The 70,668-nt window shown below is 37.9% G+C and overlaps 6 protein-coding genes and 1 long non-coding RNA gene across 9 annotated transcripts; 1 reads left to right on the forward strand and 6 right to left on the reverse strand.

Annotated features, from left to right (window-relative positions):
- Positions 1-2,470: 2,470 nt before the first annotated feature.
- On the reverse strand, positions 2,471-3,334 carry LOC122016270 (EG45-like domain containing protein). The gene is made up of 3 exons (XM_042573507.1): positions 3,166-3,334; positions 2,771-3,050; positions 2,471-2,691 (listed from the first exon to the last, which is right to left on the reverse strand). The coding sequence occupies exons 1-3, from the start codon at positions 3,275-3,277 to the stop codon at positions 2,685-2,687; spliced, it is 399 nt and encodes a 132-aa protein (XP_042429441.1). The 5' UTR covers positions 3,278-3,334; the 3' UTR covers positions 2,471-2,684.
- Positions 3,335-16,752: 13,418 nt separating this feature from the next.
- LOC122017943 lies at positions 16,753-19,866 on the reverse strand. Its single transcript, XR_006121501.1, has 2 exons — positions 19,026-19,866; positions 16,753-17,060 (listed from the first exon to the last, which is right to left on the reverse strand). It is a non-coding gene; the product is annotated as an uncharacterized LOC122017943 (long non-coding RNA).
- A 1,244-nt stretch (positions 19,867-21,110) lies between these two features.
- Positions 21,111-21,904, reverse strand: LOC122016727 (EG45-like domain containing protein). Its single transcript, XM_042574115.1, has 3 exons — positions 21,745-21,904; positions 21,360-21,639; positions 21,111-21,269 (listed from the first exon to the last, which is right to left on the reverse strand). Coding segments are annotated over exons 1-3 (396 nt in total). The 5' UTR covers positions 21,860-21,904; the 3' UTR covers positions 21,111-21,268.
- A 13,135-nt stretch (positions 21,905-35,039) lies between these two features.
- LOC122016303 (EG45-like domain containing protein) lies at positions 35,040-35,952 on the reverse strand. The gene is made up of 3 exons (XM_042573552.1): positions 35,776-35,952; positions 35,377-35,656; positions 35,040-35,297 (listed from the first exon to the last, which is right to left on the reverse strand). Exons 1-3 carry the CDS (start codon positions 35,885-35,887, stop codon positions 35,291-35,293), a joined length of 399 nt encoding a protein of 132 aa, XP_042429486.1. The 5' UTR covers positions 35,888-35,952; the 3' UTR covers positions 35,040-35,290.
- Positions 35,953-45,381: 9,429 nt separating this feature from the next.
- Positions 45,382-46,290, reverse strand: LOC122016695 (EG45-like domain containing protein). The gene is made up of 3 exons (XM_042574077.1): positions 46,108-46,290; positions 45,691-45,970; positions 45,382-45,595 (listed from the first exon to the last, which is right to left on the reverse strand). The coding sequence occupies exons 1-3, from the start codon at positions 46,226-46,228 to the stop codon at positions 45,589-45,591; spliced, it is 408 nt and encodes a 135-aa protein (XP_042430011.1). The 5' UTR covers positions 46,229-46,290; the 3' UTR covers positions 45,382-45,588.
- Positions 46,291-51,884: 5,594 nt separating this feature from the next.
- Positions 51,885-53,909, forward strand: LOC122017466 (probable arabinose 5-phosphate isomerase). The gene is made up of 3 exons (XM_042575090.1): positions 51,885-52,610; positions 53,175-53,398; positions 53,558-53,909. The coding sequence occupies exons 1-3, from the start codon at positions 51,960-51,962 to the stop codon at positions 53,712-53,714; spliced, it is 1,032 nt and encodes a 343-aa protein (XP_042431024.1). The 5' UTR covers positions 51,885-51,959; the 3' UTR covers positions 53,715-53,909.
- A 916-nt stretch (positions 53,910-54,825) lies between these two features.
- On the reverse strand, positions 54,826-60,024 carry LOC122014733 (filament-like plant protein 7). 3 transcript variants are annotated; one of them, XM_042571122.1, is made up of 6 exons: positions 59,873-60,024; positions 58,390-58,456; positions 58,105-58,237; positions 55,738-58,000; positions 55,591-55,654; positions 54,826-55,516 (listed from the first exon to the last, which is right to left on the reverse strand). In XM_042571122.1, the coding sequence occupies exons 2-6, from the start codon at positions 58,441-58,443 to the stop codon at positions 55,034-55,036; spliced, it is 2,997 nt and encodes a 998-aa protein (XP_042427056.1). In that variant the 5' UTR covers positions 58,444-58,456; positions 59,873-60,024; the 3' UTR covers positions 54,826-55,033. The 3 variants fall into 3 exon arrangements, with proteins under 3 accessions (XP_042427056.1, XP_042427055.1, XP_042427054.1); XM_042571121.1 differs by having other exon boundaries at positions 55,591-55,651; positions 55,738-58,015; XM_042571120.1 differs by having other exon boundaries at positions 55,738-58,015; positions 59,873-60,023.
- Between the last annotated feature and the right edge of the window lie 10,644 nt (positions 60,025-70,668).

Genomic DNA, 70,668 nt, shown 5'->3' on the forward strand with positions numbered 1-70,668 from the left:
CTCTTCTCGTCCACCGGTGTACTCTTCCGCAACTCTTTCGTCCTTCGGACGCACCGAGCCCGTCGGCTCCCTTCCCGTGCCGTCCTTCTCGCTAGCTGCGTCTTCCGCTCGACTTCCTGCGCTCCTAAGCTCTTGCACACTTAAACACAGGGATCAAATAACAAACAAGACCTAACCTAACTTGGTTGATCACATCAAAACAACCACGGGGTCCAACATCTTAAAGTACTCCTCCTTGGCCCAACTGCTCAGGCAGTGTGTGGAAGAGTGCTCGAGGGCACCAAATTGGTGAAAGAGGCACAGGAAGCAAACGGGCAAGGCCTTCCTCTTGAACTCCTCTTTCCCTCTGATGCGTCGTCGTTGATGCTACGGGATTTGGCAGTGGTAGTGTACCTCCAGTAGCTTCTTGTTGTTGTTGCAATACTTTTTACACTCGAGCCTCAACAATCATCTTGAATTCCTCAGGCGCTAAAGTAACAATTGTGAGTTTTTAGCCTCTTTCATCTCGAAACTTCAGATTCAGGCGAAGATTCTCACAGACGACGTCAAATTTGATCTTGTCTGAAGGCTAGGAAGATGGTGCACTGGCTCAGGTGGATGATCTGTTGATCGGCGGGAGACCTCTTTGACTAGCAATGGAGCTCTTCAATGATCCTGCGCACAATTCGACAATCAATTCGACAATCCAATATAAGTGACCAAAGACCAAGGAAGAGATCCTTGGCAAGGCCCTCCGACGCTCAAGTTAGTCCAATTTTCGATGAGTGAATGGAGAATCGTAGAGGACATGCGCGGTAGTAAGGTTTAGATGATGTGAATTGCATACCTTACTAACGGAGAGGATCCCCCTTTATAAACCACCTCTCATAACATCCGTAATCGTGTGGTGGCCCCTTGTGTCAAAGTTTGTTAGGTGATAGAAAGAGTACAGTCCGGGTTATCGGCAATGATAGTCTGAGGAATCTTTTTTCTACCCACAAATGTACCTCTTTTGTCACTTATGCTTTAGGCCTTTGACGAGGTTGTTGAGATATATTGTTGCAACAGATCAATTAGTGAGGAAATCCCCAAGGAATATTCCCAGATAACTTTGATAGCCTGTCAGAATGTTGTCTGCTAAATATATCTTGACCAGTCCTTAAGCAGGCCGCTTAACTAGAATGTTTTTCATTGAATCTATTTCGGGTTGATATTTCATTTGACAGGACATTTATAGTAAACCCTATGAAATGAAATACCTTTAATATATATGTATTGGTATCAATTTGCTCTGTCGTGTGCTAAATACTACAAAGATCTATTCATAGACTAGTATGATGCCCATAATATTCCAAAGATCTATTAAAGGAACCATATGATAAATTATGTATGTTAGAGTCTTTATTTTAGGAATAATATAACAATAAACAAATTTATAAATAGATTAAAATTATATTTAATATATAATTTATGATAGACTAATGATAGATTTAAAATAAAATTAGAGACGAAATTTATATACGGATTTATAAATAAGATTGTAAATGGATTTATAAACATATTAATTATATTTGTTATGTAATTTGGGTCAGAGTAATAACGGTTTTAAAACAAAATTAGAGACGAAATTTGTATTCGAAATTAATATCATTTGGTTAAATTAAAACATATTTATAAATAATTTTTCAATCCGTTTTAAAAATTAGAGACGGAATAGTTTCGTCTCAAAATTAACTACGGAGCTTTCAATAACGAAATTTGAGACAAAATATTTCATTTCAAACATCATTTAGAGATAGAAAAAAAAGCTTTCGGAAATAAAATTTTTAAGCCTTGGTTTCTTGTAGTGTAGGTTGAGATAAATAATGCTTCTTTGACATACATCCCGATCCCGAGCAATAGTCGACGATTATGACTCTAACATTTCTGCCCTACATGAGGTGGCGTAGGTTTCACTGGTGTACTCTGGTTGTGGTTCTTAATATATGCCTCTATCTTCTTAGTCGTAACACGATGAGGCTAAACGTATGAGAAAAACCCAGTGAAGAGTCTCAATTATGTGACCCAAACATAATAATTATTAAAATCTTTTAAGTAAGAACAATATTTATTGATATTTAATTTATTATTTATAGTAACACTTTATTAATTTCTAATGGATCAACATAATTTTATTGAACCTTCAAGGTGGCAAAGGCCACACATTCTTGATACAAATATTACAGATATTTATTAGAATTTGAAGTATTCATGCTTCCTTATTTATTAGCTTTAATCTTTTCAAATTTCTTTAGTCTTTGACAGATAAGTCTGAATTATTTTATAATTTCTATTTAGAATATTTCCTATAACTTCAGCAAATATCTTCAAATTGTGGAATTAACTTCCAACGGATACTCTATTAGTTACGAGATTATTCGAGCATATATAGAGCTAGACCAAAAGCATTAAAATGATTGATTAATGACGAAAATAGGAATAGGAATATGAGTTGAGATGTTAATCATTTTAATTAGTCTTTTCTCTTGTTCTATATAATTTTATTGATCAACCTTCACGAACAAAGGTCACATATTCTTGTAAATATAAATAATATTATACATATTTATTGAGATCGAGTTTGAAGTCCTCGTGCTTCCTTATTCTCCGCTTGGATATCCAAATCCTTATTTCTGAGCTATAGTCTTTAGTCATTTCATCTCTTCTTACACCCTGCAAAAGATAGGAAAATAAGTAAAATAAAATATATAAAATAGAAAATTATAAAACTAAGATGATAAAAAATTATTACTGGGTATAATCAATTTGGATCCGTCCGGCATCAGGATTGGCAATCGTAGCAAAAGCTTCCTGAGAGAGGTCCATGGTGACCCCTCTGCTTGCGCAACCCGGGCAATAGTCCACGATGGTGACAGTGACGCTGCCACCCCTGCAAGGGTTTGGGACTGCATTAGTTCCACCGGTGCACGTCACCGTGTACCTCCTCCCACAAGCCGCCCGGTTACCCCATATAGAATCACCCGCTGCGGCTATCATCACGCCTCTATCTTGGAAGCCAAAGCACGAGGAAGCTATAAACCACACCATGACAATAATAACAACAATACCAAATCATGCATGTTAGTCATATATAGTAGCTAGTTCGACTATGAAAGTGATCAATTAAGTAGGTTAAAGATGCTCAACGAGTGTAAGGAGGGGTGTAGAAGGTTGCAATTCCAGGCACTGCGGCAACAGATGAAACTAGGGCAACCATGACCATGGCTGCCACCACCATCGAGCTCTTCGTCGAAGCCATTTCAATCGATTACCGAAAATAAAATTGCTTGGAACTAGCAAGTTTTTTTGGTGCTCTTGATCGAGGTGATGGCACCCAAATTTATAGGCGAAGGAGTTGGAAAAATATGACCAAAAGATGACTAATTTCTCCTCTTATTTTGTCTTGTTTTATGGCATACAATTCTTCAAAGTCTTGTCGCTCTTAGTAGCTTTCATATATTTCTTTTTCTCAAGAAGCATCAAAGAACAATTGATTTAGTAAAATGATTTTGAATTATTTTTATGAGATTCTAGCATTGAAAAGTCAATTTTCCTTTGTTTTCATCATCAAAATTCCACAGTGGATGCGTCTAGTAGCGTCGGCTTTCATTTATTTCTTTTTCTCAAGAAGCATCAAGAACATTTGATTTAGTAAAATGATTTTGAATTATTTTTCTGAGATTTTAGCATTGAAAAGTCTATTTTTCTTTGTTTTCATCATCAAAATTTCCAGTGTATGCGTCTAGTATTTTTTTTCTCTATTGTGAGCATAATTAAATAATTTAGGGTTACTTGACCTTTAGTGGCATTCAAACTCTATTCCTCTCACTTAAATATTGATCTAATGATTCCAAATGCCTCCGTAGAAAATTCTGTAGAGTTTTATTGGCCATCTTTGATCATTTATTAAATTTAAATTTTTTAAAAAATGTTTTTTTATTATTTTCCATTTTTACGACGAATGGATTAATTTAATTAGCCACCAATTAAGGTAGAATTGAATGTAAGAAGATTTTTTTTAAAAAAAAAAATCAATAAATAAAAAAAAAGAATGTAAGAAGAAATCCATTCACTTTTTGTTTGCCTAGTCAAGTTTCTCTTCTAATCAAAGTATATGTCTAACATTCTTTTTCAGTTATGCAAAAATAAATAAATAAATAAATTGAGGAATGTAAGGTCAGAATTGAGCATCCTCGTTGTTGTTATTAGGCTTCTAGAATCGACTGCAATCCACAAGTTTTAAGTCCTGGTGCTTCCTTATTCTTTTTCAGTTTTCTTAGTTTTGGTCATGAAAATTCCACGAATATGCGTCTGATACTTTTCCACTATTGCAAGTTTAATTCAATTATTTAGGTTCCGTGATCTTTTAATTGTATGATTATACTCATCCTAAATATCTTTTGTAGTCCATTCTCAAGTTATATGTGTTAGACTACTTGAGAGCTAGAGGGGATTGAATAACTCACTTCTCTTATTTTAATTGATTGACAGTGGAAAATCTCTTGCGAAAACAAACATGACACTAACTTTTGAATTTTACTTGGTATCCATCTCCTTAAGATGACTAATCTAAGAATACATTCTACACACTTTTTTCCATTATGAAGTTATTCTCGATCAAAAACCGAAAGTGGAGAAACTTTCTACAATAGTCTTACAATACAATACAAGAATGAGATGAAATACAAAGAGATTACAATGATTTCTTCAGTAGATGTTGACTTCTTTTTCAAATCTTACACCAAATATGAAGGTTAAGTTTAAGCACTTCTCAGCAAATCAGATAGCACACGAAACTTTGGCTTAGAATGAGAGCTTTACTTCCAAACATTCCCCCTTTTTGCTTTTATATAAATGCTTGAATCAAAGCCTTTATTTTAAACATCAGTCGATTGTACATCTCAACCAAACACCTAACTCCTACTCAGGGTCTAACATAGGTGTAGGCGCATCGCTAGGTGGAGGTGGTGGCTTAGGTGGATGTCCCAACATCCATGTTTGAAGCATCTACGTTAGAGAGGTGATTGAAGACTGAAGCTTGGCAACATATCAAGTCGCAAGCTGATGGTCAATAATAGTATTATGTTACTCATCCACCATTCGACACAGCTCCTCGACGGTCAGAGCCACCTCCTCTACACACGTATCTAAAGCTTCAAGCTCCTCCTTGAGATAATATTACGATCGTCGTGGTCCATCAGCCCAAGTGCCGGAAGCTAAGGTGCCTCCTTCTCACCCTCAATCGGATCCACAGCATCAACATCACCATGGTCGCGCATCCAAACTATGATGTCATCCCTCAGCCGCATATGAGCAAGGGAGAAGGTATGGAGGTCAATTTGAGAATAGGACCCAAACAAAGGGTAGACGTCACTCTTGGTGACATTGATGCCTAAAGTGCTATCCAAGATGTAATGATGCGATCGAATGGCATATGAATCTTCTTCTGAATAGGAGTGGTAAAATACACAATGCAACAAAACACATTGAGAGCAATGTTGACATCTAACCTATGCCTAAATGCATAAAATATGAAGAGATGAATGAGCCTTACCTACGAGTAACAATGGGAAGTATGCATCCAACAATCACTTTATAAAGGACATTGTTAGGAGCAAATAGATCATTGACAAAGAAAAGTCACTGCCCAAGAGGTCTAAGATGATGATGAAATGCTTCATACATAGAGTTAATAGAGAGCTAGTCAAAGGTTCAAGAAGAGGCTCGAGATAGGAAGGATAGCAAATAAAAGAGCTCTTAATTAGAATGTCGACAATCTAGGAATGTCTCATGTTAGGGGTAAAGTCAAGATTATGTTAGCCATGCGAGTCCTGCAAATGAGTCTATTCCCGATTGGATGTAGACTGACATAAAATTCAGATAGTAGGCTAGTGTTAATGAAGTGATCACAATACACTAACCTATCTAGCCGATAATGTGCAATAATGTCAATCATGTCCAAATAATATGAACGAAAAGTCCTATCATGCAATCTACATCCAATCGATTAGGTTTAGGGAGCAAGTCCAAATAATAACGTCAAAAGAACGAAATCTATGTTTAGGGAGACAAGAGGCATTTAATGGCAAGAGAAGTTTGAAATACAAACCAAAAACCAAAAACCAAAAACTAAAAATCAAAAATCAAAGAGAATGTGTCTTTGTACCATAGAGTTTCATATAGTTATGGAACTAACTCTATGTCTAAGAGTCAAGCTAAGGTTATAAGGGAAGTTATCCCTAGAGTTGACCTTGAGAAGACTAGTGTGATTAAGACTTCTAAGAAGTCTAGGAAGGTCATTAGAAATGTATCAAGAAAAATTATCTCTAATGAATATCTAGAATACCCAAAGAGTACCAATAGATTTTGAGTTCCTAAGAGTGTATTCTCTACATTCTAGATGAGTTTAGAGTGTACCAATTTTAATTGGAATGGTAGTTAATCCAACCATGTTGAAGTTGACACTTTGGAGCATTTTCAAGGTATTGTTACACCTTAAAAATAAAAAGTTAATTTTCACTTTTGAAAGAATAAGAATGTGCCAGTAAAAGTTGAAGAATTGATCTTGATTTAATTGGCACAAATATGTTAGAATCTAAAAAAATGACAAGTTGGGATTTTAGCATTTTCTAGGAAAATAAGGACAAACTTAAGCTTATTTTTTAATTTAACGATTAGTTAATAATACTTAGATAGAAAATTTAGGTATTTTCTTTATGCTAAAATTGTCATGAGTGTATGCCATATCACATGTCATAATATCATATTTGGCATTCATATCCATGTAAAAATATCATATGTTATGTCATACATGCATCATTTAGATATGATAGATTTTTTTTTAAAATATACATTTAATGAACGTCATAATTGTTTTCATATATTATTTTAATTTCTTGAAATTAAGGGCAATGACATCAATTGACATCCTAAGTTGGGTGATCAATGTTTAAATATCTAGTTAGATATGCATGATTCCTTAATTTTAGAAAAAAAAACTCATTTTACATCTCACAAAACCATAAGTTTGACTTGTATGTATTTTTGAGACATATTAGATAAAAGTGAGATATTAGAAAGCTGAACAAAACTAAATATGTTGATTTAGTTCATCCATTTGAGTTTTTAATTTTATCAAAATACATGGATTATGTGAAGTTTAATCATTGGAAAAGCTAGTATACAAACCATGTATATTTAGCCCAAAGAATATGGTTGAAAATTTACTTTGAAAAATATTTCAAAATCATTTTGAAAAACCTTGATAAAGTCTATTATTTGATAAGAGTAACCATTGATTAAGTGGATATAAAGTAAAGTGAAACATTGAAATTTTTCAATATTTCCAATTTTGTATCAATCTTTTAAAATGGATAGTATTTTCATATAAAATTATTTTCCCCTGATATTACATGACACAAATAATGTCTATGTAAATTTTTATGATTTTTAAAAATCATAGAATTATTTAGAAATTTCTGAATTTTGGGTTGAAATTAGAAATCAAGAAATCTATACAACAGTCGATTGATCAATTAATAGTTGTACACCAATCAATTAGACAATTGATTGGTGAAGGATTTTCGCAAACACAGAGGCTTACAAAATCGATCAAGTGATCTATTAACACTCCCTAATCGATTGATCCAATCGATTAATATGTTGTAATCGATTGAATCCCATCTTTAATCAATTAAGAAGGCTGATTTCAGCTGAAATGGTCTGATTTCAGCTGAAATGGTCTGATTTCAGCTGAAATGGTCTGATTTCAACTGAAATGGTCTTATTTCAGTCCATTAATCCACGTTTAGTCGAGTTAACCATATCTAACCCTAAGAAATGCATTGGTAAGTATTCAAGGATAATTTTCTTGATGAAAACAAGAAAGGAGTGGTTAAAGGGGAGTATTTTTAAGTTTAGGAGAAGATTTGTATTCAATATTGAATTTTTTTTTTTAACCTCAAAACTTTAATTTTAGATTTCTTAGAGGTTTAGGAACTCTAAGCCATTGTTTGTGCAATGATAGAAGTTTGGAGCATATTTTGATGGAGAGTTTCTCCTTAAAAGCATGGTTTAGATTTTTTTTTCAATGGAAGGTTGAGAACCTTCATTGCGATAAATGATCAAGGTTAAGCATTGGAGACAATACAAGATTGAAAATCTTTATTGTAATGAATGAATGCTCTAGGGTGAGCATATGATATATGCTTAAGGGTGAGCATAAGAAACAACTAAAGGTATAAGACTTTCATTGAGTTCCTTTGATAAAATTGACTCTTAAGGTGATCAAGAATTTTTTATGTGTGTCAAAGAAAGAGAAAATATAGGGTTTAAGTTAGAAACTCACATTCATGCTTTGGCATGAGATGAAGAATGAAGTTGGGCTAATATGGGTTAGCCTAACTTAAATATATTGTCAAATATAAAAAAGGGGGAGATTATTTAATGCAATCTTCCTTGGATCAAGATTGAACAGTTTGACTAAGCTCTAGTGAATTCGAGCTTGAATTTTGATGTTTGGACAATATGTAAGAAGAGGTCAAGTAGGGCAAGGTTGATCAGATACTTGACAATGTGTGAGAGAGAAGCCAAGTAGGTCAAGGAGGATAGCACATTGTTAAAAAAAAGTCATAACTACGGTTAGGCAAAGAAAAGTCCAAGTGGGTCAAGGAGAACCGCATGTTGGTAAAGAAAAGTCCTAACTGTGGTTAGATAAAGAAAAATTCAAGTAGGTCAAGGAGGACTACATGTTGGCAAGAGGAAAGTTCTAACTACAGATAGACAAGAGAAAAGTCCAAGTGGGTCACGGAGGATCACACTTGATGATTAGAAGTTCAACATAAGGTTGACAAAGTCCAAGTTGGTCAAAGGTCGACCAAACACTTGGTGGAGAAGTCCTAATAGGTCATAGTTGACGGAATGTTGGTCAAGGAAACTCTAAACTAAGATTAAATGAGTTAGGATTGGGTAATATATTACCCAATCAATTGGCCCAAACCCAATCAATCAGATGATAGATTAGGAGTTGTTTGTTGTGAAAAAAGAAGAAGGCTTGAATTAATTGACCAATCAATTAAGTCTTCCCCAATCAATTAGGCAAATGATGGGGCAATCATCGCAGGAGCATAGAGAGGTGCTGACTCGATTCGCCAATTGATTCAATCCTTTCCAATCAATTGGTTAATCGATTGGAATAGAGTTTCGTGAAGCACAGTGTTGTACTGAATCAATTGGGAATGTGCCCAATCAATTGGGAGAAAATCGCGAGCGAACAGTGAGCTTTTGAATCGATCAAGAGATCAATTAAAGCTGCATAATCGATTAGGAGAAGCAAAAAAGAGTCATTGGGAGGTTTAAATGGATGAATCTGATGTGGCAATCGATTTGGAGTAAGATCATTCGATTGAGAACCCTAGATCTTGGGATAAAAGGTGTTTTCACAAGGGATTCAACATCTCTTCTTCTCCACTCTTCACCACCCGTTCTTGAAAGTTTCTAAGAGAAGTGTGGCTACATTTTTAAGTCTATAAGAGGTATTTCAAGCAACAAGAGATCAAGAAAGAAAGATTTTTATTTGTATTATGTATTTACATCTTATTTTCATTGTATTCTTGTATGTGAACTTGTACGAGGTTTCTTCACCTCCAGATTATTTCTGAGAATGAGTGTTTTTCATAGTGGAGTGCTAACAGTGCACAAGGCACAATCTACAATTATAGAAATAAAAAAATTGTCAGATCTTGTAAAAATAATCGTATAAATAAAAAAATATTTATATTGACAAAAATACTACATCATTATTCTATTGATTGACAACAATTCAAGGGGAAATCTAACATGTAAGTATAGTTATATAAAGAAGCCATTGTAAAACTTACTTGAGTCAAATTGTTAACTTGGATATTGAACCTTTGAATGACTGTAATAATGTCCCTCTTTGGCACTATAGTTTCTTCAATAAGGTTACTTGTTATATATGTATTTAAATACACACTTTAAAATTTAAACAATGTTAAATAAGGTCCAACACATTATAAACCAAAAATTATAACAAGTATGAGGTCAAAAAAAAATTAAATAACAAACTGTTGGAACCCCAAGGTTGTTTTGATGTGATCAAACAAGTTAAGTTAGGTCTTGTTAGTTTTTGATCCATGTGTCTAAGTGTGCAGGAGCTTAGGAGCACAGGAAGTCGAGCGGAAGACGCGGCTAGCGAGAAGGACGGCACGGGAGAGAGCCGACGGGCTCGGTGCGTCTGAGGGACGAGGTGCCGCGGAAGAGTACACCGGCGGACAAGAAGAACGTACGCAACATTCAATGGACGAGAAGCCGGAGCGGAAGTCTGCTCGAGGAGAAGTCCAAAATTGGGTTCGGGTGAGCCTTATTTAGGTTAACTAAAATCACCCAAGCGGACGGAGCTGGAGCGGAAGACCCAGACCGAGGTGAATAGTATTAGAGCAAAGGGCCCAGACAAAAAAAGTCAACGAGGTTGACTTTGAGGGTCTGGGCACCCAGACCCATTCCGGGCGCCCAGAGTCCAAGCGCTCGGAACCCAAACATTATCACCATTGACATGGACGTTGATCATTGCATCGGGGATAGATTTCTATCCCACTCCAGGCATCTGGAACACTTCCAGGCACCCCGACCAAGGCTATAAATAGAGCTTTGGTCGAGAAGCTTCAAGAAGAACAAGCATTCTTGAATCAACACTGGTACACGCTTTAGTTTTCATTTAGCTTCTCATTTTCTGTACTTCATTGTTGTAACAAGGCTTCTCTGCCTGAAGGAGATCTTTAGTGTGCATTCACTTTCTTGGATTAACAACCTCCCCGGTTGTAACCAAGTAAATCCTCCGAGCCTCAGTTTTTCAGTTTACTCTTTATTTATTTAATGCAAGTGTTACTTTAAGTCCGAGAAGAGTTTGTTTTCGATTTTTGTTCAGTGCTATTCAACCCCCCTTCTAGCCGGCTCACCGGGGACCAACAAGTAGTATCAGAGCAAGGACCCTTCAAGAGGACAAAGCGTCGAATGAAGCACACGAAATGGTTGGACCAAGCACCTTCCCACCAAAGTTCGAGGGGGAATTCGCCAGCTGGAAGAAGAGAATGAAGGTATTTTTTTTAAAACAGACTTCAATTTATTATTAATAATGGAATTCGGTTTTAAAGCGCCCGAAGGCAAACAAAAATATCAATGGACGATGAAGGAAAAAAGCTGACTTTGTGGCAAAAGGTAAAGCATAATTTCATCTGCTAAGTGTCCTCCCGCCACAAGAAGTCAACCGGATCGGAGCTTACGGGTCCGCCAAGGAGCTCTGGGAAAAATTCCTGGAACTTCACGAAGGAACCTTAGAGGCAAAACTTACGAGACGGGACTTACTTCATAACCAGATCAGCAACCTCTGATTTGAAGAAGGTGAAACGATTGCACACCTTCACTCGAGGATTAAGGAGCTCATCACCAGACTTTTGAATCTCAGAGAAACGATAAGTAACCGAGATTCGCTAAGGTACGCTCTTAATGCATTCCCTAAGAATACAAAATGGGCAGCACTGGTAGATGTCTTCTATATCTCTAAGGATCTAGAAATTGTTACCTTAGAAAAATTATTTTCGACTTTTGAAGTCCATGAGTCGAGATGTGCAGATACGAAGAAGGAGCAAACACACAACATTGCCTTTAAGGCAAGGATGGATGAACAAGACTCGGAATCCTCCCTTGAGGACGAAGAAATGACAATGATGGTAAGACGATTTAAGAAATTGTTTAAATCAAGAAAAGCTAACAATCCGCAAGGTAGAAAGAAAAAGATAATCAGATGCTACCACTTCAACGAAGAAGGGCATGTTAAGGACAACTGCCCTAAGCTAAGGAACAAGTATAAGGACAAAGGAAAGAAGTCTGTCCAAACGAACAAGTACACGACTTTAAAGGCGACGTGGGACGAAACGTCGTCCGAATCGGAAGTTGAGGCATTCTCCAGGCTTGTATTGATGGCAAGTCATCAAGACGAATACAAAGAAAGCTCTCCCAAAATGAGCATCGAGAGTATCGATGAAGGGGGAGCAACATCGGAAGAAAGTAGCAGTTTAGGGGGAGCCATGGACAACGACATCGACAAGGTAAGTCAAGTACGATCTCTCCCACCTGACAAGTTGTTTAAGTTTGTAAAATTATTAACAAAAGATTGTTGCAAACTTGAAAAAGATTAAAATTTTGTAAAAAGATAAAATTATGCATGCTTATATAAAATAAAATTAGAAATCCCCCTTCTAGCCGGCCAGCCTGTCCCAACACAAACCATAAATCTTAAATGAGTTTCATATGCTAAATAAACTCTATCAAGAAGCTGTTGGAACCCCAAGGTGTTTTGATGTGATCAAACAAGCTAAGTTAGGTCTTGCGTTTGTTTAACCCTTGTGTCTAAGTGTGCAGGAGCTTAGGAACACAGGAAGTCGAGCGGAAGACGCGGCTAGCGAGAAAGACGGCACGGGGAGAGAGCCGACAGGCTCGGTGCGTCTGAGGGACGAGGTGACCGTGGAAGAGTACACCGGTGGACGAGAAGAACGTGCGCGGCGTTCGAGGGACGAGAAACCGGGAAGGAAGGCTGCTCGAGAAGAAGGCCAGAACTTGGGTTCGGGTGAGCCCTATTCCGGATGGCTGAGATCACCCAAGCTAGCGGAGCCGAAGCGAACAAGACCCGGACCGAGACAAGCTGAACCGGTGGCAAAAAAGTCAACATTGTTGACTTCGGGCTCCGGGGCGCCCGGACCTAGATTTTGACCAGGATCACGTCAAACGCGATCTGATCGTTGGGGATAGAATTTTATCCCCCAAGGGCGCCCGGAACTCCTTTCAGGCGCCCGGACCAGTACTATAAATAGAGTACTAGTCTGCACATTCAGAACAACTCACTTGTAATCAATTCTTTCTGTGCTTTCAGTTGTGTTCTTTTCATTTGTGCTGTCAACGTTGTAAAGAGGCTTCTCCGCCCAGAGGAGATCATAGTGCGCTTACTTTCCTTGGATTAGTAATCCTCTTATTGCAAACCAAGTAAATCTCTGGTGTATGATTTCTTTACTTAGTCTCTACTTTTTATTACAAGTGTTTATGATATAGTTGAAATCCGAGAAAGGTTCGAGTTTTATTTCGTAGGGCAATTCACCCCTCCCCTCTTGCCGGCCTCCAAAGGGACCAACAAGTGGTATCAGAGCGAGGCTCTTCAGGAGGACTAACCGCCGATCGAAGCAACAAGATGGTCGGACCAAGCATCGTCCCACCAAAATTCCAGGGGAACTTCGCAGACTGGAAGCGTCGTATGGAGGTATTCCTAAGAACTGATTTCGAAATTCGGTTTATAATGAAATATGGTTTTTTAGCTCCGACGAATCAAGATGGAAAAGAAAAAGAAGAGAGCAATTGGACAAAGAAGGAGCAACGTGAATATGTAGTAAATAGCCGTGCAGAATATCACCTGCTGAGTGTGTTACCACCTCAAGAGGTCAACCGCATCGGAAGCTATTCATTTGCTAAAGAACTCTAGGAGAAGTTCCTGGAACTCCATGAAGGCACGTCTGAAGTGAAGCTCGCAAGAAGAGACATCCTCCTGAACAAGTTGATGAACATTCGTTTGGAAAAAGGTGAGAAAGTAGTCAATCTACACGCAAAGGTAAAAGAACTGATTACTGATCTCGAGAACCTCGGAGAAACGGTAACAAATCGGGACAGCATACGCTACGCACTCAACGCATTTCCCAGAACTCCAGAGTGGACATCAATCGTCGACGCCTACTATATTTCAAAAGACCTGGAGGTAAGTACTTTAGAAGAGTTGTTTTCTACTCTTGAGTTACATGAAACCAAGTGTGCAGCTACAACAAAAGACTCAAGTCAGATAATGGCGCTGAACGCAACCAAGAAGGATGGACCCGAGTCAGACTCTGAAGAAGACAAGAAGCATATATGGTAAGAAATTTTAAAAAGTTTTTTAGAGCTAATAAATTTAAAGAAATGCAGAATAAAAAGAATCCAAGAAATAGAAGAAAAGTGCGCTGCTACCAGTGTCAAAAGGAAGGACACTTAAGAGAGGATTGTCCAGAACTAAAGAAGGACAAAATGAAGACACCTAAGAAACACAAGAACCTAAAAGCCACTTGGGACGACACTTCCTCATCTGAGTCCGAGATTCAAGAATATGCGGGGATTGCACTGATGGCAAGCTACGAAGGACAAAGTACATCAGAACCCAGCATCGATGAAGGGGGAGCGACCTCAGATGGAAGTAGCGAAGCAGGGGGAGATTCAGGCTTTAAGTTTGATATGGTAAGTGAGGTATGTCTCTTACCCCCTTATGAACTTTATTCTGGTATTAAGGCAATGGCTAAATCCATGTATAAATTAGAAAATAAAAATATCAAATTAGAAAATGAAATTCTAGAAACAAAAAGAATTTTGGCAAAATCATGTCTTATAGAGGATTTTGAAAAATTGAAAATTGAAAATGAAAAACTAAAAGAAGAAATAAAAATATTGAAAAAATCTAATGGTTCAAATATTTCTACTTTTAGAAATTATAGAGGTTTAAATTGGTATTATAGATTTCATCAAAGTCAAATTAGAAATATATCAAAAATCCATGTACCTAGGAAATACTTGGCTAATCCTGTAGGTAGGAACCTCTACTGGGTTCCAAAAACCTATTTAATTTAAAATTAAAATCAGACTAAGCATTTTCAGCAAGGAAATTAAACAACTAATTTCTTTATGAGGCTTTGTCTAAGGAAGTGGTTGTTGCTCCAATAACCAAGAAGGCCTAGTGCCTCGCCACTACCTGGAAGCCAAGTATCGAAATGAAAAGTTTAATTGACTAACTGAAAAAGTATTAATTTAAATTACTTAATACTTTAAAAGAGTTATTCAATTTGTGTTAGAAAATATTTTTTAAAAAAAATTTACCTAGAAATTTTTTATTATCTTAGAAATTTTTATGAAAATTGACTTAGAAATTTTTTTTTAAGTTATCTTAGAATTTTTTATGATAATATTGCCTTATAATTTTTCTTAAAATTGACTTAGAATTGTTTCTTATGAATATTAACTTAGAATTTTTTTAATTAGAAAAGTTTTTTTTGGGAATGTTGAGATAAGTTTCGAACTTAATTTTTTTTTTAACACTTATGACTGTTTTTATGTGAAAAATATTTTTACTTAAATTTTTCTCGAAAGAAAAATTCTGAAGAGTGTCTTTATTTAGATATTTTTTTTTCACTCAAAGTTTTTTTAATTAACCTTAGACTTGTTAATAATCCCAATTTTTATGTGATCAAAGGGGGAGAAGTATGTTAAGTCTAGGGGGAGGTAATATAATTTTTTCATTTGAAAAATATTTGGACTTATTTGAATATAAATTGTTTTTATTGCATATGTTTACCCTAACTTAACTTGCGTTGCTCACATCAAAAAGGGATAGATTGTTGGAACCCCAAGGTGTTTTGATGTGATCAAATAAGCTAAGTTAGGTCCTGCGTTTGTTTAACCCTTGTGTCTAAGTGTGCAGGAGCTTAGGAACACAGGAAGTCGAGCGGAAGACGCGGCTAGCGAGAAGGACGGCACGGGGAGAGAGCCGACGGGCTCGGTGCGTCCGAGGGACGAGGTGACCGCGGAAGAGTACACCGGTGGACGAGAAGAACGTGCGCGGCGTTCGAGGGACGAGAAACCGGGAAGGAAGGCTGCTCGAGAAGAAGGCCGGAACTTGGGTTCGGGTGAGCCCTATTCCGGATGGTCGAGATCACCCAAGCTAGCGAAGCCAGAGCGAACAAGACCCGGACCGAGACGAGCTGAACCGGTGGCGAAAAAGTCAACGTTGTTGACTTCGGGCTCCGGGGCGCCCGGAACCCTTCCGGGCGCCCGGACATGGATTTTGACCAGGATCGTGTCAAACGCGATCTGATCGTTGGGGATAGAATTTTATCCCCCCCATGGCGCCCGGAACTCCTTTCAGGCGCCCGGACCAGTACTATAAATAGAGTACTGGTCTGCACATTCAGAACAACTCACTTGTAATCAATTCTTTCTGTGCTTTCAGTTGTGTTCTTTTCATTTGTGCTGTCAATGTTGTAAAGAGACTTCTCCGCCCAGAGGAGATCATAGTGTGCTTACTTTCCTTGGATTAGCAATCCTCTGATTGCAAACCAAGTAAATCTCGGGTGTATGATTTCTTTACTTAGTCTCTACTTTTTATTACAAGTGTTTATGATATAGTTGAAATCCGAGAAAGGTTCGAGTTTTATTTTGTAGGGCAATTCACCCCTCCCCTCTTGTCGACCTCCAAAGGGACCAACAGAAGCTACTACTTGATTAAAGGATATAATTTCTAGTCTTATTGAAAGTGCGGGCTCAACTTGCAACCTTAATCAACTGATTCAAGTAATAGCAGATACAACTTAATCAAGGGTTTCATGTAATTCCCACTAGTGGGTGATTCTTAATCAACAATCATTATCTCAAAGGAGGGATCAAGGGCTTCTCGGATAAATCTATTGTAGCATTACGGAAACCAAGCTATGATAGGTATTGTTTCTCCATCAAGTTTCTAGAAACAAAATAAAGTCATTAGTGTGTTTAAGAAAACAAAGATTTCTAATCTACTCATCTGTCAAGCACCCAAGAGGTATGAGCTTCATCAAGACTAATAATCTGTGAATAAAGTCAATAGGAGATGAAGGACTAAGATTAAGGGCACTTTCAAAGAGGAACAATTATAACGTCAAGTAAAGAGAAAAATATAGAATTAAGTATTCAAATTATACAATAGCCCAGCACAAGTGACACAATAGACTTCTTCTAAGACAACTAAGATATTAACAGACTTATTTTGCACTCATTTCTATCTCAAGAATGTTCCATTAAGAGGGAAAAAAGCTAAACTAGATGCAAACTAACCTTTCCATTCGGCATTGCAAGTATTTCTTCGATAGGTGCCTGCATTTTTCTAATTGGTAACCAAAAGATTTGAGACAGGCAATGTACTCTTTTTTCGCCTGTGTAAAAAACATTGGATTCTTGTATAATAAACATACTTGAGAATCTGCATGAGTAATCAAATAAATATGAACATATTTGCATAATGAACATAGTTGCAATCTTCACATGGAAAAGAAGTCAGAGTAGTAATATTCAAGAGAATAAACAAGCATTTTGGCCATGAAACTATGCTTTAGGAAATCACAATAAAAAAAAAAGCAAATATTTCATAATAGCATATAACATTTTGTGGCATTTGAACCTTGCTGAGGTAATACCTTTAGTTAAAATAATATAGTTATCTAAAGGTACTGATTTTCACCATCAGGACAATGTGAACTTGTCAACATATTCAAAATAGGTCTCCTTTGTGTATGATTTGATGTTATGCTAGTTGATAAAGATTTAGATAGAATAAAATGGTGAATGTTGTTTGATATTATGCTAGATGATGAGAGTTTTAATAGAATAAACATGAAGCTTGAATTTGGAGAAAATTTTAAAAAATAAGGTTTTAAACAAACATCATGGCATCGATAAGTAATGTCAATCTCAATAATTTAAGGTTGGTTGTATGAAACTTGTACCTCTGTTAAACTTTATACATAATTATATCAATAGGACCATTCAAATCTCCTAAATTACTTCTAATTATGTTTCAGAAAAGACTGTCATCAAGTAAAACATATATAAATTTCAGCCTGACTAGTCACTTCTTTTTTCACAAATAAGACTCCTACTATATGTGATATATAACCACCATAACACTAGCTATAGAAGGGATTATCCGAACACAACATGATTTTCAAAATTGAGAGCTATCTTTAAATTATATCAGGGGTAGTGTGACATCATGTGGGAAGGAAGCCTAAGATAATAACAATGGTCATGAAATAATCAAAGAACATATTCATGATTCAGTAACAAATCTTGATAATTATAGAAACATATGGTAGATGGTTAACCATTATTGTAGGCTATTTAAACTATCTAGTTGATGAATTAGGTTTTACCTTGATGTTCTTATCATAACATACTCCACGTTAGCAAGCAAATAACAAATCTAAATAGTATTATGTGCATGGCATTGGTATAAAGATGCACTGTAGAGTGATATCCTTATTGATCATCAAACTAATATCATCAAATAGAAGAAAGACAAGCCATAAGTCAAACCTGAAAGATAAAGATGTATCACGCTAGGCTTAGTTTGTTAAAGAGACATACCAAAGAATTGTATCATACTTTTCTATGCATCCTTGCAAACTCTCAACAAAATTTTTCCGACGAAAAGAAACTCTCTTGAAAAGTTCTTCAATAGGAAGATGGGACTCAAAATCATAAGCTTTCACATTTGAAGGATCATCTCTAATCAAATGGTCTACATGTATTGAATCCTATGTTCTCAAAGCATCTCTGGATTTATTATGACCATGTGTCGTTCGAGCTAATCATCCTACTTGTCATCCTTCTCCTTGTCAATCAAGAAGGATTTGACCTCATAAACAGTATTAAGTATCCATATATATTCAATAGTCTCAATTAGAAATAACAATATTTGATAACCACATAATGAAAAGAAAATCATGTTGACTTTTGCCCCCATTTATTATCAATAGAATGCTATGTAAATGTCAAATGCATCATTTTCCTCTCCTACCAAATAGCGCATTCATACATTAGAAACCTAAATTCTTCACGAATGAATTTACTTGGCAGACATTAGAGCAAACATCATATCGAATTCATATACGAATAATGATTATTTTTATGTCTTCAAATGAGCACCCTTTTAGAAAGAACCCACATTTTTAAGATTGACAAAAGGTTGCAAAACAAATACTTTCTATGAAGCCTGATCAAATAGTTCATTTATCCTAAAATTGGAGCAAAGAAATTAAATGAATCTACTCACATATGCTTGCGGTTGTAGGACAAATTTGAAAAGAAAACTCAATGGAAGAATGTAAAGAATCCCATACCATGCACTCATCATCTGAGAAGAATCTATCAGCTCAGAATTTCCCAATTCGAATGACAAGTTCCCCGCTCTTATCCTCCCACCAGATCCGTGCATCGGCAAAGTAAGGACCAAACTCAGACAAACGATAAAAATCACAAAGTTCTTCACATCCATCGTCCCGCAGATCAATCTTGCGCCACCCACAGTCCTCCGATTTTATGGCATCTGCAGCTCGACCTCCACATCAAACCAGCTCCCAACACCAAAACCACCATCCAATGAGGGTGAGGACAAACGATTTCATCCACCTCCGGGATGCAAATCAGCATCATTCAAGCAAGCTCTCGCAGCGCCGAAAATCCTAGAAAACATTGAGAGAAGGAAAAAAAATTACAACAACAAAAGAAGCACAAATTCGTTCCGCCTTCCTCTTATAGGATGAAGAAGAGCTCGTCGGGGAAGTCGGGGGGATTCTGGTGGCAGCAAGGCGGCGGCAGAGCTGGAGGAGGGGCGGGAGGCTGCTGGTGATGGCGAGGCTATGGGAGAGGGCTTCGGTGGCAACATGCGGGGTGAGGAAAAGAATGCAGAGGGGAATCTCGCCCACTCCCAGTTCATCAAAATGTAGAGAGCTAGGTGAAGAGATCATAGGTTGGACGAAGATGTGTTTTGCCGCTTAGGGTTCAGGAAGAGGTTTAGGCGTTTAGGTTCAGGAAGGAAAACGCGAAGGGGGAAAACACAAAGGCGTTTGAGGGGTTCGTCGGCATACATGGGGTTCGCCAGTGTGAAAAGATCAAGAAAGAAAAACGTGAAGTAGGTGAAAAGATCATAGGTTGGATAAGAATGCTTAGGGATTGAGAAGGTGTAAAGGGGGGGGGGGGGGGGAAGGGGGCAGAAAAAAATTTTGGGGAGAGGGAAAGAAAAAATGCAACGGCAAAAAATGGTGAAGGGGAAAAAACGGTGAAGGAAAAAAAATAACGGTATTCAACAACATTTAATAGACAACTATTTTCAAAAATCGTTGTCGTAATCCCAAAAAAACGCACATAGACAACAATTTTCAAAAAATATTGTCGTAGCCTTTAAAAATCATTGTCGTAGCCCCAAAAAAACATAAATAGACAATGATTTTTAAAAATTATTGTTGTAGGCCAAAAAAAAACTGCTAAAAGATAATGGTGTTTGTTAAAACTATTGTTAAAAGGTAAAAAGACAACAATTTGGCATAAAACCGTTGTAGTTTGAGTGTTGTTGAATAAGTCATATCCGTGGAGCCCGGCACTAGGGGGGCGCTAATTAAAGTAGCGGATCTACCTTTGAGTGTTGTTGAATGAGGATTTTTTTGTAGTGGAGATTACCAATCGATTGATTTTCATCGTGAAAACAGAAAGTTTTCTAATCGATTAGCTGATCAATTAAGGTGACTAATCGATCAGTGTTTGATACTAATCGATTGGGATTCAAATGGAATAATCTCATCTGTCAATCTGGAGTTGGTAGCATTCAACAGATTTGTCAGAAAATTTGTAATTGTTTGGGATTTTTCCTAATCGATTAGCGGCAATAAAAAGCTAAGAAACGCCTAGATTTCGAAGCATTCAAAATGGAGATTTTGGACACGAAGCAACATCACTGCTCCATTGCGATTCTATAACTATTCTCTCGGTCAAGCTCTCATCTTCAATCTTCAAGTAATCAAGAGAAGGAGAATCAAGTCAAAAATTTATAATCTTTTCTTTCTTCTTTTCCTTTGTTGCTATATTCTTTGGGGGAGCTTTGAAAGCTGGTTGTAAAAGATTTTTTCACCTTCGGTTTGTTCCGAGAAAGAGAATTCATAGTGGAATCTATGATGACTGATGTGGATCTTTAGATTAGTCATCTTAAAAAATTGGAGATCAAATAACCTTTAGCTCTATCGGTTCTAACATAGTTTTGGTTAGGAAAAGAGAAGTGAAGGAAAAACTATGTACATATGAATTAACTTTAGTATTTTAAATTTCTTGACAAGAAATTATGAAAAATTCTAAATCAACAAGGTTTAGCACTCCACGTAATTAATATTGACTCCTTCGAAATTAGGATTTAATTTATTATTTTATTGTTACACTTTATTTATTTCTAATGCACCAACATAATATTTTATTGATGAACCTTCAAGAACAAATGTAATGCATTCTTGATATAAATATTACAGATATTTATTAGAGTTTGAAGTCTTCATGCTTCCTTATTTATTAGCTTTAATCTTTTCAGATGTTTTTAAGCCCTGCGAGAAATAAGATCACAAACTAAATAAGTAAAATAAAATAAAAATAAAAATCATATGTAGAAATTTAAAAATATATAAATTATTTACTAGTTATAATCAATTTGGATCCTTCCGGCATCAGGATTAGCAATCATCGCAAAAGCTTCCTGAGAGAGGTCCATGGTGACACCTCTACTTGCGCATCCCGGGCAATAGTCAACGATAGTGACAGTGACGCTGCCACCCCTGCAAGGGTTTGGAACATCATTGGTTCCACCGGTGCAGCTCACCGTGTAACTCCTCCCGCAAGCCCCGCGGTTATCCCATATAGAATCGCCTGCTGCCGCTATTAGCACGCCTCTATCTTCGTTTCCAAAGCACGACGAGGCTATACAACCAATAAGACTTAATCGTATTAGTCGCAACTGCTCAATAAAATTAGGGTGATGGTCTCTCGAAAAATAATTAATTAATTAGGTTAAATGTACTCAACGAATATAAGGAGGAGTGTAGAAGGTTGCAATTCCAGGCACCGCAGCAACGTATGAAACTAGGACAACCATCACCATGGCCGCCGCCGCCGCCACCGAGCTCTTCACCGAAGCCATTTTCTCCTGTGCTCTTGAGGGAGATGATGGAAGTCATATTTATAGGCAAAGGAGTTGGAAAAATATAACCAAAAGGGGAAGAAATTTCTCCTCCTTCCCGTCTTGTTACACAACACAAATCTCCAAAGTCTTGCCGGATCTTCTTGACTTTCCACATATTTCTCTCTTTTTCCTCTATTGTTTGTCTAATTGTGAAAGAAGCATCAAGAAGTCATGATTTAATTATAAGAGATATGTCAGTTTTCTTAGTTTTTGTCATGAAAATTCCACGAGTATGCGTCTGATACTTTTCCTCTATTGCAAGTGTAATTAATTTTTCGGGAGTTTAATTTGATTAGGTGATGCGGCTACGGAAATCCGATGTCGAGCTAGTTGCTGATGTGAAAGGTGAGATGAGGGGCCAAGTGTATTGCTGAGTCAAGCGCTAAGGTAGAGGCATCGTCTAGAATATGCTCTAGAACTATAGTTAATAAACGAATATATCCATTCATATAAAAATATATATATGAACTCAGAGAAACAAGTTACGTATGGATCTCGAGGTGGAAAAGGATGGCGTTATGCGTACATGATTTAGTAAAATGTTTTTGAATTATTTTTGTGAGATTTTAGCATAGGAAAGTCAATTTTTATTTGTTTTCATCGTCAAAATTCCACACTGCTGGCGTCTAGTAGTTTTTTTTTCTCTATTACACGTATAATTAAATTACTTAGGGTTTATTGACCTTGACCTTCTTAGCCGAGGAGGAAGAGAAGTATGATTCAATTAAAGTAAATTAGAGTTATTTAATTAAGGTGTGAATCTATTGCTGGATCAACCATTAAAAAAACTCTCCGGTGTAATGATTTTCTAAAGTTATTTTTTTATTTAATGACGTTGGAAATTGATATAAATTTTCTAATTTAATCTTCACAAGGTCGTATTAGTACTTTGATTAGAATTCCTATAAAAGAAAACATGAAGATAAGGAGATGAATAATATATGTGGGCATTAACTAGTATTATAGTGTAACTAAAACTTAGATTATGTTTAGAAAAATAATATGTTGCCGGAGATATACGGGGTATTAGCTGAATTTAAAATTACACAAAATTTAAATTCAACTTACAATAGAGATGACCTAAGCAGGTAATCTCAAGCTGTCAGCAGGAGTTGGTTTCTGCCAGGTGATAAAGGCAGTCTGCATAGTGTTGATAGAACGGATTGATCGGCTGAGCAGCACGAGTGGACGCAACAAATCAGAAAGGCCAACAAAGAAGCACGATTTAGAGGCATAAAGAGGTCGACCAGGCAGTTAGGCCGACCGGGCAAAGTAGTCGTCCGATGACTCCGATCAGAGAGACCAGCAGAGCAGTACGGTCGAGTGGGCTGAAAGGTCAATCGGGCAGAAAGGCTGATTGGGCAGTAAGACTGGGTGGGCAGACAGGCCTGGTGAGAGGCAGGTCGGGCGATCTGGTGTCGGTCGGGCAGATAGACAGGCAGGTCAGGCTAAGTAGGCAGGTCAGACGAAGCAGACCGGCAGAGCGAGAGGCAGACTGGGCGGATAGACAGGTCTGGTGAAAGGCAGACTAGGCGGACAAACAAGTCTGGCGAAAGGCAGATCAGGCGAGCTGACAAGTCTGTCGAGAGGCAGATCGGGCGAGCGAGTAGACAGGCCGAGCAATCAAAGAGACAGACTGGGCAAGCTGACCAAGGCCTACGATTGACGCAGTTTCCTTGAAACAGATTCGCCCCACCTCCGGCAGTGCTTCAAAGTTGACTTGGGTCGTCTGTTTCCCAAAATACAACGGTTGACCATGATTCCACCAAGAACTAGTGGTCATGACAAACTGAGTGGCACTCGAATGCTATCACGATCACTCTACCGAGCAGGAGTTGCACGACAGAGGATGAGGAAATGAAGGTGGAGAGCTTCTACTTGTGTTACTTTATATTTTTTGCCTGTGATCGCAGCCTCCTTATATAGGAGCTCAAATCAACGACAGTGTTAATGGTTGATCAGTGACCATTACTTGCCCATCGTTTCACTCATTATCGCTAGACCATTTTGATTCTGGATAAATCTCGACTTTAATGCATCAATTACACAGCAGCAGAAAGGTTTACGTGGCAAATTGTTGGTTGTTCCACTTGGATAAATTTTACCACGACCGGTCCGGCATTCGGCATGCGCAGGTCATGCCCGCACACGAGTCAACATGGAAGGCACCTTCGAGTATTATTCACCCGAAGACAGCTTTGTTCCTTTGCTTCCTTTCTTGCCCTGCAGCATATGTGTTAACCCAAAATACCCTACAAGACAAGTGTTAGCGCAAAAAATAGAGTAATTAATTTCTGTCCTCCCAGGACAAGGAACTAGTCAAAGTCTCAATCTAGGGATCCCAAATGGTCCTAGACTAGACCGACGCCTACTGTCCCTCAACTGGGACGTGTCCTCGCAGTCACTCTCCTCTAGTGGCTTACCTTTACTTGCCTTTTGCTAGATATCCGGTCAGCCCGTTGACCAGTCTGGACTTCGTGCCAACTATCAAGTCAGCCCATCGACCAGTCTGAACTTCGTGCCAGCTATCAGGTCAGTCCGTCGACCTAGCTGGGCTTCGTGCCAGCTATCCGGTTAGCCCGTCGACCTAGCTAGGCTTCGTGCCAGCTATCCGGTCGGCACGTCGACCTAACTGGACTTCGTGTCAGCTATCCGGTCGACCCGTCAATGTAGCTGGTTTTCGTGCCAACTATCCGGTCGGCCCGTCAACCTAGCTGGGGTTCGTGCCATCTATCCGGTCGGCCCGTCGACCTAGCTGGGCTTCGTGCCAGGCTGCCAGCTATCTGATCGACCCATCGACATAGCTAGGCTTCTCCTGCACACTCAATCAAAGTGTTAGATTACAACAAACCTAACTTAACCAACTTTGTCATTCATCAAAACCTGAGTTAAACCGTTAGTGCTAACTGCACCAACACTTATAACCTTGAGGCGCGAGAGCAAGCTCGCTTATAACTCGCCCGAGCGAGTTAAGATTCTTTGACACTTAAGCATGAAGGCTTCACTTGCTTATAAGATGGTCGAGTGGCTCGTGAGTCTTTGACACACTCGGTCTAAACTCCGTAGCTTACAATCTTGAGACGTGAGAGCAGGCTCGCTTATAACTTGTCTGAGCGGATCGAGAGTCTTTGACACTTAGGCGCGAGGGCTTCGCTAGCTTATAATACTGCCATGCGGCTCGTGAATCTTTGACATGCTTGATCTGAACCTCCTGGCTTATAATCTTGAGGTGCGAGAGCAGACTCGCTTATAACTTGCCCGAGATGGTCGAGAATCTAGGGATGCAAATGAGCTAAGCCGAGCTTTGGGGTGTTCAAGCTTGTTTGACAAGTTAATCGAGCAGAGTCAAGCTCAGCTTAAAATGAACCAAGCTTTTGAAATGATTGTTCAAGCTTGAGCTTATTTGAAGTTTGACCTGAGCTTGGTTTATTTAGATGTTATCGAGCTCTCAATTCAAGTTTGTCTTGAGCTTGATTTGTTTAGATGTTATCGAGCTCTCAATTCAAATTTGTCCGATTGTTTGAAAATTTTAATTGTTTGATTGATTATTGAGTTTTATAATTCAAAATAATTTATTTATTTTATTTTATTGTTTATTTAGCATATTGATAAGAGTTTTATTAATGAATATGGTTTGTGAACATTATTCATGAACGTCAATAAGCTGAATATATATGTGCTTAAGCTTGTTTATTTAGTTTAATAAGTTATTCAAGCTTGTTTGTTTAATTGATCTTATTTATATTGAACGAACATAAACAAGCTCTTACCAAGCTGAACACCAAGCTTGTTCACGAATGCTTGGTTCATTTACAGTTCTATCTTTGACACTTAGGCTCGAGGGCTTCGCTCACTTATAATATAGCCAAGTGGCTCATGAGTCTTTGACACGCCCGGTCTGAACCCTGTGACTAATAATCTTTAGGCGTGAGAGCATGCTCACTTATAACTCGCCCGATCGGGTCAAGAGTCTTTGACATTTAGTGAATCTTTGTTTTAAACTTTCCTGCATTCATAGAATAAACGACTTTACAATTTACATCAATTCTACTGTACTCTTACTATTCTGCCAAATAGGGTTGTAGATGGTTCGTGCTCCATGGAAGGTCAAGCTTCCTTCCAGTCTCATCCTATAGATAGTACGATCCTGAACTAAGCTTCTGTATCACTTTGTAGGGTCCTTCCCATGGCACCTCCAGTTTGGTTATGTCACCGACCGACTTCACTCTTTTCCAGACTAAGTCACAGACCTGGAACGATCTAGGAATAACTCGTCTATTGTAGTTTTGTTACATTCTATGTCGATACGCCATCAGCCAAACTACAATTTTATCTCTGACTTTATCTATCTAATCTAGCTCCATAAGTCTCCGCTCAGGATTATCCTCGTCGTACATCTGTCGCCGATCGAATTCTATGGAAATCTTGATTAACACCACTGCTTCTCCTCAGTACACCAAGTTGAATGGAGTAATTCTTGTGGCCTCCCGAGGAGTAGTGTGATAAGACCTTAGTATACTCGGCAGCTCATCCACCCAGCTTCCTCCCATGTGGTCGAGCTGAGTCCTGAGCTCTCGAAGAATTTCTTTATTGATGACTTCTGTATAGCCATTTCTTTGGAGATAAGCCAATGAAGTGAAGGCCTATGTAATACCATACCTGACACACCACTCTCTGAGCCTCCATTCTTAAAACTGCCTTCCATTTTTAGAGACTAGTTTATGAGGGATGTCAAACCTACATACGATATTTTGCCATAAAAACTTAATAGTCATCTGCTTGGTTATCTTGGCAAGAGGTTCGACCTCTACCCATTTAGAAAAATAGTCCATCACTACAAGCAGAAATCTTCTCTGACTGGTCATCATGGGGAGAGGTCTTGCAATGTCCATGCATTACTGGTCAAACAGGCATGACACGATGGATGCCTTCAGTTCTTCAGTCGAACGGTGTATGTTCTGCTACCTTTGACAAGAGAGATAGGTGGGCACTGTCCGACAGTCCGAGTGGCATCCTCCTGCAAGGTAGACCAGAAGTACCCCGATAGTAGGATTTTCCTTGCCAACGAACAACCGCCTGGATGACTGCCATAGAAGCCTTGGTGCACATCTATATCGGATGTCTTTCGATCTGACGTACTTAAGTAGTGGCCTCGAGAAGGCTCTCTTTTACAGGTTGTCTCCAATTAATGTGAATGGTCCGACCTTCTTTTTTATTAACTAAGTTTGCTCCTGGTCGGCTGGCGCGTTGCCTGACCGGAGGAACTCGATTAAAGGTGTTCTCCAATCGTTCATGGTCCCACCTTCAGTTGGCCTCTCGATATGAGCCACCAACATTACCTACTCAATCGGCTTATCCAGCACTACCAGGGTTAAGGAGCTCGCTACTTTTGCCAGCTCGTCCGCATATTGATTCTCTGCTCAGAGGACTTTTTGATAATTACTTCTTGAAATCCGCCCTTCAACTTTTCAAACGCCTCAACATATAACCTTAGCCTGACATTGTTTATTTCGAAAGTCTCTGACAGCTACTGTGCTACCAATTGAGAGTCTGAGTGGATGAGGACTCGAGTGACTCCTACGTGTCGAGCTGCTTGCTGCCCCACAATCAACGCTTTGTACTCTGCCTCATTATTCATGGCTTGATAGTCGAGCCGAACGGATAGTTGTATTCAATCTTCACGTGATGATATCAGAAGTATGTCCACGCCGCTGCCTTGCCTGGTGGACGATCCGTCCACATAGATCTTCCAAGTTGCCTCTGGCTTAGCATTTTGTACCTCCATCACAAAATCGGCTAAGGCTTGTGCCTTGATCATCGATCTGGACTGGTACTATATGTCAAATTCACTTAGCTCCATGGTTCACTTGATGAGCAGACCAGATGCTTCAGGGTTGAGGAGAACCCGACCTAGTGTGTTGTTGGTCAATACAATTATAGGATGCTATAAAAAGTATGAGCGTAACCTCCAAGCGGCGAGAACCAACCCGTACGCCAACTTCTCGAGACAGGTGTAGCGACATTCTGCATCTTTCAATATATGACTCAAAAAATAAACTGGCTATTATTCAGCGTCATTCTATCGCACCAATGCTGAGCCAACTGCCCGCTCTATGGATGACAAGTACATCTAAAGCGGCTCGCCAGCGATGGGATTTGCCAATACAGGTAAGGAGGTTAGGTAACTCTTGAGCTCCTCCAGCGCTTTGTCGCACTCGGCGTCCTATTGAAATTTTATAGCTCGGGGGCTCCGGTTGAATGATTTGGAGATGAACCTTGTTGTGATCCGTCCGATCAACCGTTGGGCTTCCTTCAGATTACGTGGAGGAGGCATGTCTTAGAGCGCCTTTACTTCGCTTGGATTTGCTTCAATCCCCTGCTTGGTCAGGATGTAATTGAGTAAGTGTCCGCTCCATGCTCCTAACAGACACTTGTTTGGATTGAGCTTGATTCTATATCTCCTCAGTGTTCAGTAGGTCTCCTCGATATCTACATTGAGACCAGTGTCTCGGAGGGATTTTATCAAAATGTCATGGGTGTATACCTCCATGTTTCAGTTGATCTACCCTTGGAACACCTTATTCATCAGCCTATGATAGGTGGCTCTCGCATTCTTCAATCTGAACGACATTATATTGTAACAAAACGTCCCGTCGGTCGTGATAAAACTAACCTTCTTCTGATCTTCTCTGACGAGCGGGACTTAGTGGTAGCCTTGGTACGCATCCAACATGCAGATCAGCTTGCAGCCCGCCGTCGAGTTCACCATTTGATCAATGCATGACAGTGGGTAGTAGTCCTTCAGATAAGCCTTGTCAAGTCTCGAAAGTCAATGCAGAGCTACCACTTATTGTCTAGTTTAGAGACTAGCACCACATTAGCTAGCCAGCTTGGAAATTGTACTTCGTGTATGTGGTCGGCCTCTAGCATCTTTTTTACTTCCACTCGGATTATCTGATTTTTCTCTAAATTGAAGTCTCTTTTCTTTTGTTTCACCGACCTTGCGTCCGGCCAGACATGAAGCTCATGTTGGGCGATGGTCGGTGAGATGCCCGAGAGCTTGTGAGTCACCCATGCGAACACATCGTGGTTTTGCCTCAAACAGGCAATTAGCTCCTCCTTCTGTTCCGCACCCAAGTCGATCGCGATGAAAGTCATGGTTTCCGGCTGGCTAGGATGCACCTGGACTTCTTCTTTCTCATCATAGACCAGGGCGAGAGGCTCTTCCAGAATTACATTTACCTCAAGCCGTGAAGCCTTTTGCTCAGCTAGTGACTCTGTTTTCACCATTTCGACATAGCACCATCGAGCAGCCAGCTGGTCGCCATTGACCTCTCCGACCAAGTTATGTACTAGGAATTTGATCTTCTCACAAAACGTGGAAACAACCGCTCAGAACTCGTTCAGCGTTGGTCGGCCCAAAATAGCATTGTAGGTGGGCGGGGCGTCCACCATGATGAAGTTCGTCGTCCTCATCCTCTTGAGTGGCTCCTCTCTGAGAGATATGGTCAGTCGAGCATGGTCGATCGACAATACCTCATTACTTGTAAACCCATCTATGGGAATCTGTTGGTTGATACTCAGAATATCGTACTGATTCCCCTGTACAAAAATTTTGTACAAGTCCTGAACCATTCCTAACAACCTATTGTGTTCTTTAGAAATTAAATTAGGAATCGCAAGCGGAATTTAACATTATTGATTCCAAATTTAACTTATCTGTTCTTAGAGGTTTAGACTTGGATCGCAAATGATACTTAACATTATTAATCCAAGTCTACCCATGTTACAAAGTTGATTAAATATTTATTTCTATAATTGACTTCCAGGTTAAACATGGTGAGGCACTAGACCTTCTTGATTATGGGATCATCCACCACTTCCTTGACAAAGCTTTTTAAAGAAATTCAATATTCAATCTCCTTAAAGTAATCCTAGGTTTAACCAATAAGAACAATCAAATCACAAGATCAAAAAAGAAAAGAAAAGAACACAAACGAATCACAAATTCGAAACCTAGAATCATATGCCTCTTATATTTGGTATTTCAAAAACTATACAAAGAAAACTAGTATGATGCAGAATATAATTACTAGTTATACCTTTCTTTGTGAGCAACAACCTCTTGATCTTCTATCGTATTCCTCTTCTTATCTCGGACATTGTGTGGGCGACGATCTACCGAGATGAGAACCACCAAGACTCCTTCCTTCTTGCAAGTTTCGGCCACCAACCTTCAAGCTCCAAGGGATGTAAGAGCAAAGTCTCCTTTCTCTCCTTCTTCTCCTAACAAGAATTGGCCACCAACAAGAACTCCAAGAAAGGGATGTACTGGCCACTAAAGAAGAAGAGAAGAGGAGAAGAATAGGGCCGGCCACAACAAGAAAAAGAGGACGGGAATACTAGAAGATATGTTGTGAGGTGAGGTACCTCTACCCCCTTTTTTACATTTCTTGGTCTTGGCATATAAGAAAATTTAATTATAATTAAAATTCCCTTATTCTCCTTGCCATTGTTTTAGAAGGAAAATTTAATTAAAATCTCCTTATTAAACCTCTAATGGCCGGCCACCTTAATCCCTCCAAACAAGGAAAGTTTTAAACAAAAAATTAAAATTTCCTAATTTGTTTCCGAAAATTTTTTAAATAAAAATTTCTCTTTTGAAAATTCCCTTCATGGTTGGTCATAAAAGGAAACTTTTATAAATTAAAATCTCTTTATTAAAACATGTGAATGATTTTCAAAAAGGAAAGTTTTCTTTAAAATTAAAATCTTCCTCTCAATCTACAAATAAGGAAAGATATCAAATCTTTTCTTAATCTTTTGTAGAAACTATAATAGGAAAGATTTAATTTTAAAACTCTCTTTTAAATCATGAAGATGAATACAAAAAAGGAAAGTTTTATCAAAAATTAAAATATTCCTTTTAACTACAAATAAGGATAGATATCAAACCTTTCTCTTAATCTTTTGTAGAAAACTATAAAATGAAACATTTAAATTTTAAACTCTCTTTTAAAACCATGACTTCCACATAAGAAAAATTTTAAAAAATAAAATCCCTTTTATTTTATTTTGGCCGGCCACCTAAGCTTGGGTTCAAGCTAGGGTCGGCCACTCAATGGAACCAACTCACCTTAGTTTGGCTGGCCTTAACTTGGGCTCCAAGCTAGGCTTGGTCGGCCACCTTAAGGTGGTTAAGAAGGTGGGTATGAGTGGGTATAATACTTTATAAATAAGAGGGTACGATAGGGACTGAGAGGAGGAATTGGTTTTGGTCTCCCGATGAAATTAAGCTTCCCGTGTTCGCCCCAAACACCCAACTTAATTTCATCAATAATAATTCATTCCACTAAAGAATTATTATTGAACTACTGCACCAATCCCAAATTACATTTTGGGCTCCTTCTTATCATGAGTGTGTTAATCTCTGTGTGTTTAAGATGTCGGATGCCCACTAATTAATTGAGTTACTGACAACTCACTTTAATTAATATCTTAGTTCAAGAGTAGTACCACTCAACCTTATTGTCGTGTCAGACTAAGTCCACCTGCAGGGTTTAACATGACAATCCTTATGAGCTCCTCTTGGGGACATTATCAACTTAGATTAGTAGGACACAGTTTCCTTCTATAATCAACAACACACACTATAAGTAATATCATTTCCCAACTTATCGGACCTATTGATTTATCGAGCTAAATCTCACCCTTTGATAAGTCAAAGAAATAAATACTAAATATATATGCTTGTTATTATATTAGAATTAAGAGCACACACTTTCATTATAACTAAGGTCTTGTTCTTTTATTAAGTCAGTATAAAAAGAACTTACGTTAAATTGTCCTACTCAATATACTCAGAGTGTACTAGTGTAATTTTATAGTTAAGATAAACTAATACCAAATTACACTACGACTATTCCAATGGTTTGTTCCTTTCCATCTTAGTCGTGAGCTACTGTTTATAATTTATAAGGAATTGATAACATGATCTTCTGTGTTGACACCACACACCATGTTGTCTACAATATAAATTAATTGAACAACTACACTTAGCATATAAATATAGACATTTGACCAATGTGATTCTTTATTTATAAAATAAATGTTTATATAAAAGTTAGACTTTTAGTATACATTCTAACAGAATCGTCATGAGCTGCAACTCGTTCCGATCGATTTGCAGTTGATCAAACTCCTTTTTGAATATAATGTTCACTGAGCTGCCAGTATCTACAAAAGTTCGTTGAATATTATAGTTAGCAATTACCGCTCGGATCAGATGATCAACATGTCATCATGAGGGACTTCTACTCCCTCTAAGTCTTGAGGTCCTAAAATGATCTCTATCCCTTTTGCTTTTCCTTGCTGCATCCAACGACGTGAATTTCTAACCACCAGGCGTGCGATTTTTTAGTCCCGTTACGATTGCCGTTGGGGGTGTAATCGAGCCGAGCTGAGCCGAACTCTTGGATGTTTGAGTTTGGCTCATTTATAATCGAGCCGAGCTCGAGCTTTATTTAACGAATATATTCATGGCTCACGAGCTTTTATCGAGCCTAAACGAGCTTAATAAATATAAATTATAAATTTAAATATTCATTAAAAACTAAATTATATATTTTAAAAAATTATAATATTCTTGTTAAAATTTATAATTTTATTCTAATAAATAAATTTAATATATTTGTCTATGTTTTTCATAAGTAGAGTGTAAAATCTATAAATTCAATATCAAAACTATTATTTTTTTTATTTAAAAGTTTATTTATGAGCTTAACGAACATGTTCACGAGCTAACGAGTCGAATATTGTGAAGCTTGAGCTTGATTTGTTTATCTTAACGAGCCTCATTAAACGAGCTCAAACAAACTTTTATCGAATCAAGCTTCGAATAGCTCACGAGCGGTTTCGCTCATTTACACCCCTAGTTGTCGTCGATTTGGCCTCCTGCAATCATTCCAATGTCGCTCCGAGAGGCATTGCTGCAATTTTCCTCCTCCCGAGCAGACGAGCATTCCAGTTCGGCTGATGCTCGAGCAGACCTTTGATAATTTCCGCGCTGATGCTGCTGTTGGTGCTCTTCAATCACCAACTTCCTCTCTTCACACCGCCCTTCTGCTCGTGCGTGGCATTGTCCATCAGGAGAGGGGTCGCGGACAAATCTTGGCGAAGCTGCTCGGCGAGGCATCGGCTTGAGACCGTAGCAATATTCTTTGATGTTGTGCGTTGCTTTTCGATGATAAGAGCAGAAAAGTGAGGTCCACAGTCAAGGCTCGATAGGCCTCTCCTGCTCAACCTCCATATGTTGGACTACACAGGTCCGGGGCTCTAGGTATTGTTGTGTTGTTCTCGCTCGGAGTCCCTTTGTTGATTGATGTGCATGGGCCGCTCGGTGCTCCGGGATAGTGGTTGGCTCGAAGATCACTTCTTTCCTTTGAGCAACCTGGGCTTCTTAGACATTAATGCACTCGGTAGCTCACCCGAGCAAGTGATCGAAGTCTCTTGGAGGCCTCTGGATGGGTGACCGAAAGAACTCACCCTCTATAAGTCTTAGGGAGAAAGAGCTTATCAAGATCTCCGGTGTGGCGATGGAACTTCCATGGTCACTTGGTTAAACCTTTTAATATAGGTATGCATTGATTCCTTGGGCCCTTGCTTGACCGCAAACAGATTGGCATTTGTCTTCTGATGGCAATGACTTCTCACGAACTATTGTAGGAACGCCGAGCAAAAATTTTTGAAGCTACTGATAGATTCGATCGGCAGTCTCTTGACCACCTCTGTACTGATCCGGAGAGCGTGGTGAGGAATACCCATTTAGGATTTTTAAGATGGTGAGTCTATTAATAATTTTTCCTATCTTCTAAAATTTCTTTTATTTCTTTACAAGTTAGGAATCATACTCCATATATTAGGATTTTTTTTCTTTTATTTGGGTTTTAGAGTTGAATCTATATAAAAAAACTTTTGATATTTAAGGTATTTTAGATATTTTTGGTAATTTTTTTAAAATATTTTTTTTATATTTTGAGTACGTTTAGGATTTTTAAGATGGTGAGTTGTTAATAATTTTTCCAATCTTCTAAAAAAAATTTCCTTTCTTTACAAGTTAGGAATCATACTCCATATATTAGGATTTTTTTCCCCTTTATTTGGGTTTTAGAGTTGCATCTATATACAGTGGCGGATCCAGATAAAAAAGGAAAAGGGTGCTCAAAGAAGAGAGCCAGAGCTTGTCTTCCTTCTCGCTGCCCCTCGGACTGCAACATACTGATGGAATTTTCTGGAAGTAAGGGAGTGCTCAAGCGTACCCCTGCACCCCTAGATCCGTCATTGTCTATATAAACATATATTTAATTATCTGAGGATTAATTATGGGTTATGAAATAATATTTCTTTTTTGGGAAACACAGGATAATCATTATCTTGTTCAAAATCACAAAGTGTTGCTTCATTTCCTAACTAACTAGAGGCAATTTCAAGAAACAAAAAAGTGTTCAAAATGAGATTTGTGTAAAGTTGTTTAATTTTCATTCATTTGTATTTGTATTACGTATTGTTGTATTGTTATAAAAATAATTACAAGAGGCTTATTCGCCTCCGAAAAAGAGAAGGATAGTGATGATGATTTACTAAGATTAGGCTTTGGGCGTAGTAGCCTTGAGACGCAGTGGCACTCACCTATTTTTATTGACAGAATCGACCTTACATCCATTCATGTCTGATGTCTTTAGCTATTTTGATTGATGATGTCGGCCTTTATGTTGTTCGCATTGGCTTAGTAAGATAGTTATGAGGTGTTTGACTTGATACTTCTTATCATTGCCCCTATGCATGCATGCTATAAAATTGCTTCGTGTCGTTCTAATTACGATTGGTGCTCGTGCAAGTGAAAAATGATATGGCGATCAACCGAGTGAAACTTAATCAAGATGTTTAATTACTTGCTACTATATATCAATCAAGCGTTACTCTATTTAGTTAAGAGATTCGAGCATAGAGTTAGTAACGCTTCGATGCACGACGCAAATGCCAAAATAATTAATAAAATGATGAATGACAAAAATAAGAATAGGATTACGAGTTGAGGTGTTAATCATTTTAGCCTTTCATTTGCTAAAAAAAATATCTCTAATTTAAATAACTTTCTTGCTGATATTTTATTTATTATTTCATGATTATACTCCATTAGTTTAGTTCTAATGGACGGACATAATTTTATTGATCGACCTTCACAAACAAAGGTCACATATTCTTGTAACTATAAATAATATTACACATATTTATTAAGAGTTTGAAGTCCTCGTGCTTCCTTATTCTTCGCTTGGATATCCAATTCCTTATTCATTAGCTATAGTACTCTTATAGTCATTTCATCTCTTCTTACACCCTGCAAAAGATAGGAAAATAAGTAAAATAAAATATAGAAAATAGAAAATTATAAAACTAAGATGATAAAAAATTATTACTGGGTATAATCAATTTGGATCCTTCCGGCATCAGGATTGGCAATCATCGCAAAAGCTTCCTGAGAGAGGTCCATGGTGACACCTCTGCTTGCGCATCCCGGGCAATAGTCCACGATGGTCACAGTGACGCTGCCACCCCTGCAAGGGTTTGGGACTGCATTGGTTCCACCGGTGCACCTTACAGTGTACCTCCTCCCGCAAGCCGCACGGTTACCCCATATAGAATCACCCGCTGCGGCTATCAGCACGCCTCTATCTTGGAACCCAAAGCACGAGGAAGCTATAAACATATATATATATAGCAGCAGCAGCAACAACAACAATAATGTTAGCTAGTCATAATAGTTTAGAAAAGATGAACCCTAAAATTGTTAATTAAGTAGGTTAAAAATGCTCAACGAGTATAAGGAGGGGTGTAGAAGGTTGCAATTCCAGGCACTGCTGCAACAGATGAAACTAGGGCAACCATCACCATGGCTGCCACCACCATCGAGCTCTTCATCAAAGCCATTTCAATCGATTACAGGAAACAAAATTGCTTGGAAATAGCAAGTTTTTTTTCTGTGCTCTCGATCGAGATGATGGCACCCAAATTTATACGCGAAGGAGTTGGAAAAATATGACCAAAAACTGAAGAAAATTTCTCTTCTTTTGTCTTGTTTAATTTAATGACACAATTTTCCAAAGTCTTGCCGCTTTTAATGGCTTTCATATATTTCTTTTTTCTCTCTCAAGAAGCATCAAGAACATTTGATTTAGTAAAATGATTTAGAATTATTTTAATGAGATTTTAGCATACAAAAGTCTATTTTTCTTTGTTTTCATCATCAAAATTCCACACTGCATATGCGTGTAATAGTTTTTCTCTATCACAAGTATAATTAAATTATTTCGGGTTTCCTGACCATGACTTTCTTATCGTCAGAGGAAGAGAAGTATGATCTGATCTCAGCTAATTAATGGTGCGACTTAAAAATGTTAACTATTTAGATGGACCTCTATGAACATTTTACCAACTTATTCTAGTGGATGATGGAGTTGAGCCAGTCATCTTCAAAAATAATTGGTTCGAATATTTAAATTATCAAAAAAAAAAGTAGGATTTAATTAAATTAAATTAGGGTTATTTAATTAAAGTGTGAATCAATCTGAACTATTTTTTTTTTTGTTTTTTGTTTTTTGTTTTTGATAATCGGTGTCGCCTGATTAATCCTAGGGGTACAGGGCTTTTCCCTTGATTTGCCAACTAGATAAATCTGAATCACAATTTATATACACTATCGCTAAAATATTCATCATGGAATTCAAATTTTAATCCTGTTATTCAAATATTAATCTAATGACTCTGGAGGACCTTTGTAGAAATTTTTTTAGAGTGTCCTTTCGTATACGTTTTGTTTGTCCGATCGACTTTGATAATTAGTCTAGAAAATTTTGATTATTTTTTATACAATTTAAATTTAAAATACAATTTTTTTATTTTTTTATTTTTAAATTATGAGGAATGGGTTATATATGGATGCTGACTCAATTGGTCTGGAAGAAGATAATTAGCCACCAAGGTTGAATTGAAGGTATATAACAAAAAATCCATTCACGTGTAGGAATAACTTTTTGTTTGCCTATTCAAGTTTCTATTTTAATCAAATTATATATCTACAATTCTTTTTCTCATGCAAAAAATTTAATAAATTGAGGAAGGACAAAATGTAAGTTAAGGATTGAGCATCCTCAGGGCTGTCACGTCATATTAAAGTCATGAAATTGGCAAAATTTTCAAATAGAGCATGCACCTAAGATTTTGCTTATTTATTTAAAAATAATATATATTTATAAAAAATGTTTTTAAAAATATATACATATTGTGATATTTATATGTGATATTAAAGGATAGAATGACACAGGAGCGAACTAAGACTTTGAGTGCATTCGTGAGACAATTGTACAGTCAGGTAAGAGTCGAGGGTATAGTTCTCAATTTAGGTGAAACTTATCATGAGGATGATTATAGTTGAAAATCCAATTGACTAGAATTTGATTCCCTCAGTTGGTAATTGACACAATAAGAAAACTCTTAAATAGCGGAAAGATTTAACAACAAAATTTAATCGATAATTTATCAAAGGACGCACGTAAAGATCTAAATTTATCAAAAAAATCGTACGTTATTTTAATATTTACCAAAGAATACACCTTTTTAAATGTATTTCCTATTTTACCTTCCTGACAATTTAACTTTTTCTACTATTTTTCTTTTCTATGTTATTTTTCTCTTTTCTCTCTCTTTCTTTTTTTACCGGGAGTATATGAATAATATTAGTTAATTTTTTAATAATATTTTAATACATTTGAAGAAGTAAAAATAAACAATGAATAACATATTTGAACTCCTTGTAATTTCATAAATTCACTGGAACTAAAATGAGTGTAATCGGAGGCTCGGAGCTCTCTAGGTCGATCAGTGAGTTTCGGTAAAAATCCACTGATGGACCTAGAGAGCTCCGATTGCACCCATTTCAGTTTCTATAGATTTCTAAAATTGCAAGTTGTTAAAATATGATGTCCATTATTTATTTTGACTTTTCATAAATGTTAATATGTAAAATGAAAGAATTGTCAAAAACATCCACATTGGGCTTGATATGGAATCATATCAGACCCAACGTGGTCCTGATATCATTTTATATCAGGTCTACGTTAAACCTGATATGATTCCATATCAAATCCAATATGATATATAGTATCTTGGGCATACTATCTTGGGCAAAATAGGTGGTTGATCATTGTTCTATAAACCACTAGACACTGGTTTTATCCTTGCCTTGAAGTCCTTACTGCATGTAATAAGAAACAAAGGCATTGGATATGCTTTAATCGTGGGCAGTTAAGAAATGCTTTTTCTGTTTTCCCCACCCAAACCCCAAAATCTTATTCCAATTCATTACATATATTACAAAGACATGCCCTTGATGAATCAGATTTCAAATCTGGATTAACAGTACTCTAGCTTTCTCATAGTGATAAAATGGAGTCTGTTCAAGTTTATTGCTGACTGTACATGTTAAAAAGTACTTAATGTATTAATTTAGATTCCCTAACAAATTAGATACACAGATACAAACTCAAGTTTCCCGAATACTTTATTTTATTACAAATTTATAAACTATCAAGGAAGATACGACGGAAGATGTACGTGTCAAAATCCAAGATCTTTTTTGTTATAAAAAATAATACAATTTTGGCACTTTATATTGATGATAGATAGTTGAATATTGTGATTATTAGATACTTAAGATACATGTCTTCTTTGATCAACTTAGCTTAGGGGTATTCGTTAATGTTAACAGTATAATCAAAGCCTCATACTAGAATTATATGAAAATAATCATAGATTTAAAAGATAAAAGATACCTCTATTAATAGAGGACCTTTTAAATAGAATCTAAATATAAATTTATGAGAACTTAGATTCAAAATGGATATTATGGAGATATGTAAAGTCTTTTTATCATAACAAGTGGTATTAGAGTCATGATCAAAATTAGATACCATGTGGGGTGGCCTTGAACGAAGTTGAGAGAATGCCCAAAGCAGGTAAAGAGTAATCGGATGCTTAAAGGGAAACTGTAGCAAGTTAAGAGTGACCGGATCTTTACGGAAAAGCCTTTTGCGTAGAAACAAAAAATAAATCCACGAGGGTTTAGGCCCAAAGTGGATAATATATCATACTATTATAGGTCGGATGTCATGTGAGGTTGCCTTGAACGAAGTTAAGAGGAGACCTAGAGTAGCTCAAGAGTGATCGAATGCTTAAGAGGAGGCCTGGAGCATACCAAGAGTGATTGGATGTTTGTAGGGAGGTCCGGAGTAGGTCAAGAGTGACAAGATCCTTACAGAAGGTCCGAAATAAGTCAAGAATGACCAGATGCCTGAGAGAAGGCATGGATCATGAGAGTAATAGTAGTCCTTCGTTTGAGGAGAGAATTGTTAGGACTATAATCAAAGTCCCACATTGGAATTACATGGAAAAGATCATGGGTTTAAAAGATGAAACATATTTTCATTGGTATGAGGCATTTTGGGTAGAGCTCAAAAACAAATCCATTAGGGTTTAAGCCTAAAGTGGACAATATCCTTGACCAAATGCACTATAAAAATCTCCTTCTAAGAAACAGAGAAGTCTTTACAAGTTCAAGCATGAAAATATAATAAGAAAGTAAGAATGCATATGCCAAATACAATCGAGAACTATTTTTAGGGTTTACAATGAGGAACCTTGTATTGCTTGTTCTTTTCTTGCTTTGGATTGCCTCTTGGTAGATGGAAATGTAACAACACTTTGCTTTAAAACTCCCAAGAACTAGCTGAACCAAGTGTTCTTCAAATCTTTATGAAAACCCCTTTCCTAGGTTACTTCAACGTCTCCTAATCGATTAAGCTTACTCCTAATCGATTGTCATGTCAGTTTGATCATTCAAAACCTATAGAATAACTCTTTTTCACCTGTCTAATCTCGATTGATGAATCATACCAATCAATTTGATAACTTCTAATCCATTTAAAAGCTTTATGTTCTCACAAGAATCTCTCAATCGATTCCAGACCTACTGTCCTCTCTTCGAACATGCTTCAATCGATTACCTTAATCGATTTGTGAAAACTAAATCGATTACTCCAATTGATTCCAAGCTCTTCTCTTCTCATGTGAAAACACCTTTAATTATTTGCCCTAATCGATTAACATAAGGCCTAATCGATTAGTCAATCGATTCAAAGTCTTACTATGCTTCGTGAAATCCCAATCGATTAGAAAATCAATTCTAATCAATTGGCCTTGAGCTAATCGATTGTCCAACCTTAAACTCTGATCTTGAGTTTAGGGTTCCTTGTCCCAATCCTAAAGTCATCTATGGCTCATTGGGACTTATCGTTGTCTAGCATTTAGTTACCCTTGATCTGTCAGGGCTTATTCACCAAGTGTCCGGTCAATCCTTGATCCACTTGGACTTTCCATCTTGTGCCAACTTTTTGTTGGACTTTTGATCACCAAATGTCCAGTCAATCTTTGATCCGCTTGAACTTTTTCCCTTGCCTAGCCTTGCTAGAACTTCCGTTTGTTAGGAGATTGTCGATGTAATCATCATCGGGTCAAGGTTGTCCAGTTTGACTAAGCTTGAGTGGATTCGAGCTTGAGTTTCGATTTTTGGACAATATATGAAAAGAAGTAAAGGTTGACCGAATACTTGACAATATGCGAGATAGAAGTCAAGTAAGTCATAGAGGATCGGATACTTAACTATAAAGTCTTAATTGTTAGTCCCTTTGGAGGCCGGCAAGAGAGGAGGGGTGAATTACCCTGAAAAAATAAAACTGACCTTTCTCGGATTTTCAACTACTAATCGAACTTATAAAAATAGAAGAGACTAATTAAACAGAATCTAAACAGACACAGAGGGTTTACTTAGTTTGCAATCAGGGGATTGCTAATCCAAGGTAAAGATGGTGCACTATCTGATTCTTCTCTGGGCGGAGTAGTCTCTTACAGCGTTAAAAGCACAGACAGAAAAGTAAAGCACACAGAAGTTGATTACAAGTTAGATGCATTAACTGTGCAGATCAGTGTTATATTTATAGCACTGGTCGGGGCGCCACGAAGGGGTTCCGGGCGCCCTGGGGGGATAAAACTTTATCCCCCAACATTCAGATCGCGTTAGAATCGATCTGGTCAAAAACTTCATCCCGGGCGCCCGGAAGGGTTCCGGGCGCCCCAGGCTGCTCCGGGCGCCCGGAATGGTTCCGGGCGCCCCAGGCTGCTCCGGGCGCCCGGAATGGTTCTGGGCGCCCCGAGCCTTAAAGTCAACTTCTCGTCTCCGTTTCATCTCGTCTCGGTCCGGGTCTTGTTCGCTCCGGCTCCGCTAGCTTGGGTGATCTCGACCATCCGGAATAGGGCTCACCCGAACCCAAGTTCCGGCCTTCTCCTCGAGCAGCCTTCCTTCCCGATTTCTCGTCCCTCGAACGCCACACACGTTCTTCTCGTCCACCGGTGTACTCTTCCACGGTCACCTCGCCCCTCTGACGCACCGAACCGTCGGCTCTCTCCCCGTGCCGTCTTTCTCGCTAGCCGCGTCTTCCGCTCGACTTCCTGTGTTCCTAAGCTCCTGCACACTTAGACACAAGGTTTAGATAAAACAGGACCTAACTTAACTTGTTTGATCACATCAAAATACCTTAGGGTTCCAACATTAATTACGGTTAGGCAAAGGGAAGTCCAAGTGGGTCAAGGAAGATCATACATTGGCAAGGAAAAGTCCTAACTGATGTTAGGTAGGGTGGAAGTCTATCGAATAACTAGTCCTAACTAGAGGTTAGGTAAAATACAAGTCCAAGTGGATCAAGGAGGATATCACATTGGCAAAGGAATGCCCTAACTGAGATTAGGTTGGGTGGAAGTCTACCTTGTGACTAGTTCTAACTGCGGTTAGGCAAAGAAAAGTCCAAGTGGATCAAGGAGGATCACACTTGTTGATCGAAAGGCCAATGAGAAGTTGGCAAAATGAAATTCCAAATGAGTCAAAGGTTGACCGGACTTAGTATGAGATGAAAAGTCCAAGTGGGTCAAGGGTTGACCGAGAACTTGGTGGAGAAGTCCTAACGAGTCAAGGCTGACCAGATATTGAGCAAGGGAATCCTAGACTTGGATCAAGTAAATTATGGTTGGATAATCGATTAGGACAATCAATTGGCCCTTAGCTAATCAATTAGGATGATCAATTAGGATGATCAATTAGGAGATGCGAGAAACATAGAAAGGACCCTAATCGATTGATTAATCGATTGAGCCAAGCTTAATTGATTGATCAATTGATTAGGGTTGTTTTCTCAATCGAACAGAAGAAGTCTAAATTGATTAGGAAGATTTCCTAATTGATTAGGGATGGTTCTAATTGATTAGGATGGATTCCTAATCGATTGGGAGTTTCGCGGAGTCACAAGAATAGGTGTTGAATCGATTGGCCCAATCGATTCAGCCCTTGCCAATCATTGGGTAGTGGTTTGTCGCGAAGAGATGGAATCAATTAAGGCAATCGATTAAGACTTGCTTTCCACGAGAGACCAGAAAGGCTGGGAATCGATTAAGGCCTTCTGAATCGATTGAGATGGATCACCAATCGATTAAGGGTTCAAAAAGAGTCGTTATGTAGGTGCTCGAATAGTCGGCTGATATGACAATATATTAGGAAAAAGTTTAATCGATTCGAGGTGTTGAAGGAACCCTAGAAAAGGATATTCACGCAGAATTGAAGCACGATTCTTGGCTTCTAGCTCTTGAGCTCTCAGAGACAAGTGTTGCTACACTTTTCATGCATTAAGAAGCATTTTCCAAGCAAGAAAAAAAGCAAGCTAAGCAAGATTCAAGTATTGTAAAATCATTTTCGATTTCCATTTATATTTGCTTCTTCTCTTCTTGGTGTTTTCTCATATTTGCTTGTACAAGGCTTCTCTACCTCCAGGAAGGAGGTATTCATAGTGGAGCTATGAGTGTGAGGAACAGATCATTGGAGGTGGATACCAAGTAAAATTTAATGAGTTAGTATTGCTTTGAGTTATCCATTGTAAATCATCAACAAGAAACGAAAGAAGTTATTCATCCCCCTCCCTCCCCTCTAGTTCTCAAGTGTCCTAATAACAATGCCTAGTTCCCAACTAGATATTCCATTGTCTAGTCTCGCTAGAATTTCCATTGCCTAATTCCCATCTAGGTCTTCCACTGCCTAGCTCCGTTAGGACTTCCATTGTTCAGTTCTCAATTAGGTCTTTACTGTGTAACCCCTCTAGGACTTCTACTACCTACCTTCACTCACTAGAAGTTTTCTATTGCCTAACCTCCAGTTAGGACTTTCCATTGCCTAACTTCCAATTAGGATTTCCTATTGTTTAACCTTCAGTTAGAACTTCTCTAGACAATTATTTTGTCCTCTCTTAACCTACTTGACTTCTAAATCTCTCACATATTATCAAGTATCAAAACTCAAGGTTGAGCCAACTCGAGCTTAGTCATACTGGTCAACCTATATATATATATATATATATAATTATTTTTCATACAAATGTAGATATTATGAGTTCTTCCATAATATGATTATTCTGATTTTTATTAATTCTATCATATAAATCATTATTATTCTGATTTAATTATTATTTGAAATGTGCATGTGTTATAATATTATTTTTGCATATATAATCATGTCAGATATTACAATAGTACACATTACACGACTGCCAAATTACGTTGAGGATTATTAGAAATTGGTAAATATTGATTTATTAGTAATTCAAATTCATTTAATCTTTTATTTATTTAAAAAAATAAAAAATTAATATAGTTTTATTCTCAATGGTCATAGTGTAGCCACTTACCTAAGCAAAAAATTTAAAAAATGTCAATGCGCTTTTGATTCTATATGGAGGTATGTAACCACGATCTAAAAGATTTTTGTTATCAGAAATTTTTGATAAGTAATTTGAATATTATTGATACAATATAATATTATATTCTTTTATACTAATTCTCTCAATATTATTGTAGAAAAAATATATTTAGGAGATAGGACATGAGGTAGTATTTAAATAAATATAGAACAATTATTGTGCAAAACTATATAAGTTGAAAAGGAAGAGAACAAAATCATCCAGGTACCAAATGAGATTTAGGATGCATGAAAGAGCACTTGTTATACTTGCTACATGATGGGATGATGAGATAGGATGATGATTGATGTACTAGTTTTTGAGATTTGGGTTGGGATGTAATGGATTTGAATTATATTGTTTTAAATATTATTTTTTTATTAAACATGAATGTTGCTTTGTATAGTGTGTTGTATAATGGATTTGAATGTAAATCTATTATGTATCGTTGAGTTAACTATTGAATGTAGATGTTTGATATTGTTATTAAATGTATCGTGTATCCTTGAGTATTTTAAATGTAAACAACATTAAAAAATTTCAATTGGGGAAGGTGTTGTAAAATTTTTAATTAAAATTAGCGACAAGCTCTTAATTTCATCACTAATATTCATGACGGAAATTAAATTCTGTTGTTATGTTTAGCAATGAGAAATAAATTTCATCGCTAAATGATGTTAGCGGCAAAAAAAATGATTAAAATTTTCGATGGTAAACGATCGCTAGATACATTTAGCAACTGATTAGCGATCGAAATTTCGGTCGCTAATCGTTGTTTTCCTTGCTGTGTGATTCAATTGATAAAAAATCGAGAGCAAATAAATAAAGTATTTCTGTTTGGGTGAGAAGATAATTGATATCTATTCAAGTCAATTGATTCTACGATAAACTAATTCAAATAGAATCATTAATGGAATATGCAACTATTCTTTCGGAGCGATGCAGTAGTTGAGACATGAGGTGTTGTCATATGAGATCTTGGGATTGAAACTCGGCGCGTCCGAGTATGACTTCCCTCATGTCATCCATAATTTATCTCCTCCATGTTAACCTAGGGACGGATTGACAGAGACGCTAGGACGAGCGAATAATCTTTTTACCAGAAGCACAATGGAAGAATTAAATGATGACTGTAGTGAATCCATCAACTGATGGATGTCTGCACAACGTAACAACTTCAAAATTTGAATTTGAGATAAGACGCCATAAAATATTTGGAAAGGGCTGTGAATTATTGACACATCACAAAACCTCTATTCTTGATATCCATGATCAAGAATCCATAACTAATCAAGAATACTTGTTGACACATCACAAAACCTCTGTTCTTTATTGTTCATTCTCATTTTGGAAGCCTCGGTGTAATTCTAAAAGATCTATAAAAGGTTTTTTCTCTGCTGTTAATAGAGAAGAGGGAAAAAAAAACATTTCTTTTAGGTTTGTATTCCGTTGCTAATTATTTTATAACCTCGCTGCTAAAGTATTAGCAAGAGAATTGAAGTTTAAAAATCTCGTTTGTGCCCGGGTCCTGGTATCGATCATCCTTAATCTCCACTTTTTTATTGATCCAAATTCAAGGAAAAAGGTCACACATCCTTTAAAATACAAATATTATACATATAAAGCAACTCTGGTGAGATGCCTTTCCATGTATCTATTAAGAGTTTGGAGTCTTGATGCCTCCTTATTTAAGAGTCTGGAGTCTTGCTGCATCCTTATTTAGTTGTATGTTTTCATCTCTCCTTACACCCTACAAGAAACAAGATCATAAACAACAATAAGTAAAATAAAATTAAATATATATACATACATATAAATAAAAACTCAAAATTGAGATAAATATACCGAGTATAATCAATTCGGATCCTTCCGGCATCAGGATTAGCAATCCTAGCAAAAACTTCCTGAGAAAGGTCCATGGTAACCCCTCTGCTTGCACATCCCGGGCAAAAGTCGACGATGGTGACAGTGACGCTGCCACTCCTACAAGGGTTTGGAACATCATTAGTTCCACCAGTGCAGCTCACCCTGTATCTTCTCCCACAAGCCGCGCGGTTATCCCATATACCACCGCCCGCTGCAGCTATTATCACGCCTCTATCTTCGAAGCCAAAGCACGAGGAAGCTATAAACCACACCCAAACGGGTTAGTCATATATAGTAGTTCGATCGACAATGAAGGTGGTAGTAGTAGTCTTAGAAAAAGAAAAACCAAGAATTGTTAATCAATTAAATATATAGGTTAAATTAAAGGTGCTCAACGAGTATAAGGAGGAGTGTAGAAGGTTGCAATTCCAGGCACCGCAGCAACAGATGAAACTAGGGCAACCATCACCATGGCCGCCACCACCACCACTGAGCTCTTTGCCAAAGCCATTTTCATCGATTACTCAAAGCAAAAATGCTAAAATTATTCAGAAAATAGCAAGTCTATTTCTTTGCTCTTGATGGAGGTGATGGCAACTAAATTTATAGGCAAGGGAGTTGGAAAAGTATGACCAAAAGATGAAGATATGCACTCTTGGCTTTTCAAATATTTCCATCTTTTAATTTCTTCTTCTCGTGTATATAGTGGAATAATCTATTATTCGGGTTCCTTGACCTTCTTGATAGAGGAGGAAGAGAAGTACGATTGCAATTAGATTAAGGTTTTGCATGGTTGATCAAAGATGCTAAAACAAATAAAATCTACACACAAAAAATCTTTTGATTTTATTTAATAAGGTAAGGTCCCCTTTAGAGATGTCGGATTAAAGTCTGAACCAATCTAAGACGCTAATGAAATATAGGCTTTATAGAAAACTTTATAAAGAATCCTTTCGTATAAGTTTTGTTCAGTGGAATTAGAATTGAAGTTTGAGGGATGATCTAGATATGGATGCTGACTCAATCACATTTTTGGTCAAGAAAAATTTAATTAGCCGTTAAGGTTGAATTGAAAGGAGCAAGAAATTCATTCACTCCATCTGTGCATGCCGGAACATAGTTTTGTTTGCCTCCTCGAGAAATCCGTTTGCTGCATCTTTTACTTAAATGTTGGGAACTTATTAATGAAAAATGATATGTACAGGAGAAAAAAAAAATCAAGAAATACTTAAGAATAAAATCATAAAATGATGGGACCTAAAACAGTGAAATGATGGACCATAAATTTATATATCAGTATTTTCTTAAATTTTTCCCTTGACATATCTTTCCTCTTTATTAATTAAGAAAATGACAAGAAGTAGTCGCATATAATACAAGTATAGTTTTAACAAAGGATAGCAGATATTTGAGTGTTAATTATCTTAATCCATCAATTGACAATTGATACGGTCGGTATCTAGTTAGTTACAGGTCAGATGCACCTACGTGGCCCCACCTCAAGTTGTCGAGTTAGCCTAAATTGGCCTGTGCAACCTGTCAACCCGATCGATTTCTCAATATGCCGACCGACCTCCTGGCCTGTCGATCTGCGGAGTAATCCGACCTCCTGACTTGCCGCTAGTCCAACCTCCCTGCATGCAAAGAAACACGACAGTTATCATAATGTGTCAAACGACAGCAGTTACAATGGAACCCTTCAGGGAGGTGCGTCCCTCACTTCCTTGGGCTTCTATGCATGCATAATGTGTCCTTTGAAACTTCTCATCCTATATAAGATAAGGGGAGGAGAACTCTAAGGAAACTGATCCCGTCCGAAGGCTGAATCAGACGGAGACTGGTCGTGGTGGTCTGGTTGTTGACGGAAAGTCGTAGGTGATCCGGCTCCCACGGGTGGCTGACGCTGCTGCAGGACCCTGCGCACAATCAGACAATCCCCCTCCTCACGTTAGAGACCAGAACCCAGAGAAAAAGTCCCCGGATCAGACCCTCCGATGCTCAAGTCAGGTCCCTTTTTCCCCAAAAGAAACAGAGAGAGTCGAAAAAGAAAAGTTGTGAAAGGAAAGAATGACGAGAGTGCGCGTACCCGCGTACGAGAAATCTCCTCCTTTTTATGCACCCGCCTCCTTCTAGAACCTGCCCTCCTGTCAGAAAACGTTAGACGCTGGCCTTTGTCGTGTAGTCCTGGACACCTGTCGTGCTGCTATTGGTCGTGAAGGCATCTTCCTGTTTAGGAACCTCCGCCTTTACACATGGACTTTGTCTTGTAGTGAGGGACACCTGTCAGACCGCTATTGGTCATGAGAGCATCTTCTCCTTTAGAAACCTCCGCCTTCGCACATCTCACTGGTATGTGATGATTAACCTTGACGGTCAATTGTGATCCTTCCATTCCCGCACAGCTTGGCTCATCCTATTTATCGCGGTCGGCATCTACCTCGCACCCCTCGACCAGATCTCGCCTCTAAACGCCACTTGTTAATCGGGCTGACCCTACGCAGCCCTGTCGCTTCTGACCTGTGACTTATGACTTGCCCTTCCGGCTCTTCGAGTAGCAGACCCGCAGACAGAGCCATCTCTGCACAGCCCTGCTGCTTCCAACCTTTGATTCGTGGCTTGCGCTTCCGGGCCTTCAAGTCGCAGACCTGCAGACCGAGCCGCTTCTACACAGCCCTGTCGCTTCTGACCTTTGATTTGTGGCTTGCACTTCCGGGCCTTTGAGTCGCAGGCCTGCAAATCGGGTTGTCTATACCTAGCTCTGCCGCTTCTGACCTTTGATTTGTGGCTTGCACTTCCGGGCCTTCGAGTCGCAGACCTGTAAATCGGGCTGTCTCTACCAGCTCTGCCGCTTCCGATCTTTGATTTGTGGCTTGCGCTTTCGGGCTTTCGAGTCGCAGACCTGCAAGTCGGGCTGTCTCTACCCAGCTCTGCCGCTTCCGACCTTTGATTTGTGGCTTGCACTTCCGGGCCTTCGAGTCGCAGACCTGCAAGTCGGGCTGTCTCTACCTATCTCTGCCGCTCCTGACCTTTGATTTGTGGCTTGCGCTTCCGGGCCTTCGAGTCGCAGACCTGCAAGTAGGGCTGTCTCTACCCAGCTCTGTCGCTTCCGACCTTTGATTTGTGGCTTGCACTTCCGGGCCTTCGAGTCGCAGACCTGTAAGTCGGGCTGTCTCTATCTAGCTCTGCTGCTCCTGACCTTTGATTTATGGCTTGCGCTTCCGGGCCTTCGAGTCGCAGACCTGCAAGTCGGGCTGTCTCTACCCAGCTCTGCCGCTCCTGACCTATACCCGGTGTTCCGCCTGTCGTCTCCCCTTGTCTTTCGACTACTTTGCCTCCTTGATCAACAAATCCGCCTGGCCTCTGACTACCCCACATGCTTGCCTTTGACTGCCTAGCCAAACTGATCATTGACTGCTGAATCACCCTGACTATTGACCGCCACGTCCTCTTGACTTTTGACCGCTATATGGTCTTGACTTTTCTAACCCTTTTCTCTTGGGCCCCTGTATTATCAACCGTATCAGAAACTATCATCTACTTTTACTTCATTTCTTATCATTTCTATATTTTATTTTCTTTATGAGATCCCATGATAACATAGATATAAGAAGGACCTCGCGCGTTACTTAACTTTCGGCGAACCTTTTGATGGATGGATGTTATGTTTCGCATAACCAATGTATTATAAATTTTAAAATATTATGATTTTTTATAAAAAATATTTTTAAAATTATAAATTTTAAAATATTTTGATATATATTTTTTTATAAAACTAGTGTAAAAAAAACTCACGAATTGCCTGTTCTTCCTTCTTGACCGACTTAAACTCTAAAATTTTTAAAAATAAATTTAAGTTATCTGTTCTGTAATGAAATTATTTTATAATATCAATTTTATTATTTTTTCTACAAATTGAAAGATTTTTTTTACTGGAGCTTCAAAATCTAGGACCGATCATTTAATCCTCTCTTAAGTAAAAACCAGCTCTTCTCCTTGGCGGCTTAAGCCGCCCCATGTGAATAATTTTCTTTTGTATATATCGTCAGCGTCAGCAACTGAGGCCGCAGCCCCACGTGGCAGTTTAATATGATCAAGATATGTACCACCTAAACCAATTGTTTTTATTAAAACTAACGTATACCGGGCTATGGTGCAACGATAAGTGAGATTTTAAGTTATTGATGATAAGCACTTTTTGATTTTTATATGGCTGGTGGAAATTTTTTATAGGACTGAGTCATCCTAAGTTTAACGTCATCAAAATTAATTAATTATTTTATTCACATAAAATGCTCTTAGATATGGTACAATGATAGATCATCTAAATTGTCACTCAATTATCCATAATTCAATTATAAATTATGATAAATTTATAAGATTTTTTTTTTAAAATTGAGCACTTTCAGAAAATTCTATGGGGCCGAATAAATTATAACTTACTGAATTTATTATTATTATTCAAAATAAATTATTTTGATCCTTTTAGAGTTCTAGTTGTTCAAAATACTATTAGTTACACAATTGGGCTAGCTTTGCATGCATACCCTTTTTCAAATCATCCTTGGTCCCAACCCACGAGCCAAGCCGACCCATCGACCAAGTTGGGCCTCACATGGCACAGCCCAATTATTCTCAAGCCATGTCAAACAAGAGCCATCATCTCAGGCTAAGTCACGGACGACTTGACCCAATTACTACCTGTAAAGAGGACTTTGAATTAGTCTTCACCAACGAGGAAGATAGAATCAGACAGCAATGTGGGTGTGCATCGCAGGGCAGGCAAGCAAACAACCATTGATAGATAAGGATTCCTTTACCCCCTTTCTTTTCATTAGGTGAACAATTTTGATCCATTCCCTCTCCCTTTGTTTTTTTCTTTAGCTTGAGATTGTTTTGAATTTGGCTTGAGTACCATGTTTAAATATTTTATATTATCAATTAGTCAGCTTAATATTATAATTTTTATTTATTTATTTATTTTAAGACCATTATCTATTTATAAATTTAATTAAAATTTTATTAATAAATATAATTCATAAATTGACATTTATTAATAATATTTACTCATAAATATTCGATTCATTTACATGATAAAAGATTGGCACGTTCTAAACATCTCTCATGAAGTGATTTCTCTAAATGGAAGGAGTTTTATTTTTCGAAGAAATATATCATGGAGATTTGATTTCTAAGATCATCCACATCAATTTTCTTATTACTATATCTAAAATTTAGGATAAATGACTCACTTTATTAAATTTAAATAATCACTTTTCACTACACACTACATCAACTATCCTAAAATTTCTACCATCCTTAAATTTTTATTATTTTCTTCTCTTTCTTCTAATTTTTTATTATTATATTTATGGAATAAGTGGAAGGAGAGACATTAAAAAGAAATATTATTTTATTTTTAGGGTAGTGATTTTATTCCTTAAATTTAGAGAATCACTATTTATCAAATCTAAATTTAAGAAATAGATAGATAGCTAATGTAAAAAAATTTTTAACTACTCAATTTAAAATTTAAGATAAAATTTTTAGATAAAATAATTAATATAGGTGTTCTAAATGAAAGAGTGATTTAGTAAATAATATTTTCCCCTCTCTTTCCCTCCCTCCCTCCCTCCCTCCTCCCACTCTTCCTTTCACGTCTTCAGCTCCTCTCCCCCTCCAAGTAAGCAAGCGTCAAAGGAGTGCCAGCAGTGCTGCCGTGTCATCTCGCAGCGAGTTGGGCCATGGCGTCATGCTCCCGAGCTGTCACTCGCCACCGACACAACAGACTGGATCCTCTCCAACCACAACAGCATCTAAGTTATGAAAATTCAAGCATCTCTAACGGATTCACGTTTTCAAAGTGGGGTCCATAACGTACGACGAGTGTAGCGAGAAATTCGCCGACCTTTTACAAGCTTCGTTGGACGAGATCCTCAAAACCAGGTCCCTACATTTCGCCGATCGCCATCGATCACGTGATATTTAAACCCACTTCCACTTAATCTCCCTCGGTTATGCTACAATGTTTATCCAACCCAGGACATTACCTTTCTTGCTATAGGTTTAACGATGTCGGTAGCCACGGTCCAGCTTCTGATGAGATTCGAGGGTACTTTGGGACAAAACTTTTTCAGCGTGCGGTTTTTCTGGAAAATAAATAGGACTTGGAGTCTCCTGCTTTGGCAATAAGAAATCTGGACCTCTGCTCTTCTCCGGCGACCTCCGGCGAGACAAGAAGACGCCCAAAGATGGGATCTTTACCTCCCCTGCCGATGGATGTTCCCAGATCCTGCGTCAAGATCGATGCGGCAGAGCTCGGCCGCCTGTTCCAGGCGCAGCGTCTCCACATGGAGCACTTTTTCGACCACCTCGACATCGCCCAGGCGGCGGACTTCGCCCAGGCCCTCCTCGACGCACCCGGCGCCATCTTTTTCTCCGGCGTCGGGAAGTCAGGCATCGTCGCCCAAAAGCTCGCTCAGACCATCGCCTCCCTCGGCTTTGCTCGTGCCGCCTTCCTCTCCCCCGTTGACGCCCTCCACGGAGACCTCGGCGCCGTCTTCCCAGGGGACCTCCTCGTTCTCATTTCTAAGTCCGGCGCCTCAGAGGAGCTTCTCGTCCTTGCTCCCTGCGCCCGTGCAAAGGGCGTGCGTCTCCTTTCCCTCACCTCCGCCAGCGTGGGCTCCGGCAATCCCCTTGCAGATCTCTGCGACGTCAATGTGCACCTTCCCCTCCAGCGCGAGCTCTGCCCCTTCGGCCTTGCTCCAGTCACCTCGGCGTCGATACAGATGGTGTTTGGGGACACTATTGTTGCTGCCCTAATGGCGGCCAGGCGTCTCACCAAAGAGCAGTATGCTAGGAACCACCCTGCGGGAAAGATTGGGAAAAGCCTCATCTTCAAGGTAAACTCCGATCTGGTGTGCTCATTTTGTTGTTCAACAGATGAAAATCAGATTTTTGTTGGAAAATTTAATCCATTCGTTTCCAAAAATGCAAATCCACCTCTTTTCTTGAAAGAAAATTGAGGCATACATAACACATGCATTTAGAAGAGTTATATATTTATCGCTAGCTTGATCTGTTCTTTGTTTATATTAAAATGTAGATCGCCAATTAAGTACTTTTTGTTAGGAGCTCCCATTGTTTTACATGCTTACATAGTAATTTTGACCCTCCTAGAGTCAATAACCTGAGAAATCATGCTCAAACATCTCAATTACACCATTTCTAATTCAACCTATCCAATGTGAGGTCGGAATTCGGCAAGAAGTGTCTTGCCTCAGTGTTGTCTACCAAGAAATGGAGCTAAAAAACATCTTGGTCGCATGCATCTATGGCTACATGATAAGTTTTCACACTATACTTCAACAGTTTCAACTAACTAGGAACTTCGACACTTGAGTTGCTGAGGCACGTTTCGATCACACTTAAAACCAATTTTGAATCTTTCTCCCATCCATACGCAGGTGAGGGATGTGATGAAGAAGAAAGAAGATCTTCCATTGTGCAAGGAACAAGACATGATAATGGAACAGTTAACAGAATTAACAAGCAAAGGATGTGGGTGTTTGCTTGTTGTTGATGAGATGCTTCATCTGATCGGGACCTTTACTGATGGTGATCTGCGGCGCACACTCAAGGCATATGGTGCAGCCATCTTCAACCTCACGGTTGGCGAGATGTGCAACAGGTATTTTCTCTTTACTAATGTTCTTGAATATTTAATGATGTTTTTCTCAACTTTCTGAATTATTATCCCTTTAGCTGCTTATATGGATATTATCTTCTTTTATCGACGACTGTTCTGATGGTTTGCTTTACCATGCTGATTAAAGAAGTTCTGAAACAGGAACCCAAGATCAATCAGCCCAGAAGCTATGGCTGTCGAGGCAATGGAGAGGATGGAATCGCCCCCTTCTGCCGTGCAATTCTTACCTGTTGTCGATGACCGCAATGTTGTGATTGGTATCATCACCTTGCATGGACTGGTTTCAGCAGGCTTGTGATATTAATTCATCATGTTTTCATCTGTTTGGTGTTACATAGTGACTCATTCTATCATTTGTGTTGTCGAATAGCATATGGCAACACATTGTCAATTCCTAATATTTTGCTTTTTCCCTCCATTCATATCAATTTGTTTGCTGCGAGTGCTGGTGTAATGCTAATGTGAAAATAAGAAAAAAAACCATCTTTGGCAATCCATTTTGTATATGAAAATGTTCAGCAATTGAAGTTTCCATTTGTGGCATTTAGATATGACGCTCATATTGTAGCCAGAGGAATAGGTATACCTTTGAATGTGGCAGATTACTCAAGAGCAACAATTGAGGTTCGAGAAAGTTTACAGGCTTTGTAAATGTCTTGACGGAGAGACAGACAGAGAAAACTCGCCGGCATAGCCGGTATGATGAGAAAACACGGATGGTTTGAGGGTCTTTTGCCTTTCCTGATCACAAGAGTGAACATTACCAGAACCCCATGGAGATTTTGAGTAGTTTGTCTGTAAATCATCTAGAGCACTTGCCATCATAGTGGCAAGGCGGTTCACTCACTCCCAGCCCATCCTCATCAGGTCAACATGAACAAAGTAAATCATGCGTGGTTATTAGTCTCAAAAGTTGAATAGCTCATAGGGAAAGACAGACATCTGGCTACTAAGAGCACTTGTCATCATAGTGGCAAAAAGCAATTCGCTCACTCCCAACAGGTCAACATGGAAAAGGTAAATCACAGATAGCTACTAGTTTTAGATAGTTGAATAACACATGAAAAAGGACAGACACTCAGTTACTCGTCGAGAGCACTTGCCATGATAGATATCAAAGAGAGTGGTTTGAGATAATTATTTATATTTAACATTAGAAATAATTTTACCAAGAGGTGTGAAGACACCTAAAATGCCAAATAAATGAAATAATATGGAGTTCATCATCATCTTTGACAAAAAAATAATCAAAATCTCAGCTTTAAGATGAAAATTAAGGAGCATTGCTTCACTGAAGTTCTTCAGATATTTAGAAGCCCTTCTCTTCAGCGATCAGAATCAACACAATTAATAGAAAAATTAGCATGAGCATGATTTGCAAGTTCAACAGCTGATAAGTTACACTGTCATTATCAAGTAACAAAGATTTCACTCTTATTCAACAGAATAATATTATTAGAGTTACACCAAAATGGAAAAAATTACATAGAGCATTACACGACATCGACCAAACTAGAAATAAAGGAACCACCAATTCTACCTACAAACACCTCACCTAGTTCCTTCTCCCTTATTACAATCTTCAAAAGCAGCACTTGCAGCCAAAGCTACTTTCTGTTATTTGTGAGCTAAATCATAGCATCGAGGTTCTCGCCGTTCTCTCTTTCGTCGCAGAAGAAGCTTCCTCAGGAACATACCCCCTCCTTTTTGTTTCTTTGGTACAATCATAAGCCTTTCGGCACTAGTTCCACCTCTATGATTGCTAGCCGGTGACTTCACTGGTGACAGATTCATGATACTTTTTGCTGAACCTTCGTGCGAGTGTTGCGTCTTAGAAGTTGCAGTTGTTGGTGGTTTCGGTGGTTCAGCGCATATAATTTCCTTTGTGTTTGGAGATTGCAATGTTACCTGATCCTCTGCTCTCATATGATCAACTAACTGAATTCGGCGTTTGGATTTTGCAGCGGCAGGAGTGGATATGACCTTGTCGAATAAAGGTGCATCTTGTGGTGAGGCCAATGCTTTCAACTGTTTCCCCAGGTTTACAATCGTTTCCTGACAAGCCGCAAGCTTTTCAGAAGCAGCAGCAATATCACAGTCCTGCATGATCATAGTGTAATAAGTAGCTGAAAAACAATTCAAGTGATTGTCGAACCATGATCCATTATCCTTACTGCCTGGATTTGCTTTTCTTCTTGTTGCAGGACATACTTTGGAGCTTCCTTGGATGCAGCACTGCTACATTATTGAAAATTTTAGAAGGTTAATTTAGTCACAAGACTATTTAGAACAAAACTCAAAAACTGGAAAATTGTTCACACCTTTCAATTTGAAGCTGCAATTCGAGACATGCTGCCTCCAATTCCTCACAGCAATTGCTTTTTTCTTCAAGTTCAACTTCAAGGGATGAGAATTTTTGATATGCCTCTTTCAATTCAGTCTTTGCAATTGAAAGCTGTGTCCCAAGATCTTCATTAATAAGTTTTTGGTTTATGATCTGGTCTTCAATCTGCCCCTTCGATTCTTTAAGAGTAGCAAATTCTAGCTGTAAATTGGTGATGCTCACTTCTGACTTCCTAAGTTGAGCCATCAGTGTTTCATTCTTATCGGTGGATGTTTTTAGCACTGCCTCCAAATCCTTCCTCCTTGAATCCATACTCATGATCTTATACCTCAGGAGTTCATTTTCATCTTTTCTTCCATCGGTGGTATCGGTTTCTTCAATTGAATCTAACTTATCCAACTCCTTAGATGGATAAGTCACATCTGCATCCAAGTGTTTCCTTATTGTTGCTTTCATGTCTGTAACATCTTGAAGAGAAAAACAATGGTTTACGATCCACTCCAGAGTCAAAGCTACTTGAGCAGTAAATTGTTCAAAATCAACCTTTCTGCACAGCAACTCAGTACACACCGAAATAAAATTCTGTAGAACAGCAGAAAGTTCAGAATTTTCCCATAGAAATGAGCGGGCAACATATCCATTTGCAGAAGGATATCTTTGTTCAGTAGCATTCGCTTTGGTATCTCCAGATGGCATCCCTAGTCCATTACTTTTGGTATTTTTCTGAACAATTCCCTCAACCAATTCAATAAGTTTACGAATTGATTCGTCTAGGCTTGACTGGCATGGTTGGGCACTGCTTTTGCTAGTGAAACGATCTCCTTCGATATTATAGTTCAAGACATCCAATGCAACTCTAACATCATTGAGAATGACACTAAAACCTTTTTGCACGATATGATGCTTTTGTATGATGACCCTCAGAATATCCTGAAGCCAACTAGGGTGATTTTCGAATGCAGTGTACCTGAATTGCGTCTCATTGTTTGCTTCTTTAACTAGAACCAAGTCCTTGCCGGTTGCTTCTGATAAATCAAGTCCTGCACAAGAATCTTTAGTCGTCACACATGAATTATTATCACCGAACACACTCGATGAACTTTCAAAATATTTGTCTGCAGAGACTATCGCAAGTTTCTCCATCTCAACAAAATCATCCATCAAACTCAATTCTGACATTCTGGCATTTCTGAATGATGAAGCAGTTGATTTTCCACTTCTGAAGTGTTCCAGCTCAGAAACTAAAGCAGAAGCCGACGATTCAGCACAGCTGACACTGTCATCATTCGCACCATGCTCTGAAATCGATGAAAGAGGAATGTCACAAGACAATGGACTTCCCCTTGCTAGCTCACAAACTTGTCCTTTCGAGAGTTCTTCAAGTTGTTTCTCAACCTGTGATAGCTTCATTGCAGTACGTGCAAACATTGCATGTGATGCCTGAAGTTCATTGTTTTTCTTGATCAATGATTCTTTGAGAATCTTGTTCTCATCTTCAGTGGTGCGTAGTCTATCAACAAATGAAAAGGTGCCCTTGCTTGATACGTCGTCATCAGGAAGAATATTCTTCAAGCTGAAATCTTCATTCATGGAACCCAACCTTTTCTTCCTTGTTTCAGTGGAATTATTACCTAGAATTTCAACCTCACTCCGCATTTTAGCTAAAGCCGTTGGTCCCGGAAGTCTCTTCCTGACCATGACACGCAATCTTTGGCACTCGGTTTCTAACTTTGCAATCTTCTTAACACTCTCTAGGTTTTGCCTATGAGCAGCATTCGAGGATCTGTTATTGTAATCCCTCTCCTCATTTCGAATCTCAATCTCTTTTTGAAGCATGCATAGCTCGTACCTTAAAGAAGCATTGAGTTTCTCAGATGAATCAAGCCTACTCGACACTTCCGTGAGGTTTGCTTCTACCTTGGATTTCGACTCGCTTACTTCTTTGAATAAGTCTTCTTTGACCTCTAGAATTCTATTCAAGTTGCCATTTTCAACGACTACCTCAGTAAGCCTCTTATTTGTCTCCGATAACTTCTGTTCTAATGTTCGAACCTTCTCCTGCTCTCTCGATATCTTAAAGGCAGCATTGTTAACAATGAACTGTTGATCTTCTTTAGTAATATGTAGCTGTTGCATGCATTCTTTCAACGCTGTATCTCTATCAGCTACTCTTTCTTCCGCAGCTTTCTTTTGGAGTACAGCATCATCCAGTTTTTGTTTGAATGAAGCAGTTTCTGCTTCTGCTTTACACCATCCTTAAAAATCAGCCAGGGAACAGTCATAAAAAAAAGTGTTCTGGGGTAAAGTAAGACATGTTAATGTGAATTTCGATTAAATGTTTAACCTGCAGTTGCTTCTTCAGATACTCTGGATTGCTTTGTCAAAAGATCATCTTTAGCATTGGACTCAGAGCGAATAGATGAAAGTTGTTCATTTAAATCTTCCAAGTGTCTCTCTAGCTCGAGAATCTTCTCTTTCTAAATGAAATTCATGCAAACCATTAAATCACTTTTTCAACTACCGGTGATTACTAGATGTACATCACATTTGAAGCGTAAGAAGGATAAGTAGTTATGAGCTAGATAATAGAAAACTTGTTATTTAAGCAGCAATTTTTATAGTTTCTTACCTCGATGTTCTTTTCCAAGGACTTCTTCTTCCAAAGCCATGTCTTGTTATCCATGATTTGGACAAGTCTGTAAAAGCACACAGAAGAAGAAAAGAATTCAAAATGGAGGTGTTTTATTTATTGATTCACAATCACAGAAACCATTTTGATTGAGTATGCCATGAAAGAGGGTTGACAATATTAAACAAGAAAGCCCATGAGTGATTGGTTATATTTCTAGTGTGCATGCCAACCAAAGTAATCCATCGATGTCTCAATGTCCATAACTTGTCCTATCCTCGAGAAAACTTTTAATCAAAAGAGCAAGTATTCTAAGTAGTTGAGACTACCACAATTTGACGATGATGATCCATGAATGGTTAATGATATCCATTTTCAAGACTAAAAATATAATTTTGACAATCTCATAGTATAGAGAAATTTAGGAAGGTGAAGGGCAAGGGAAAAGGATAGAGAAGGTTCACAGTCGATAATAAATAGAGGAAGGGTAGAGCTAGGCTCGTGTACAATGGCAAAGAGTGGCAAAAAGACTCACAATTAATAGTGGAGGGCAAGGGGCTCATCTATAATGGTAGAATGAAGAAGGAGCTTGTAGTTGAGTGTAGAGAGGGAATCATAGTCAAAGGTGAAGAGAAAATGTGACGAACAGCAAAGGGACACTCACAATCAACAATGAAAGGTGTGATGCTGGAAGTGAAAGTTGTTTTTTCTCCCAAATGCTCATATTTTTGTTGATAGTTAAAGGGCAGTGCAAGAAGCTTTCGCTAATGCGGGGTCCCAATGAAAGATCAGACTACTTTGGGTCTATCATACGCAGCTTTACCTTGCATTGCAAGATGCTATTTCCACAATTCGAACACGTGACCTCAAAGTCACACGGTAGTAACTTTTCAGCTAAATGTGTTCTTCAGTAAAGCTAAACCCTGAAAAACTAGGAAATATTTTTCGAGAAAACCTTCAATTGAGGTTAGATTTTTCAAATCACACACTGAAACAAACATGCCAACATTTCAGATGGAAATTTCTGCAAGAAAGGCCTCAAATGACCTACATTCTAACTATTACACAACAAAGGATTTCAGTGTTGCAATCATGCATTAGTTCAAATGGCATTAAATGAATCAGAAAACACAAATTTCAGGTTTTATTATAGAGAAGTAAACATCCTTCAGTTAAGGGAGATGCTTAATAGTGACACAAGAAGACAACTGAAAGCTCATCCATGGCAGAAATGATTGTTCTAGGGACCATTCACAAAATCACCAAGGCAAATTTAGGGTTCCTCATTCCACAGATGAACCAACCATGCCTCAAAAAAATCTACTCATGGTTCTCTGGAGCACAAAAGAAAAACAATCTAAATCCGAAGCAGAACTTGCAACAAAGATCCAAACTTTGAAGTTTCTCTAGGACAATAAGACAAACACCATCAAGAACAAAGCCAGCAAGAAGAAAAACAAAGAGGAAATGCCCATTTGCTGACCTCAGAGCTCCATTCTGAGAACGAAAAGCAGGGCAAGAGCAGACTCCACCAGGACTACATGCACAGCGAGGAAGAAAGCACAGGTGAAGAAGCTATGTAGTAATGGTACGCCAGCTCAGCTACATAGCCTTTTTTATCTATTTATATTGAATTGTTTACAGATATTGGTTGCTTTTCTTTCTGCTTTTTGTATTTTGTATGGACAGGTGGGGCGACACGGAAAGGTGCACGGATTTGTGTGCGTGAGAGAGAGGAGGGTAGAGATGTAAATGCGGAGAGGATAAAGAGGAAAGAAGAAGTGAAAGCTGAGACCACCATTGATGATGTTGACGCCTTTTGGCTGGAGCGACTGGAAAATTGAGAGGAAGAGCAGAGTGTCGGCGGTCGCTGCAGACATGCAGAGGGGGGCGATGGCCTGGATCCGTGCCGGCAGAGGACAGCTGAGATTTGGAATTCCATTGGTGGATTGGATGGGCCCCATAACCCGGTTGACTTTGGTCTCCCTCTATTATTAGATAGGGCGAGGGTACGGACTAGATTTATTACTTGCATTTATGGTAAATAAATAAAAGTAAAAAAATTAAAATAAAAACTCTAATTATAATTTTTGTTAAAAGGGAATTTCTTTTTTAAAAATTAAAAATAATATTAATTTTTTTTCTCATCCTAAAAATATTCCCATTCTACTGTTGTTGTAATATCCATGGAATAGATACTATAATGTATTAAAGTAAATCATTTCTTTTTTTTTTAAATTCAATTTGGTGAAAAATATTATATATAGAGTATTTTTTTATAAAAAGTATCAGCTAACAACTATATATATATATATATATATATATATATATATATATATATATATATATATATATATATATATATATATATATATATATATATATATATATATAAATAAAGTGTTTCATACATAGTAATCAATTTATCTTAATATGTTCCGTTAACTACTATAATAACCTTGAGATAAGACTATTTTTAAATAAAAAATATGTTTGATATTATTTTATTTTATTTTACTTTTTTTGTTTAAGGAGCACCGACATCCTTTTAATTTTTGTCCATTAAATAAATAAAGATGTCAATAGGTCATGCTCGATCCAAGTTATTATATTATGCTAAGCATAACTTAGATTAAAATAAGTCAAGAGCTAAGAGATTAAATCACCATTATTCAAAAGATATAGGTCTAAGCATAGGTATTATGTTATATAAATCATGATTTACTATAACTTATTTTATTGAAATATTATTATTTAACTATTTATTAAGTCATTTGGAGAAAATTTTGTGTATAATTGGAACAATTTGAATGCACGCTCCAATTTAAAATTTTAATAGCAATGATTCTGCTATAAACTCATGTCATTATTTTAACACAATTAATTAATTAATTCAAATTGTACCTATGCTAATCACAATATAATGAGATAATTATTTTAAATTGAAAGTAGATAGTTTAATTAAAGTAGCTTTTATTAATTGGAAGCAAGTCTCTTGGTAGGTATAGTATTGTTATCATGTGAGTGATGGGGAAAACCTAACCTAGTTGGAGATAATGAACTCAATTGTCCACACCTATTAAATTAGGTAAACTTAGAGACAAAATAATATTGAATTAAAATTTAGGAGAATTTAGTTATTTTTTGTTCAATGTGTTTTTAGTTATTGAGGAATGTGTTTGGCAAGTAGATATATTGTTGAAAAGTTGGTGGCACTTTCATATTGGAGGATGTTGATTGTTTTTAATATATCATTAGGGTAAAAATTAAAAGGGTGTTTAAAAATATATATATTATCATCAAAAGGATACTATATTTTAAGAAAATATTAAAAGGACATCTCATTCTATTTTTTTATTATAAAAATTTTCTTTTTTAAGTCATGTTATGGTAGTTTTGGCTAAACTTGCTACAATTAAAACAACCTTGATTAAAACCATAATAGTATGGAATTATTTTGACCAAAAATTGTCCCAGGTAAGGTTGAGTTGGCTAGTATGGAGTAGAGTCTATCATAGGGCACGGGTTCAAATCTCGACAAAGTCGAGAAAAAAATAAAGAAGATATAGCAATATTAGAATAAGAATATTTAGGAAAGAAAAAAATAAATAGATGCCCTTTTGATAAATAATAATAATATATAAGGTGTCCTTTTAATTTTTTTTTACCCTATTATTTTTAAAGGGAAAAAACATAATTATTCTTCCAAAATTAGACGTACAAATCTCTCATAAACAAAATTTTTTTTGGATTAAACTTATAAAACCAACAATAAAAAAAAGTATTTATTATATGAAGGAAGCACTAATCAATTGATATGAATGGAAGAAGGATTAGGCTAAACATCCATGAAATTGCTAGTGAAAGCTCACCTACAAGTAATTTACTAAGTAGATGATTGAAAAATACATTCTATCTAAACAATTTTTGTTTTTTTTTTTCATTTGTTCCTTGTCATTTATATGCATAAAATGAGTGAAATTAATTTTTTTCCCTATAAATTTCTCAAAATTATAAACATCATTGAGTGTTTTATGACCACACTTGTTACTTAAACCTAACATATTTGACTACAACATTTGACCAATTAAATGTACATTCATGTTTTGGACCTATTTTTGTTAGTCATTAAGGGGAGAAATGAATTTAAGATTTCAAAATAAAGGTTAATAAGTCGATGAAATGATAATCATAAAAATATTTAACTAACAAGGAAATAATTAAAAACAAGCCTATAATTTATTAGTCATTAGGGGAAAATGCATTTAGGATTTCAAAATAAAGGTTAAAAATTCAAGGAAATGATAATGATAAAATTAATTAATTAATTGACAAGGAAATAATTAAAAACAAGCATATAGTTTATTATTCATTAGGGAGGAATGCATTTAGGATTTTAAAATAAAGCATAAAGAGTCAAGGAAATGATAATGATAAAATTAATAAATTAATTAGGAAATAATTTAAAACAAGCATATAATTTATTAGTCATTAGGAAAAAAATGCAATTAGGCCTTCAAAATAAAGGTTAAAAAATCAAAATAATAATACTAATTGATTGATTGATTGATTGATTAACAAGCTAAGTTTGTTGCTCTTTAATGTATTTTATATAGTGGTCCAAATTTATGAAGTGGGATAAAATTCAAGTTCTTTTTTTTCTTATTTATTTATTGCAAAATTGTGCATATGTAAAGTTTATGTTTCAATATGTAGATATATTCCTCTAATTATCATTTATTTATTTATTTAAAAAAAGTTCATCTAAAGATTGGGGAAGATTATGCAAAAGACCTAAATAAAAGACAAATGTATGCATATGATGAAAGCATTGGATTCCAAAAAATTAAGTTTTTTTTTTATCTCCTACTATTTCACTTTTAGGGTATGGTGTGCTAAGGTTGAAGGTTTATATGTGATGCGGTCAAAATCTGTTTCTCCAAGGTTGTTGGCCTCCTATTCTACCGCACCACTTAAATCGAGTTCGCACTGATAGAGCTTCTTCTATTCTACATCGAGGCTGATCTCCAGCAACAATCTGCCACAGTTAAACAAGCTTTCAATCTAAGATATCAATAGTTTTGTATCCAAACTAGCCTCCAATAACAGTACGACACAACTAATTAAGCTCCTATTATGCACCAAAGCTGGCCTCTAACAGCAGTCTACGGTAGATGTCAACACAAATTAGTGGGGCCAACAATGCTAGTTTTACCCTTTCGATGCTTAAGCCGACACAAGGTTGAAAAATAAAATCTACCTTCTCTAAGGTAAAGACTTATGCTGGAAAAGAAAATGTCTTCCATTGGGAAAGAGTTCTAGCACACTATAAAAATAGGTGTCTATTGGTGCAATTTATACTAACGGTCTAATTTAAATTTTAATGAATGATAAATAAGTTAAGTTAGGTGTTATCATATGCTAACCTTGTTATAGAGTGTACAGGGTTGACTAAACCCAGTCAGGATGTTCTATTCCTGATTGGTTAAAGTCCAAATGTGAGATTCTAGTAAGGATCAAGATGTACAATCCTTGATTGGAGAAGATCAGATATGCGATTCCAGTAGATCAGGATGTGCAATTCCCGATTGGAGAAGACCGGATGTGCGATTCCGGTAAGTCGGGATGTTTGATTCTCTAAGTCCGGATGTGTGATTCCAGAAATAACTCTACATCTGGTAAGCAGAGGTAAGTCACTGGAAGAGAGTGACTATGTGAGGACGTGTCCCCGTTCGAAGGGACGGTAGGTGTCGGTCCAATTTAGGTATATTTCGGAAACCTAAATTGAAACTCTGACTTGATCCTAATCTCAAGGAGACAGGATCTAATTACAAATTGTGCTAAACTTTGTCTTGTAGGGTATAATTTGTATTGTTGAACTAGCATATCTTGCAGGGCAAAAGGAGCATAAAAGATCTCAGGTGAACAATGTCCAAGGCACCTTCCATGTTATAGAAGGAGCATTCGCACTATTTATGGAAGGCACCTTTAAGTCTATGGAAGATGCTTTTCGCAGGATAAAATTCAGACTTCGTTGCAGATAAGGATCGGGTTGTTTGGGGTCAGATTTCTCATGTTAGAGGGGCCTTCAAGGCTATGGAAGGCATCTTCCACACCCTTTATAAGGGCATCTTGACCAAGCTTCAAACAACAACTTCCATACGAGCTTCTACACATCTGTTCGACTTTCCGACTGTTCTTGCTAGTGACGGACCCAGGAATTTAAGCATGGAGGGGGCGATTTTTACGAGTAACAAGAGGCGGTATCCTCTATCTCCACCGGTGAAATCCCATAATAGTAGGGGTTCCACCGCCGACAAGGGGGGTCGACCGCCGATGTCGCCCCCCCCTATTGGATCCGCACTTCTTGCTTGCTGCTGCTACCCTGCTATGACTCTGCTATGCCCGACTACCATCAAGAATCCATCCAAACACCGAGCTCGAGCTAACCATCTACAAGAGTGTTTGGTAACGATAATTTAATTATTGTACTTAATTTCTGTAAATGAAAAGTGTATCTTGTTACACTCTTCAAATTCTCGTGTACTCGATTCTCTCTTCTGGCGGTTTTAGGGGAGATTTTTAGTGGATTACCCATCGATAGGTCCGCGGGACATGGGTCTTGGAGTAAGAGTCGTCGAAGGCTCCGAACCAAGTAAAATCAACCATGACTTTTACTTAATTTATCTTTTCTGTATTTATTCGTATTTTCGTTGCGTACTTTGTATTTCAAAACCAAGAAAAAAGTTAGTTTTCTAAAACCACATGATTCAACCCTCCTCTCACGTGCATTTCGATCCAACAAGTGTTATCAGAGTAGGTTTTGCTCTGAATTGGTGTAACCACCAATCAAGCCGGGGAACCATTTTTTCATGGATTTTCTGGTTTTTCGTATCTTATTTAAATTGATAGAACTTACCTTTCAAGTAATTATTTTTTGTTCGATTTTACTCAAAATTGGTGCAACACCACTCGAGTTGTCGACATATTTTCCTTTTTCAAATACTACTAATTCATGACCAAGTCTTGGTACATTTTTTTCTAGTTTTCTCTTTCAGCAAATCAAATTGCCCAAGTTGAGGAATTCAACACTGTTCGTCTTGTTGGTCCCTTCTTGGTCGGCAAGAGGAGGTGAATTGCATTGCACAAATATAAAAGAAACAAAATCTTTCTCGAACTTTACAACTTGATGAACACTTACATAAAAAGTAGTAAGTAGTAAACTAAAGACTGAGGCACAAAAGGAGTTACTTAGTTTGCAATCAGATGATTGCTAATCCAAGATGTTAAAAAGCTCAGTAAAATTTCCTTTAGACAGAGAAGTCTCTTACAGCAGTCAAAGCTCACAATTACACAGCTAAACTCAAATGGAATCATCTACAAGTATTGTAATTAGCTTCTAGGATCAGGGCTGTATTTATAGTCCTGATAGGAGCGCCTGGAAGGGTTCCAAGCACCTGGAGGGGGATAAAATTTTATCCCCATCGCAGCGGATGACGACAGCTGGCAAAGCGATAAACCTTCTGGTCCGAGCGCCTGGACCAAGTTCGAGCGCCTGGACCAAGTTCGAGCACCCGGACCGAGCTATTCCAGCTCGACCAGGGCGTACGCCTAGGGTGCCCTGGGTTCGAGCGGTTCAAGCTCCAGGACCCAGTCCGAGTGCCCGGACTCTGAGTGCCCGGAATAGCTCCAAGCACCCGGAGCACAGTCAAGCTCCAGTTAACTTTTCCTCTGGTTGACTTTTCCTCTGGGTCTTCCGCTCCAACTCCACTCGCTTGGGTGATTTCGACCATTCGAAATAGGGATCACCCGAACTCATTTTCGGTCTTCTCAAGCATCCTTCCGCTCCAGCTTCTCATCCCTCAGAACTGTCTCGCGCTTCCTTCTCATCTGCTAGTGTACTCTTTCATAGCACCTCGTCCCTCGGACGCATCGAACCCGTTGACTCTCTTCTGTGTCGTCCTTCTCGCTAGCTGTGTCTTTCGTTCGATTTCCTATACTCCTAAGTTCCTGCACACCTAGACACAAGGACATCAAAACATAACAAGACCTAACTTGACTTGGTTGATCACATCAAAACTATCACGGGGTACTAACAATCTCCTCCTTTTTGATGTGAGCAACCCAAATTAAGTTAGGATAAATCATACATAAATAACAGTAAGGTAATAAGTATAAATGTTGCAATTTTTAATAATATGCAAAAAAAAAAAAAAATCAATGTTACCCTCCCTTGACTTAATCTTTAATTCTCTCTCATTGATCATATTAAAAATAGGGGTAAAGCATGAATATAACTTTGAAAAAAGAGCATTGAAGGGATAAAAAAAATGTGGACTAATATAAAGAAAAATGTGTTGGTGCAATATTCCCTAGGTCAAGGTTGACCTGGTTGACTGAACTTGAATTGGTTCAAGCTCGAGTCTTGATGTTTGGTTTTCAATGTTTGACAATACATGGAGACAAGACATGGAGATTGCAGGTGCAATTGTTCATGTGGTGAGATTGTGAAGGAGAGTCAAGTAGGTCAAGGTTGACTGGATACTTGATTGGAAAATCCTAGTGAGTGAAGTCAGGTGAAAGTCCTAACTGGGAGGTTAGGCAGACTAGAAAGTCCTGGTGAGTGAAGCCAAGCAAATGAGAAATCCTAGTGAGTGAAGCTAGGTGAAAGTCCTGGTGAGTGAAGCCAGGCAGAAGGAAATCCTAGTGAGTGAAGCTAGGTGAAAGTCCTGGTGAGTGAAACCAGGCAGAAGAAAAATCCTAGTGAGTGAAGTTAGGTGAAAGTCCCGGTGAGTGAACCCGGGCAGTTAGAAAATCCTGGTGAGTGAAGCCAGGTGAAAGTCCTAGTAAGTGAAGCTAGGCAGATGGAAAGTCCTAGTGAGTGAAGTCAGACACGGGAAATCCAGATGGGTCAAGGTTGACCAGACATCTGGTGGAAGTCCAAGTAGGTCAAAGGAATTGACCGGATACTTGGCACGAGGAGAAAAGTCCAAGTGGGTCAAAAGGACTGACCGGACACTTGGTGAGGGAGTCCTAGCAGGTCAAGGGTGGCCGGATGCTAGGCATAATGGACCAACGGATCATAGTTGACCAAATGTTAGTTTAGGGGACTTTGGACTTGTTTTTGGACAAAAACAAGAAGCTGGATCGATCAGCCGATCGATTGGCATATGCCCAATCGATCGACCGATCGATTGGGTGAGACCTCGCGACAAGCTTTCTCCCAATTGATCAGTGTATCGATTGGGGAGAAGTGTCACGCGAACAGAAGAGCTCTGGATCGATCAGCCGATCGATCCAGAGCCCCCAATCGATCGGGTGATCGATTGGGAGGTGCGATTTCACATGATAAGCCCTGGATCGATCAGCCAATCGATCCAGGCAATTTCCGAGAGCACAGAGGCGCTCTGCATCGATCGACTGATCGATCCAAAGCCTCCCCGATCGATTGGGAGCAATCTAATCGATCGGGATCCGACCGTTGGCTTCGTATTTAGCTGCTGGCGAGCTGTTCTCTCGGAAGAGAACTTCAACGGCTTTCATCTCCGATCCTCACAGCGACTTCTCCACAGTTCTCACGCCAGATCTTGAAGGTTCTTGGAGGTTTTTCCAAGTCAAGAGGCAGATCTACAGCAAGAAGAAGAAATCTAGGTGTGAACTTGTAGGGCTTCTTCGCCTTTGGTAGTAACCATAAAGGAGTGTTTTATTAGTGGAGGGTGCGTGAGTGTGTGGATCCTTGGACTAGTCACCTCTTGTGAGGTGGATACCAAGTAAATCCTTGAGTTAGCGTTGTTGTATTTGTGTTCTTGTATTTTCCGCTGCATATCATCGCAAGAAACAAGCAACGACGAGCACGCGATCACGCCGAGCTATTCACCCCCCCTCCCCTCTAGCTACATAATCGGTCCCAACAAAATGAACTTTTAAATTCTGGATAAAGAGATTTTTAAATTTATAAATTATTTTTTTTAAAAAAAAAGATAATTTAAAAAGTATTTTTAGACTTGAAAATTTTTAAAAGTTTTATAACAATTGAACAAACATATTTAAAGTAGATATAAAATTTTTCATAAAAGATTAAAATTATTTTAAGTAAAAATAAATTCTTTTTGGCATAAATACATATTTTCCAAAATAAATAATTAAAAATAGTTATTAACTTAAAAAATTCATGAAATATTTTTTGAGAATGTATAATAGGAAGTAATTTTTCAAAAAAAAAAATTTAAAGAATTAAATTTTTGAAAAAATTTAATGTTAAATATTTACATTTTGATAAATAATTCATAGAAAATTCACCAAAAGTCAAAAAATTTCAAGAAAATTTTCTTAGATAGAGAAAAGGATAAAGTTTCACTAAAAATTTTTTTTGCAAGAAATAGCACTACAAGATATTTTTAAATAGAAGAATATGAATTTTATTAAAAAAATTCATAGAAAATAATATAATGGTAAAAAAATCAAAAAAATTTCTATAGATGAGTAATGAAATTTTCTTTCTCATAAAAGTTTAATTTTAATTAATTTCTAACAGAAATTATGCAAAACAATTTATTTGATAATTCTAAGCAAGAATATGAAATCAAATTAAAAATAAAACATACATAATGATTTTTCAATTTAAACATGATTTTGGAACCCAATATAAGTTATTTCCAACTGGATTAATCAAAAATTTCTTAGGTATATATTTTGTTGACAATTTTCTAGTTTGAAGCTTATGATATCTAAAGTGTTAGTTTAGTTCTTGATAATTTTTGAAGTTAGAAATAGCTATATTCGAACATGCAGAATTATGTAGATTCTCTATTTCTATTTTAAAATTTTCATTTTCAATTTTTATCTTGTCGAAATCCTCTTATCGACAAGACATTGCTAAAGTGCCTTTTAATTCATTTTTAATAATTTTTTATTTTATATTTCTAATCTGTAAGAACTTTTCGATAATATTTTTATAAATTCAAACAATTTATCCAAGGTATAGATCGTACATGACTTACCTTGTCGATCTCAGAAATGCTCCTTTGTAGAGCTACTTTCTTCTGATATTCCTCCCCTTTCATCAATGCTCTCAATGCTCATTTCCAACAAACTTTCATTGTCTTCAGGTAGGTATTCGGCTATAAGAGATATTCCGATAATTTCCTCGATCTTGGATTCTTCTGACGACGACTCGATGTCCATTGAGGAGTTAGATTCAGCTTCTTTTGGTTCTTCCTAGAGTTTCAAGAATTTTTTCCAAAGTTCTTTTGCACTCTTGTATTTGCCGATTCTGTCAAGATCATGGACAGGCAGAACGCTCAAAAGATAGAACTCAGCCATACCATTTGCCATAAAATTGTTGCACTGCTTCTCAGTCCATCGATGCTCCTCAAGTTCTTTTCCTTCTTCACTTTTAGGCATATCAAAACCGTACTTAATCCTTAGTAAAATATTGAAATCGATTTTAAAGTATACCTCCATTCGACGTCTCCAAAGCACGAACTTCCCCTCGAATACTAGTGGGTAGATGCTAGCTTTGGTCATTTCTTGTGCTTCGGCCGGTGGTTAGTCCTTCTGAATTGACATCGCTTTGATATTAATTGTTGGTCCCTTGTCAGCCGATAAGAGGGGGTGAATTGCCCTACATAAATATAAAATAAACAAAATATTTCTCGAACTTTACAGCTTGATGAACACTTGAATAAAAAGTAATAAGTAGTAAACTAAAGACAGAGGCACAAAAGGAGTTACTTGGTTTGCAATCAGATGATTGCTAATACAAGACATTGAAAAGCCCACTAAAGTCTGCTTTAGGCGGAGAAGCCTCTTACAGCAGTCAAAGCTCACAATTACAAAGCTAAACTCAAATGAAACCGTTTACAAGTGTTGTATTTAGCTTCTAGAATCAGGGTTGTATTTATAGCCTGATAGGGGCCCCTGGAAGGGTTCTAGGCACCTGGAGGGGGATAAAATTTTATCCTCCTCACAACAAATCGTGACAGTTGGCAAAGAGATAAACTTTTAGGTCCGGGCACCCGGACCAAGCTGTTCCAGCTCGACCAGGGCACGCGCCTGGGGCGCCCTCGGTCCGGGCGCCTGGAGCACAGTCAACCTCTGATTGACTTTTCCTCAAGGTCTTTCGCTCCAGCTCTGCTCGCTTAAGTGATTTTGGCCATCCGGAATAGAACTCACCCGAACCCATTTTTCGACCTTCTCGAGCGTCCTTCCGCTCTGGCTTCTGGTCCCTTAGAACCGCCGCGTGCTTCCTTCTCGTCCGCTAACTTACTCTTCCGCAGC

This window comes from Zingiber officinale, chromosome 8B, assembly GCF_018446385.1.
Source record: "Zingiber officinale cultivar Zhangliang chromosome 8B, Zo_v1.1, whole genome shotgun sequence".
NCBI lineage: Eukaryota > Viridiplantae > Streptophyta > Magnoliopsida > Zingiberales > Zingiberaceae > Zingiber > Zingiber officinale.

What these genes read in the sequence shown, in the direction of transcription:
- LOC122017466 (XM_042575090.1), top strand. Translation starts at nt 51,960, where the DNA reads ATGGGATCTTTACCTCCCCTGCCGATGGATGTTCCCAGATCCTGCGTC. An exon ending in GGAAAAGCCTCATCTTCAAG is followed by an intron (nt 52,611 to 53,174) that starts GTAAACTCCGAT and finishes ATCCATACGCAG; the next exon opens with GTGAGGGATGTGATGAAGAA. An exon ending in GTTGGCGAGATGTGCAACAG is followed by an intron (nt 53,399 to 53,557) that starts GTATTTTCTCTT and finishes GTTCTGAAACAG; the next exon opens with GAACCCAAGATCAATCAGCC.
- LOC122016695 (XM_042574077.1), bottom strand. Translation starts at nt 46,228, where the DNA reads ATGAAAATGGCTTTGGCAAAGAGCTCAGTGGTGGTGGTGGCGGCCATG. An exon ending in CTACACTCCTCCTTATACTC is followed by an intron (nt 45,971 to 46,107) that starts GTTGAGCACCTT and finishes TGTGGTTTATAG; the next exon opens with CTTCCTCGTGCTTTGGCTTC.
- LOC122014733 (XM_042571120.1), bottom strand. Translation starts at nt 58,443, where the DNA reads ATGGATAACAAGACATGGCTTTGGAAGAAGAAGTCCTTGGAAAAGAAC. An exon ending in CCTTGGAAAAGAACATCGAG is followed by an intron (nt 58,238 to 58,389) that starts GTAAGAAACTAT and finishes AATTTCATTTAG; the next exon opens with AAAGAGAAGATTCTCGAGCT. An exon ending in ATCTGAAGAAGCAACTGCAG is followed by an intron (nt 58,016 to 58,104) that starts GTTAAACATTTA and finishes CTGATTTTTAAG; the next exon opens with GATGGTGTAAAGCAGAAGCA.
- LOC122016303 (XM_042573552.1), bottom strand. Translation starts at nt 35,887, where the DNA reads ATGGCTTTGATGAAGAGCTCGATGGTGGTGGCAGCCATGGTGATGGTT. An exon ending in CTACACCCCTCCTTATACTC is followed by an intron (nt 35,657 to 35,775) that starts GTTGAGCATTTT and finishes ATATGTTTATAG; the next exon opens with CTTCCTCGTGCTTTGGGTTC.
- LOC122016727 (XM_042574115.1), bottom strand. Translation starts at nt 21,859, where the DNA reads ATGGCTTCGGTGAAGAGCTCGGTGGCGGCGGCGGCGGCCATGGTGATG. An exon ending in CTACACTCCTCCTTATATTC is followed by an intron (nt 21,640 to 21,744) that starts GTTGAGTACATT and finishes TTGGTTGTATAG; the next exon opens with CCTCGTCGTGCTTTGGAAAC.
- LOC122016270 (XM_042573507.1), bottom strand. Translation starts at nt 3,277, where the DNA reads ATGGCTTCGACGAAGAGCTCGATGGTGGTGGCAGCCATGGTCATGGTT. An exon ending in CTACACCCCTCCTTACACTC is followed by an intron (nt 3,051 to 3,165) that starts GTTGAGCATCTT and finishes TGTGGTTTATAG; the next exon opens with CTTCCTCGTGCTTTGGCTTC.